The following is a 72,089-nucleotide window of genomic DNA, read 5'->3' on the forward strand; positions in this document are numbered from 1 at the left end:
CCTCCCTGGACTGGAAACAAGCATCCTAGGACCGGTTTTGGGATTTGACCCCTCTTCAGCCAGGATAGCTAGATTCCAGTGGCATGGAGAGCAGGGGACCCACGTCTGAGGATACCCTTCCCACTCGGGGTGACAAATGCAAAAACAACAGTTGATGGACAGAATGCAGAACAATGTCATACATTCAACCCCCGTACAGAGATCTGGGCCTAAATCCATCCTTTTTATACTCACCGTGCCATTCCAGTTTGAAACCAGCCATATGCAAAATAGGTCTTGACCCTGTACCTCTTGGGAACAGTCCAGCCCGAACTACCAAGCCAGGTCCTCCCTGAACTGGAATCAAGCATCCTGGGACCGGTTTCGGGTTTCACCCCTCTTCTGCCAGGATAGCTTGGTTCCAGTGGTATGTAGAGCACGGGACCCACGTCTGGGCATACCCTTCCCACTCGGGGTGACAAATGCAAAAACAACAGTTGATGGTCAGAATGCAGAACAATGTCATGCATTCACCCCAGTACAGCGATCTGGGCCTAAATCCATCGTGTATTTGCTTACCATGCCATTCCAGTTTGATCCCAGCCATATGCAAATCAGTCTTGACCCTGCACCTCATGGGAACAGTCCAGCCCAAACTGCCAAGCCAGGTCATCCTTGGACTGGAAACAAACATCCTAGGAACGGTATCGGGTTTTCACCCCGCATCAGCCAGGATAGCTTGATTCCAGTGGCATGGAGAGCACGGGACCCACATGTGGGCATACCCTTCCCACTTCGGGTGCCAAATACAAAAACAACAGTTGATGGACAGAATGTAGAACAATGTCATACATTCACCCCAGTACAGAGATCTGGGCCTAAATCCATCGTTTTTTTTGCTCACCATACCATTCTAGTTTGAACCCAGCCATATGCAAATAAGTCTTGACCCTGTGTCTCATGTGAACAGTCCGGCCCGAACTGCCAAGCCAGGTCCTCCCTGGACTGGAAACAAGCATCCTAAGGCTGGTTTTGGGGTTTCACCCCTTTTCTGCCAGGATAGCTTGATTCCAGTGGCATGGAGAGCAAGGGACCCACGTCTGGGCATAACCTTCCCACTCGGGGTGAAAAATGGAAAAACAAACGTTGATGGACTGAATGCAGAACAATGTCGTACATTCACCCCAGTACAGAGATCTGGGCCTAAATCCATTGCTTTTTGCTCACCATGCCTTTCCAGTTTGAACCCAGCCATATGCAAATCAGTTCTGACCCTGTGCCTCATGGGAACAGTCCAGCCCAAACTGCAAAGCCCTGTCCTCTCTGGACTGGAAACAAGCATCCTAGGACTGTTTTCAGGGTTTCAGCCCTCTTCAGCCAGGATAGCTTGATTCCACTGGCATGGAGAGCACGGGACCCGCGTGTGGGTATACCCTTCCCGCTCGGGGTGACAAATACAAAAACAAAAGTTGATGGACAGAATGGAGAACAATGTCATACAGTCACCCCAGTACAGAGATCTGGGGCTAAATCCATTGTTTTTTTGCTCACCATACCATTCTAGTTTGAACCCAGCCATATGCAAATAAGTCTTGACCCTGTGCCTCATGTGAACAGTCCGGCCCGAACTGCCAAGCCAGGTCCTCCCTGGACTGGTAACAAGCATCGTAGGACCGGTTTCAGAGTTTCACCCCTCTTCAGCCAGGATGGCTTGATTCCAGTGGCATGGAGAGCAAGGGACTCAGGTCTGGGCATAACCTTCCCACTCGGGGTGACAAATGCAAAAACAAAAGTTGGTGGACAGAATGCAGACCAATGTCATACATTCACCCCAGTACAGAGATCTGGGCCTAAATTCATCCTTTTTATGATCACCGTGCCATTCCAGTTTGAAACCAGCCATATGCAAATCCGTCTTGACCCTGTGCCTCGTAAGAACAGTCCAGCCCGAACTGCCAAACCAGGTCGTCCCTGGACTGGAAACAAGCATCCTAAGGCTGGTTTTGGGGTTTCACCCCTTTTCTGCCAGGATAGCTTGAAATCAGTGGCATGGAGAGCAAGGGACCCACGTCTGGGCATACCCTTCCCACTCGGGGTGAAAAATGGAAAGACAAAAGTTGATGGACTGAATGCAGAACAATGTCGTACATTCACCCCAGTACAGAGATCTGGGCCTAAATCCATTGCTTTTTGCTCACCATGCCTTTCCAGTTTGAACCCAGCCATATGCAAATCAGTTCTGACCCTGTGCCTCATGGGAACAGTCCAGCCCAAACTGCAAAGCCCTGTCCTCTCTGGACTGGAAATAAGCATCCTAGGACCGTTTTCAGGGTTTCAGCCCTCTTCAGCCAGGATAGCTTGATTCCACTGGCATGGAGAGCACGGGACCCGCGTGTGGGTATACCCTTCCCGCTCGGGTTGACAAATACAAAAACAAAAGTTGATGGACAGAATGGAGAACAATGTCATACATTCACCCCAGTACAGAGATCTGGGGCTAAATCCATTGTTTTTTTGCTCACCATACCATTCTAGTTTGAACCCAGCCATATGCAAATGAGTCTTGACCCTGTGCCTCATGTGAACAGTCCGGCCCGAACTGCCAAGCCAGGTCCTCCCTGGACTGGTAACAAGCATCGTAGGACCGGTTTCAGAGTTTCACCCCTCTTCAGCCAGGATGGCTTGATTCCAGTGGCATGGAGAGCAAGGGACTCAGGTCTGGGCATAACCTTCCCACTCGGGGTGACAAATGCAAAAACAAAAGTTGATGGACAGAATGCAGAACAATGTCATACATTCACCCCAGTACAGAGATCTGGGCCTAAATTCATCCTTTTTATGATCACCGTGCCATTCCAGTTTGAAACCAGCCATCTGCAAATCCGTCTTGACCCTGTGCCTCGTAAGAACAGTTCAGCCCGAACTGCCAAACCAGGTCCTCCCTGGACTGGAAACAAGCATCCTAGGGCTGGTTTTGGGGTTTCACCCCTTTTCTGCCAGGATAGCTTGATTCCAGTGGCATGGAGAGCACGGGACCCACGTCTGGGCATACCCTTCCCACTCGGGGTGAAAAATGGAAAAACAAAAGTTGATGGACAGAATGCAGAACAATGTCGTACATTCACCCCAGTACAGAGATCTGGGCCTAAATCCATTGCTTTTTGCTCACCATGCCTTTCCAGTTTGAACCCAGCCATATGCAAATCAGTTCTGACCCTGTGCCTCATGGGAACAGTCCAGCCCGAACTGCCAAGCCCTGTCCTCCCTGGACTGGAAACAAGCATCCTAGGACCGTTTTCAGGGATTCACCCCTCTTCAGCCAGGATAGCTTGATTCCAGTGGCATGGAGAGCACAGGAACCACGTCTGGGCATACCCTTCCCACTTGGGTGACAAATACAAAAACAACAGTTGATGGACAAAATGGAGAACAATGTCATACATTCACCCCAGTACAGAGATCTGGGCCTAAATCCATAGTTGTTTTGCTCACCATGCCATTCCAGCTTGATCCCAGCTACATGCAAATCAGTCTTGACACTGCGCCTCATGGGAACAGTCCAGCCCGAACTGCCAAGCCAGGTCCTTCTTGGACTGGAAACAAACATCCAAGGACCAGTTTTGGGGTTTCACCCCGCTTCAGCCAGGATAGCTTGATTCCACTGGCATGGAGAGCACGGGACCCACGTGTGGGCATACCCTTCCCGCTCGGGGTGACAAATACAAAAACAAAAGTTGATGGACAGAATGTAGAACAATGTCATACATTCACCCCAGTACAGAGATCTGGGGCTAAATCCATCATTTTTTTGCTCACCATACCATTCTAGATTGAACCCAGCCATATGCAAATAAGTCTTGACCCTGTGCCTCATGTGAACAGTCCGGCCCGAACTGCCAAGCCAGGTCCTCCCTGGACTGGTAACAAGCATCGTAGGACCGGTTTCAGAGTTTCACCCCTCTTCAGCCAGGATGGCTTGATTCCAGTGGCATGGAGAGCAAGGGACTCAGGTCTGGGCATAACCTTCCCACTCGGGGTGACAAATGCAAAAACAAAAGTTGATGGACAGAATGCAGAACAATGTCATACATTCACCCCAGTACAGAGATCTGGGCCTAAATTCATCCTTTTTATGATCACCGTGCCATTCCAGTTTGAAACCAGCCATGTGCAAATCCGTCTTGACCCTGTGCCTCGTAAGAACAGTCCAGCCCGAACTGCCAAACCAGGTCCTCCCTGGACTGGAAACAAGCATCCTAGGGCTGGTTTTGGGGTTTCACCCCTTTTCTGCCAGGATAGCTTGATTCCAGTGGCATGGAGAGCACGGGACCTACGTCTGGGCATACCCTTCCCACTCGGGGTGAAAAATGGAAAAACAAAAGTTGATGGACAGAATGCAGAACAATGTCGTAAATTCACCCCAGTACAGAGATCTGGGCCTAAATCCATTGCTTTTTGCTCACCATGTCTTTCCAGTTTGAACCCAGCCATATGCAAATCAGTTCTGACCCTGTGCCTCATGGGAACAGTCCAGCCCGAACTGCCAAGCCCTGTCCTCCCTGGACTGGAAACAAGCATCCTAGGACCGTTTTCAGGGTTTCACCCCTCTTCAGCCAGGATAGCTTGATTCCAGTGGCATGGAGAGCACAGGAACCACGTCTGTGCATACCCTTCCCACTTGGGTGACAAATACAAAAACAACAGTTGATGGACAGAATGGAGAACAATGTCATACATTCACCCCAGTACAGAGATCTGGGCCTAAATCCATCGTTTTTTTGCTCACCATGTCATTCCAGCTTGATCCCAGCTACATGCAAATCAGTCTTGACACTGCGCCTCATGGGAACAGTCCAGCCCGAACTGCCAAGCCAGGTCCTTCTTGGACTGGAAACAAACATCCAAGGACCGGTTTTGGGGTTTCACCCCGCTTCAGCCAGGATAGCTTAATTCCACTGGCATGGAGAGCACGGGACCCACGTGTGGGCATACCCTTCCTTCTCGGGGTGACAAATACAAAAACAAAAGTTGATGGACAGAATGTAGAACAATGTCATACATTCACCCCAGTACAGAGATCTGGGGCTAAATCCATCATTTTTTTGCTCACCATACCATTCTAGTTTGAACCCAGCCATATGCAAATAAGTCTTGACCCTGTGCCTCATGTGAACAGTCCGGCCCGAACTGCAAAGCCAGGTCCTCCCTGGACTGGAAACAAGCATCGTAGGACCGGTTTCGGAGTTTCACCCCTCTTCAGCCAGGATGGCTTGATTCCAGTGGCATGGAGAGCAAGGGACTCAGGTCTGGGCATAACCTTCCCAATCGGGGTAACAAATGCAAAAACAAAAGTTGATGGACAGAATGCAGAATAATGTCATACATTCACCCCAGTACATAGATCTGGGCCTAAATTCATCCTTTTTATTATCACCGTGCCATTCCAGTTTGAAACCAGCCATATGCAAATCCGTCTTGACCCTGTGCCTCGTAAGAACAGTCCAGACCGAACTGCCAAACCAGGTCCTCCCTGGACTGGAAACAAGCATCCTAGGGCTGGTTTTGGGGTTGCACCCCACTTCAGCAAGGATAGCTTGATTCCAGTGGCATGGAGAGCACGGGACCCACGTCTGGGCATACCCTTCCCACTCAGGGTGATAAATGGAAAAACAAAAGTTGATGGACAGAATGCAGAACAATGTCGTACATTCACCCCAGTACAGAGATCTGGGCCTCAATCCATTGCTTTTTGCTCACCATGCCTTTCCAGTTTGAACCCAGCCATATGCAAATCAGTTCTGACCCTGTGCCTCATGGGAACAGTCCAGCCCGAACTGCCAAGCCCTGTCCTCCCTGGACTGGAAACAAGCATCCTAGGACCGTTTTCAGGGTTTCACCCCTCTTTAGCCAGGATAGCTTGATTCCAGTGGCATGGAGAGCACAGGAACCACGTCTGGGCAGACCCTTCCCACTTGGGGTGACAAATACAAAAACAACAGTTGATGGACAGAATGGAGAACAATGTCATACATTCACCCCAGTACAGAGATCTGGGCCTAAATCCATCGTTTTTTTACTCACCATGCCATTCCAGCTTGATCCCAGCTACATGCAAATCAGTCTTGACACTGCGCCTCATGGGAACAGTCCAGCCCGAACTGCCAAGCCAGGTCCTTCTTGGACTGGAAACAAACATCCAAGGACCGGTTTTGGGGTTTCACCCCGCTTCAGCCAGGATAGCTTGATTCTACTGGCATTGAGAGCACGGGACCCAGGTGTGGGCATACCCTTCCCGCTCGGGGTGACAAATACAAAAACAAAAGTTGATGGACAAAATGTAGAACAATGTCATACATTCACCCCAGTACAGAGATCTGGGGCTAAATCCATCGTTTTTTTGCTCACCATTCTAGTTTGAACCCAGCCATATGCAAATAAGTCTTGACCCTGTGCCTCATGTGAACAGTCCGGCCCGAACTGCCAAGCCAGGTCCTCCCTGGACTGGAAACAAGCATCGTAGGACCGGTTTCGGAGTTTCACCCCTCTTCAGCCAGGATGGCTTGATTCCAGTGGCATGGAGAGCAAGGGACTCAGGTCTGGGCATAACCTTCCCACTCGGGGTAACAAATGCAAAAACAAAAGTTGATGGACAGAATGCAGAACAATGTCATACCTTCATCCCAGTACAGAGATCTGGGCCTAAATTCATCCTTGTTATGATCACCGTGCCATTCCAGTTTGAAACCAGCCATATGCAAATCCGTCTTGACCCTGTGCCTCGTAAGAACAGTCCAGACCGAACTGCCAAACCAGGTCCTCCCTGGACTGGAAACAAGCATCCTAGGGCTGGTTTTGTGGTTTCACCCCTTTTCTGCCAGGATAGCTTGATTCCAGTGGCATGGAGAGCACGGGACCCACGTCTGGGCATACCCTTCCCACTCGGGGTGAAAAATGGAAAAACAAAAGTTGATGGACAGAATGCAGAACAATGTCGTACATTCACCCCAGTACAGAGATCTGGGCTTAAATTCCATTGTTTGTTTGCCCACCATGCCATTCCAGTTTGAACCCAGCCATATGCAAATCAGTCTTGACCCTGTGCCTCATGGGAACAGTCCAGCCCGAACTGCCAAGCCAGATCCTCCCTGGACTGGAAACAAGCATCCTAGGACCGGTTTTGGGATTTCACCCCTCTTCAGCCAGGATAGCTAGATTCCAGTGGCATGGAGAGCAGGGGACCCACGTCTGAGGATACCCTTCCCACTCGGGGTGACAAATGCAAAAACAACAGAATGCAGAACAATGTCATGCATTCACCCCAGTACAGAGATCTGGGCCTAAATCCATCGTGTATTTGCTTACCATGCCATTCCAGTTTGATCCCAGCCATATGCAAATCAGTCTTGACCCTGCACCTCATGGGAACAGTCCAGCCCAAACTGCCAAGCCAGGTCATCCTTGGACTGGAAACAAACATCCTAGGAATGGTATCGGGTTTTCACCCCGCATCAGCCAGGATAGCTTGATTCCAGTTGTCGTACTTTAATCTCTGTTACAGCGTAGGGGACAGGGCCCCACCACTGTCTATCCTGGTATTAGCAAACCGCAAATGGTTAATGCGGTATGCACGAGTGCTTTATATATCGTTCTAGCTAGAATGCACTGTGTACACGTTATTCTGCTTCACTACGCGGGTTCCATTTTGGAGGCAGTGGCCATCTTGTGATTGCCCTCACATAGGCTATAATGAAGCAACTACGGGCCTTGCAATCCATGTGCCTTTCCATGACTCTTCTGTGACCTGGGCAGCTTGGCTCTGCTGCCCCAGGTCAAACTGGTCTCACGAGCTCCCCTTCCTCCGGCCACCTGTGATTAGCATCAGGGCTCAGCGCACCATAAAGTCCTTTCATCACACACAAGCCTCCGGCTAATCACTTTCGCACCTGCTTGTTCCTGCTTTATGGCTTGTTTCCCAAAACAGGAGATGCTCATGTTTATTGGGGGGCCTATTGACATCCGATGTGGGATCTGAACCTTACTGTGTAAATCATTGTGGGCTGGCCGAACTGGAATGTGGGATGGTCATCATGACTCTGCTTTTTCGTTTGTAATGTATTCTTGTGATGGCCGTATCATAAAACCTAGGAATGCATGCTTGAGGCAAGAAAAAGTGTATTTAAGATGAAGTCCGTTTCTATGATTTTCAGCAGTCTCCTGAGAACATACACGCTGTTGTACTTCTAGGATACCTGTAATTGGTCTGCAGCCAATAAATGAATCTTTGACTTCACCTAGAAGACTCTGTGTTTCTGTAGGTCTGGAACAGGGTGAACCCAGAAGTCATAGGGTGTGTGCCCCTGCACCGCTGGGTCTAAAATACCCAGTACTTCAGTTTGGCGCCCAACTCGGGACGATTTCAGCGGTACCAGTCCAAGCCAGAGGTTCGTGAGGAGCTTCGTGTGGAAATTCTGGAGGAAGGCCGCCACTTCATCGACCCCTGCATGTCGACGTGGTCCGAAAGTCTTTTCTGCGAGGTTCTCCGCGTCCCGACGGCTACGAAGGACTGCTGCCCTGATTAATCGACCTGTTTTGGACCCTTGACGAGTTTTGAGAGAGCGAAACAATCGAGAGAGTCTTCTGGTGACGCCATCGATCAGCAATATTCAGTTAAGTATAAGTGGAGCGTCTCCCATTTGTTTGGTATCCCTCGGGATCGTTTTGATTTGGAAATTTGGAGTTTGCAAACGCCAAAGCCAGAGGACTCGTGTATTCACGAGACTATCGTAATCGATAATCCTCTGACGTTTAGATCTAGACTAGTGAGCGAAGATGCCTGGTTCTAGAATATTTGGTAGAATATTTTGTTTGGGTTGTGGAAGAGATTTCCAGCTGGAGGAATCATGTCCGGTTCCTCCGGTTGGAACTCCAACTCATGAGCTCTATGTAAAACATGGCGTAGGCCCTATTGCATATAACGAAGTGTGGATCCACTACACCAGAAAAGACGGTGTTTTAAAATGGCCCCAAAATGGTAGTTTCGATACCGATATTTTAGATAATTTGGAAATTAAATTGTTTAAAAAGAAAGCCCGGCCGGCGATGTTTGATTCTTTCCGCTTGTGGCGAAAGGAAGCCAAACAAAAGGAAATAAAGCTAGCGAAAAAGAATAAGAGAGAGAAAGGTATGACAGTAATGCAAGCAGCTGTACAATTCAAAGACAATGAGGAGGAGGAGGAGATGAATGAGCAATTGCACAGGCAGCGTAAGTTAGGGATCGACAAATGTTACCCAGCTTTACCACACTCTAAGCAGAATGAGTTAGAAGAAAAGGAGAAAGATCCCCTGATGTCGCATTTGTTGAGTTCGCCACCCCCGTATGCTCAGAATGCCACGGCGCCTCCCCAGCTTGTGAATATGCCACCTCCAGTCAATATACTGCAAGCCTTGCCGCTACCGCCAGTTGCTTTGCAGCCGGCTCCTATCCCTATAGCGCAGCCTTCTCAAGGGCCGCCAGTTGTGTTTCCAACTGCCCCCGCGCTTCCTGCGGCTTTGCCTAGCATATTGACTGCCTCCCCTGATACTCTTCCTTGCACCACTCCAGTACCTGTTTCTGCATCCTCTTTTCTCCCCTCTGTATATCCCCCTGTTTTCGCCTCAGCTTCTCCTTCAGCGCGACAGCGCTTAGCTAATGTGGTTACTACATTAATGTCTCCTCTCTTTGAGTCATCTGGTGCGACTCCTGGTTTACAGCGTAAGCAATTGCGCAGTCAATTGCCTAACCCCGATGAGAAAAAGGTAATAGATCGCATGGCGCGTAGATGGATTGTTTTCCCTTCACTGTATGATGTGGAATCAGTTGTCAACGTTTTCCATCAATGGGATGCCCCAAAACAGAGATATGTGTTTGAGAAAATGTGCGAAATTCTCTGTGAAGAATTGGAGTATAGTGGTAAAAACCCGAGCCCGCAGGAGTTGTGTAGAGTGAGGTTTGATTTTGGAACTGGTACAATTGTGGATCGCGAGGTAGATAAAGCAGTTGCGGTTGTATTATCCTTCAGGAATGCTGATTGTCAACAGTCATTGTTTGAACAAGATGTCCTTGTGGGGAAAAAGGTAAAAGCGTGACAATACTCCATGAGAGAAGTTCCCCCGGTATGGAAGGAAGCAGTTGCAGCTGATGCCGGTGCCGGTATCGCTGCTGTGCCAGCGCATTTCCAGCGTGTTTGGGTGCATGTTCCATGGAAGCGTTCTGAGGTGCTAGCGCTTAAGCAGACATTGCCTGATCCCCGTAAAAACCCTGCAGGTTATTATAAAGAGTTGTCACAGACGGCAGGGTCATGCGTTATGAATCTGGCCGACATAGACATGTTGTTTGGTAATGTTGTTCCACAGCCCCTATGGGGGTCAATTCGTAATGCAGATCACGATGCAGAACTAGGTGCTACATGGGCTGACATTATTGCCGCTGACGCTAGACAAACTGGGGGCGCGAAACCTGAGCCTTTAATAGCAGAACTCCCTGGTAGAATCATCACGTATATGAAGACAATAATGCCCGCGATGCGCGTAAATTGGGACAAGCTATCTGCATGCAAGCAGAAGAAAGATGAGACAGTGTCAGACTTCTTTACTAGGTTTGAAGAAACGTTTATTGATCACAGTGGGCAAGATATGAGTACTGAGGGTGGCCAACGGTTATTTGTGGATAAATTTGTGCAGAATTTACTTCCTGACCTGTGTAAAAAGTTAAAAGATTCAGAAAGTTCTTGGGCTGTTTCCTCTTCAGCGCAAATACTGGCTACTGCACAGTATTACGAGAACAGAGATAAAGATGAAAAAGATAGAACAGATAAGAAAACGAAGGAACTAAAGACAAAGGTCCTTTTGCAGCAGGCCTATCCGCCACGTGGAGGTCAGAATAATTATAGGCAACCCCAAGGTGTCTATCACCAACCCCAACAATTTCAGAACAATCAGCAAACGAATGGGTATTATCAACCACGTGTCCCTGTAGGTCCCAACCAATGTTCATACTGCGAAGAGGAAGGTCATTTTAAATACAGTTGCCCTAAATTAATGCAGCGAAATGGTACTGCTTATGGCACAAGAGGTAGGGGTGGTCAGCAAGCTCCTAGAGGCAGAGGGCGTGGAAATGTTCCCCAGAACGCGCGTCCTCTGCCGCCTCAAAATACCATCAATAGTTTTGACCAGCAAGCTAACACGACTAGTAATACAGCTCAGTATTACAATAATGATTATTATGCAGAGGACGGCGATGCAGGAAATAATGAGTACTAGGACAGCCGTAGACAGAGAGAGGGAGTTGTTTCAGTGCCAGTGGATCAGAGCGGACCGTATGTTGAGGTGACTACAGCAAATGTAACGGAGCCCTTTCTGCTAGACACTGGTGCTGCAAAGAGTTCAATTATGCATTCCAAACTCCCTGGCGCACCTTTGTCTGGCGATATAAATGTTTCAGTAGGTTTTTCTGGCGCCCCAGTTAGAAACCCGATTTCTAGTCCCATGTCACTTTCTATTGGACCTTGCGAGCTGAAAGCACCCCTGATTCTAACAACAGGTTGTGGTGAGAATTTGCTAGGGTTAGATTTGTTGAAAAGATTACATGCTACACTGTATTGTTCACCGTCAGGGGTACAACTTACATTAGGCAGGAAAGTGATTTCTCCGATGTACTTGTCTAAAAATACAATGCCGCCTGAATTGTCATCCCTTCCGGATGTCCTTTGGGCTACTGGTCCCAATGATGTGGGCCTCTTGGAGATACCGCCATACGTGGTAACTTTAAAGGCTAATGTCAGACTGCCACGTATTCCCCAGTACAAGATCTCTAATGAAGGCCAGAAAGCATTGTTAGACATCGTCAGCGATTTGATTAATAAGGGTGTAATTGAAGAGACAAGAGGCAACGTTTGCAACAGCCCGATTTTACCTGTTTCAAAACGAACGGACCCTTCACAGCCATCTGTTTACAGATTTGTGATTGATCTTAGAGAGGTTAATAAGATTGTTGTGCCACAGTTTCCAGTTGTCCCTGATATAACTGCCTTGTTAACGATGATTCCAGCCTCTGCTGCATGGTTTTCAGTGATCGATTTAAAGAATGCTTTCTTTAGCATCCCAATTGCAGAAGAGGGCAGAGACATTTTTGGCTTTAGTCTGGGAGGCCGAAGCTTCCGCTTCAAACGCGCTCCCCAGGGCTACTGTGAGAGTCCATCCATATACAGTCAAGCTTTGAAAGCGCAGCTTGATGCACTTGTTTTACCTAGTGGCGCTATCCTGATTCAATACGTGGACGATTTACTAATCGCCGCGGATACTGAAAAGATCTGCAAAGAAGCCACATTGTCATTGTTGCGCCATTTATCTGCTTTCCATCATAAAGTGTCTCTCTCCAAGCTGCAATATTGTCGACAAGAAGTGACCTACTTAGGTCATCTCTTATCGAAGGAGGGAAGGAAACTGACCCCAGAAAGAATTCAAGCCATTGCACAGTTGAGTGTGCCAAGAACACAGAGAGAAGTGCGTGCTTTCTTGGGCATTACCTCATACTGTAGGCACTGGATCCCGAATTTTTCCTTGTTGGCAAAACCTTTGTTAGCATTAACATGCAAAGACACACCAAATCCTATCCCATGGTCTGAAGAGTGCCAGAAAAGTTTTGTGGAATTGCGCAATGCATTGTGTTCAGCACCTGTGTTGGGTACTCCTGACTACAGCAAGCCTTTTACATTGTATGTTCACGAGAAAGATGGTTGCGCATTATCAGTGTTAACACAGCCTTTTGGCGACAGACCGCGCCCGTGCGCATATTTTTCATCAACCTTAGACCCTGTAGCGAGGGCATTGCCAAGCTGTCTGAGAGCGACAGCTGCTGCAGCTATGTCTATCCGACAATCTGCTGGTCTGGTAATGGACAACACATTGATCGTTATGGTTCCACATGCTGTAGACACATTATTAAACAGAACCAAGACACAACACTTGACTAGTGCGCGATTATCAGGCTATGAGCTCACACTATTAGCAAACCACATACACATAAAGAGATGCAATACGCTGAATCCAGCTACGTTATTGCCACATCCAGCAGACCTAGATGAGAATGAGCAACATGACTGTCTGTTCAGAACAGAAGAAGAGACGAAAGGGAGAGTAGATCTAAAAGATACTCCCCTGACTGAGTGTGATGGTACTTTATGGGTGGATGGTTCGTGTTTCAAGCTCCCTAATGGTGATATGACTGCTGCATATGCTATCACGACGTTACACACGGTCGTGGAAACTGCACGAGTGCCACATAATTCGGCCCAAGCAGCAGAATTATTCGCCCTCACGAGAGCGTGCGTGTTGTCTGAAGGAATGAGAGTGAATATTTACACGGATAGCCAGTACGTCTTCGGCGTGGCTCACAATTTTGGACGACTGTGGAAAGAACGTGGGTTCCTGACGTCGCATGGAGCTAAAATTCAGAATGGCAAGCTGGTGAATGATCTCCTTGAATCACTGACCCTACCATTACAAGTTGCGATTATGAAATGCAGTGCGCACAGGAAAATCACAGATGATGTTGGACGTGGGAATGCGTTTGCTGATGAGATCGCGAAAGAAACAGCACAGAATGTAAAGACTAGAATGTATGTTGCAGGCCCCGCAAGATGGGTTGATGATGTTGGGATGTGTGAAAACACAATAGAGAGTGTGAAGTCGCTTCAAGCTGAAGCTACAGAGAAAGAATTAAGCAAGTGGAGAGAAAGTGTGGGTAAGTTAGATGAGAATGGTTGTTGGATTGATCTGACAGAACATAGGCGTTGGTTGTTGCCCGATGCATATGTGCTTCCAGTAGTTACAATGGCACATGGGATGGCACATATCAGTACGAAAGGAATTTGTAAGTTGTTGGCTCCAGTATGGCAGAATGCTGGAATTCCCAAGTGTGCAGAGAATGTGGTTAAGAATTGCATGCTATGCTTGAAATACAACCCTGGTAGGGGAACCCCAACTCCAGCTGGTCACTTTGCACCCCCATCATACCCATTTGAAGTTTTGCAGCTGGACTTTATTCACATGGAAAGGTGCAACAACCTGAAATATGTGTTGGTGGTTGTTTGTGCTTTCTCCAAATGGGTAGAGGCCTGTCCTCTGAAAGATAACACTGCCCTATCCACAGCCAAAGCCCTTGTGAAAGAATTCTTCCCTAGGTTTGGAATGCCAAGAATGGTGTGGTGTGATAATGGAAGTGAGTTTGTGGGTAAAGTGATGAAGAATGTATGTGAAGGTTTAGGCATCCAGCAAAAGTTCCACGCTGCAAATCACCCTCAATCAGCTGGATTAGTAGAACGCTACAACGGTGCTCTAAAACTTAAGCTGGCCAAAATCCAGGCAAGCACCGGTCTTAAATGGCCTGACGCCCTGCCTTTAGCACTCCTGTCCACCAGAATGACCATACACTCACGAGTGGGACTTAGTACCTATGAGGTCGTCTTTGGCCGCCCGGCTAATGTATGGGGCGTGCCAAGACCGGCGAAATTTAGTGAGATTGAGCATCCAGTACTACTCGATTACCTGTATGATTTGACTGTTAAACTGCGTGTTTTGCACCAACAGGTACATGATACTCTTCCCCAAGCTTCTGAAACTCCTGGACACCCCATCAACCCTGGTACGTGGGTGCTGATCCGAAATTTCCAGCGCAAGAGCAACGACGAGCCTCGCTGGATCGGCCCTCACCTTGTGCTTTTATCAACAAGATCAGCGGTGCGAGTAAAGAGGAAGAAACACTGGATCCATGGCACCCACTGCAAAGTAGTCCCCTTGCCTCTGCCATACGACCAGTGGGTCCAGGAAGGTATCGCCGACTCTGAGACAGACACTGTACCTCGTTTTGTACCATTCAGTGACGCACGCATAAGAGACACAGTTTCAGAGCAAGAGAGTGACAATATTCTGCAAGAAGCTGTGCCACCATCAAATCGACTGGACACCACAGAGCCTGAACTTTTGTTCCAAGACCAAACAACACCTGGCCGTCTCCGCTATAATTTGAGACCAAGGCCCATGGACAAATAAAGATTTCCTTACTATTTCCTTTTTGACATCTTAGCTCTCCCATCTGAAGGACTTTCTTGATTTTTGTTTTTCGAACCACCATCCGGGTTCAGCCGCAGGGTCGCGGTGCCAAGACTTTGGGGTACAGGCCGAAGACGTTAGGTCAACGGTTCTGGTTGGTCTAGGGCGTTTCCCTGGACTGACAGGCGTACTCCTTAGCAGAAGAAACTCATCCGCCGCGAGCGGCCCGATTAGAGGATGGAGAGACCCGTTGAGGAAATGAACTTTAAAGCAAGGATGTGTAGAATTGTAAATAGTAAATGTTTTGTATTTTTGTGCCTATTTACACTGTGTAGTATAATAATGTTCATCGTAGGATTTGTGTTTTTCTCCTCTCAAAAGACCATTGCGCCCACTGTACAGCCTATACCTCTTTCTACTGCCTCCTCTCACTCTTTTCACCCTCTGCCTGAGCACGAACAGACCAGACGATCAGAGTTTGTAAATAACTCGTTTATCCAGCTCTTGCACCAGCACCAACTAGTAATGAATACGACCAATTGCTGGGTGTGTGGGTTAATGCCACATACCATTAACAAGGGTATTCCCTATTTGGTGCTGCCTTTTAGTTACAATGGATCGTCATGGGCATTCCAGACCATGTTCCTCTACGCTCTAGATGCCTACTCCCCGCGACAACCGCGTTCCATCAGACCTAGTACAAATAATAAAGCCTTAGTGAGAGGAATTGCCGATATGAGTAGGGATATTGATGCATACTCATCCATTCCCAAAGAAGAGCTGAGAGCTTATGTAGGGTGGAACGCGACGGGGTATAGTATTAGTCTGGGTGAAAGACAGCGAAAAATCTCCTCTCCAATCTGGGTCGTACCCCACATAGGTCGGTTCTGCTTACAGGGTAATGGTCAGAATCCTAGAGCCCAACTGGGAAGAAGTGACTGTACTGAAACGTACACTTTCCCGTCACAGTTTTCCCCTGCGTTTTTGGCTGCCAAGGGCACATATTTCATCTGCAATGACCGAGCATATACATGGTTGCCCCCTGATTTCTCGGGCACATGTTATATTGCGAACTTGCTACCGCCAACATTTACTGCTGCCGCTGACTACCACAAGACCAGAGTTGTGAGGGGCGTGATTAGTAAGGAGGATACTGCCGGTCAGGAAGCAGGAGACTTCTTCTTGGGTTTCCTGCCGTTTTGGGGACCTATGGTGAATAGTAGGAACCTGAGACAACTGACTCGTGTGGTTGAATCCACTGTCAATGTAACGGCTGGTGCCCTTGGTAATCTGACCGCTGAGCTCCAAGCGGATCGCCTTATGACTTTGCAAAACCGCATGGTTCTAGACGTTATTCTTGCAGACCGCGGTGGGGTATGTAAGGTTATCCAATCCAGTTGTTGCATTTTCATACCAGATAACGCTCCAACAGTCTATCAAGCCATCTCCAAACTCCATAAAATATCTGAAACCATACACGTGGATAAGGGAGACTGGTCACTGGTGGGGTGGTTCTGGGAACTGATATCTGCCTGGGGTTGGAAAGTTCTAATGGTCATTGGAATAATCTTAGCCATTCTTTTCCTGTTCTGTCTGTGCATACAGTGTGCTCCTGCGATATGTGGCCTCTGTGCTACCTTATGTGTAAGGAAACCTGTATCGAGGGACGAGCTAAGTAATAGGATGATGCTACAGCAACATCTCCATGACTTTGTGAACATTGACCTAGACTCGGATTAAGATGAGTATAGTGATTGCCTATGTAAGGGCAAAAGGAGGGTCTGTCGTACTTTAATCTCTGTTACAGCGTAGGGGACAGGGCCCTACCACTGTCTATCCTGGTATTAGCAAACCGCAAATGGTTAATGCGGTATGTACGAGTGCTTTATATATCGTTCTAGCTAGAATGCACTGTGTACACGTTATTCTGCTTCACTACGCGGGTTCCATTTTGGAGGCAGTGGCCATCTTGTGATTGCCCTCACATAGGCTATAATGAAGCAACTACGGGCCTTGCAATCCATGTGCCTTTCCATTACTCTTCTGTGACCCGGGCAGCTTGGCTCTGCTGCCCCAGGTCAAACTGGTCTCACGAGCTCCCCTTCCTCCAGCCACCTGTGATTAGCATCAGGGCTCAGCGCACCATAAAGTCCTTTCATCACACACAAGCCTCCGGCTAATCACTTTCGCACCTGCTTGTTCCTGCTTTATGGCTTGTTTCCCAAAACAGGAGATGCTCATGTTTATTGGGGGGCCTATTGACATCCGATGTGGGATCTGAACCTTACTGTGTAAATCATTGTGGGCTGGCCGAACTGGAATGTGGGATGGTCATCATGACTCTGCTTTTTCGTTTGTAATGTATACTTGTGATGGCCGTATCATAAAACCTAGGAATGTATGCTTGAGGCAAGAAAAAGTGTATTTAAGATGAAGTCCGTTTCTATGATTTTCAGCAGTCTCCTGAGAACATACACGCTGTTGTACTTCTAGGATACCTGTAATTGGTCTGCAGCCAATAAATGAATCTTTGACTTCACCTAGAAGACTCTGTGTTTCTGTAGGTCTGGAACAGGGTGAACCCAGAAGTCATAGGGTGTGTGCCCCTGCACCGCTGGGTCTAAAATACCCAGTACTTCACAGTGGCATGGAGAGCACGGGACCCACATGTGGGCATACCCTTCCCACTTCGGGTGCCAAATACAAAAACAAATGTTGATGGACAGAATGCAGAACAATGTCATGCATTCACCCCAGTACAGAGATCTTGGCCTAAATCCCTGTTTTTTTGCTCACCATACCATTCTAGTTTGAACCCAGCCATATGCAAATCAGTCTTGACCCTGTCTCTCATGGGAACAGTCCGGCCCGAACTGCCAAGCCAGGTCCTCCCTGGACTGGAAAAGAGCCTCCTAGGACCAAGTTTCGGAGTTTCACCCCTCTTCAGCCAGGATAGCTTGATTCCAGTGGCACAGAGAGCACAGGACCTACGTCTGGGCATACCCTTCCCACTCGGGTTGATTAATGCAAAAACAACAGTTGATGGGCAGAATGCAGAACAATGTCATACATTCATCCCAGTACAGAGATCTGGGTCTAAATCCATCGTTTTATTGTTCACCATGGCATTCCAGTTTGATCCCAGCCATATGCAAATCAGTCTTGACCCTGTGCCTCATGGGAACAGTCCATCTCGAACTGCAAAACCAGGTCCCCCCTGGACTGGAAACAAGCATCCTAGGACCGATTTTGGGGTTTCACCCCTCTTCTGCCAGGATAGCTTGATTCCAGTGGCATTGAGAGCACGAGACCCACGTCTGGGCATACCCTTCCCACTCGGGTGACAAATGTAAAAACAACAGTTGATGGACAGAATGCAGAACAATGTCATACATTCACCCCAGTACAGAGATCTGGGCCTAAATCCATCGTTTTTTTGCTCACCGTGCCATTCTAGTTTGAACCCAGCCATATGCAAATCTGTCTTGACCCTGTGCCTCATTGGAACAGTCCAGCCCGAACTACCAAGCCAGGTCCTCCCTGGACTGGAATCAAGCATCCTAGGACCGGTTTCAGGTTTCACCCCTCTTAAGCCAGGATACCTTGATTCCAGTGGTATGTAGAGCACGGGACCCAGGTCTGGGCATACCCTTCCCACTCGGGGTGACAAATTCAAAAACAACAGTTGATAGACAGAATGCAGAACAATGTCATACATTCACCCCAGTACAGAGCTCTGGGCATAAATCCATCGTTTTTTTGCTCACCATGCCATTCCAGTTTTATCACAGCTACATGCAAATCAGTCTTGACACTGCGCCTCATGGGAACAGTCCAGCCCGAACTGCCAAGCCAGGTCCTTCTTGGACTGGAAACAAACATCCAAGGACCGGTGTTGGGGTTTCACCCCTCTACAGCCAGGATAGCTTGATTCCACTGGCATGGAGAGCACAGGACCCACGTGTGGGCATACCCTTCCCACTCGGGGTGACAAATACAAAAACAACAGTTGATGGACAGAATGTAGAACAATGTCATACATTCACCCCAGTACAGAGATCTGGGCCTAAATCCATCGTTTTTTTGCTCACCATACCATTCTAGTTTGAACCCAGCCATATGCAAATAAGTCTTGACCCTGTGTCTCATGTGAACAGTCCGGCCCGAACTGCCAAGCCAGGTCCTCCCTGGACTGGAAACAAGCATCATAGGACCGGTTTCAGAGTTTCACCCCTCTTCATCCAGGATGGCTTGATTCCAGTGGCATGGAGAGCAAGGGACTCAGGTCTGGGCATAACCTTACCACTCGGGGTGACAAATGCAAAAACAAAAGTTGATGGACAGAATGCAGAACAATGTCATACATTCACCCCAGTACAGAGATCTGGGCCTAAATTCATCCTTTTTACGATCACCGTGCCATTCCAGTTTGAAACCAGCCATATGCAAATCCGTCTTGACCCTGTGCCTCGTAAGAACAGTCCAGCCTGAACTGCCAAACCAGGTCCTCCCTGGACTGGAAACAAGCATCCTAAGGCTGGTTTTGGGGTTTCACCCCTTTTCTGCCAGGATAGCTTGATTCCAGTGGCATGGAGAGCAAGGGACCCACGTCTGGGCATACCCTTCCCACTCGGGGTGAAAAATGGAAAAACAAAAGTTGATGGACTGAATGCAGAACAATGTCGTACATTCACCCCAGTACAGAGATCTGGGCCTAAATCCATTGCTTTTTGCTCACCATGCCTTTCCAGTTTGAACCCAGCCATATGCAAATCAGTTCTGACCCTGTGCCTCATGGGAACAGTCCAGCCCAAACTGCAAAGCCCTGTCCTCTCTGGACTGGAAACAAGCATCCTAGGACCGTTTTCAGGGTTTCAGCCCTCTTCAGCCAGGATAGCTTGATTCCAGTGGCATGGAGAGCACGGGACCCGCGTGTGGGTATACCCTTCCCGCTCGGGGTGACAAATACAAAAACAAAAGTTGATGGACAGAATGGAGAACAATGTCATACATTCACCCCAGTACAGAGATCTGGGGCTAAATCCATTGTTTTTTTGCTCACCATACCATTCTAGTTTGAACCCAGCCATATGCAAATAAGTCTTGACCCTGTGCCTCATGTGAACAGTCCGGCCCGAACTGCCAAGCCAGGTCCTCCCTGGACTGGTAACAAGCATCGTAGGACCGGTTTCAGAGTTTCACCCCTCTTCAGCCAGGATGGCTTGATTCCAGTGGCATGGAGAGCAAGGGACGCAGGTCTGGGCATAACCTTCCCACTCGGGGTGACAAATGCAAAAACAAAAGTTGATGGACAGAATGCAGAACAATGTCATACATTCACCCCAGTAAAGAGATCTGGGCCTAAATTCATCCTTTTTAAGATCACCGTGCCTTTCCAGTTTGAAACCAGCCATATGCAAATCCGTCTTGACCCTGTGCCTCGTAAGAACAGTCCAGCCCGAACTGCCAAACCAGGTCCTCCCTGGACTGGAAACAAGCATCCTAGGGCTGGTTTTGGGGTTTCACCCCTTTTCTGCCAGGATAGCTTGATTCCAGTGGCATGGAGAGCACGGGACCCACGTCTGGGCATACCCTTCCCACTCGGGGTGAAAAATGGAAAAACAAAAGTTGATGGACAGAATGCCGAACAATGTCGTACATTCACCCCAGTACAGAGATCTGGGCCTAAATCCAATGCTTTTTGCTCACCATGCCTTTCCAGTTTGAACCCAGCCATATGCAAATCAGTTCTGACCCTGTGCCTCATGGGAACAGTCCAGCCCGAACTGTCAAGCCCTGTCCTCCCTGGACTGGAAACAAGCATCCTAGGACCGTTTTCAGGGTTTCACCCCTCTTCAGCCAGGATAGCTTGATTCCAGTGGCATGGAGAGCACAGGAACCACGTCTGGGCATACCCTTCCCACTTGGGTGACAAATACAAAAACAACAGTTGATGGACAGAATGGAGAACAATGTCATACATTCACCCCAGTACAGAGATCTGGGCCTAAATCCATCGTTTTTTTGCTCACCATGCCATTCCAGCTTGATCCCAGCTACATGCAAATCAGTCTTGACACTGCGCCTCATGGGAACAGTCCAGCCCGAACTGCCAAGCCAGGTACTTCTTGGACTGGAAACAAACATCCAAGGACCGGTTTTGGGGTTTCACCCCGCTTCAGCCAGGATAGCTTGATTCCACTGGCATGGAGAGCACGGGACCCACGTGTGGGCATACCCTTCCCGCTCGGGGTGACAAATACAAAAACAAAAGTTGATGGACAGAATGTAGAACAATGTCATACATTCAACCCAGTACAGAGATCTGGGGCTAAATCCATCATTTTTTTGCTCACCATACCATTCTAGTTTGAACCCAGCCATATGCAAATAAGTCTTGACCCTGTGCCTCATGTGAACAGTCCGGCCCGAACTGCCAAGCCAGGTCCTCCCTGGACTGGAAACAAGCATCGTAGGACCGGTTTCGGAGTTTCACCCCTCTTCAGCCAGGATGGCTTGATTCCAGTGGCATGGAGAGCAAGGAACTCAGGTCTGGGCATAACCTTCCCAATCGGGGTAACAAATGCAAAAACAAAAGTTGATGGACAGAATGCAGAACAATGTCATACATTCACCCCAGTACAGAGATCTGGGCCTAAATTCATCCTTTTTATTATCACCGTGCCATTCCAGTTTGAAACCAGCCATATGCAAATCCGTCTTGACCCTGTGCCTCGTAAGAACAGTCCAGACCGAACTGCCAAACCAGGTCCTCCCTGGACTGGAAACAAGCATCCTAGGGCTGGTTTTGGGGTTTCACCCCGCTTCAGCAAGGATAGCTTGATTCCAGTGGCATGGAGAGCACGGGACCCACGTCTGGGCATACCCTTCCCACTCAGGGTGAAAAATGGAAAAACAAAAGTTGATGGACAGAATGCAGAACAATGTCGTACATTCACCCCAGTACAGAGATCTGGGCCTAAATCCATTGCTTTTTGCTCACCATGCCTTTCCAGTTTGAACCCAGCCATATGCAAATCAGTTCTGACCCTGTGCCTCATGGGAACAGTCCAGCCCGAACTGCCAAGCCCTGTCCTCCCTGGACTGGAAACAAGCATCCTAGGACCGTTTTCAGGGTTTCACCGCTCTTCAGCCAGGATAGCTTGATTCCAGTGGCATGGAGAGCACAGTAACCACGTCTGGGCATACCCTTCCCACTTGGGGTGACAAATACAAAAACAACAGTTGATGGACAGAATGGAGAACAATGTCATACATTCACCCCAGTACAGAGATCTGGGCCTAAATCCATTGTTTTTTTGCTCACCATACCATTCTAGTTTGAACCCAGCCATATGCAAATAAGTCTTGACCCTATGCCTCATGTGAACAGTCCGGCCCGAACTGCCAAGCCAGGTCCTCCCTGGACTGGAAACAAGCATCGTAGGACCGGTTTCGGAGTTTCACCCCTCTTCAGCCAGGATGGCTTGATTCCAGTGGCATGGAGAGCAAGGGACTCAGGTCTGGGCATAACCTTCCCACTCGGGGTAACAAATGCAAAAACAAAAGTTGATGGACAGAATGCAGAACAATGTCATACATTCATCCCAGTACAGAGATCTGGGCCTAAATTCATCCTTGTTATGATCACCGTGCTATTCCAGTTTGAAACCAGCCATATGCAAATCCGTCTTGACCCTGTGCCTCGTAAGAACAGTCCAGACCGAACTGCCAAACCAGGTCCTCCCTGGACTGGAAACAAGCATCCTAGGGCTGGTTTTGTGGTTTCACCCCTTTTCTGCCAGGATAGCTTGATTCCAGTGGCATGGAGAGCACGGGACCCACGTCTGGGCATACCCTTCCCACTCGGGGTGAAAAATGGAAAAACAAAAGTTGATGGACAGAATGCAGAACAATGTCGTACATTCACCCCAGTACAGAGATCTGGGCCTAAATCCATTGCTTTTTGCTCACCATGCCTTTCCAGTTTGAACCCAGCCATATGCAAATCAGTTCTGACCCTGTGCCTCATGGGAACAGTCCAGCCCGAACTGCCAAGCCCTGTCCTCCCTGGACTGGAAACAAGCATCCTAGGACCATTTTCAGGGTTTCACCCCTCTTCAGCCAGGATAGCTTGATTCCACTGGCATGGAGAGCACGGGACCCACGTGTGGGCATACCCTTCCTACTCGGGGTGACAAATACAAAAACAAAAGTTGATGGACAGAATGTAGAACAATGTCATAAATTCACCCCAGTACAGAGATCTGGGCCTAAATCCATCGGTTTTTTGCTTACCATACCATTCTAGTTTGAACCCAGCCATATGCAAATAAGTCTTGACGCTGTGCCTCATGTGAACAGTCGGCCCGATCTGCCAAGCCAGGTCCTCCCTGGAATGGAAATAAGCATTGTAGGACTGGTTTCGGGGTTTCACCCCTCTTCAGCCAGGATAGCTTGATTCCAGTGGCATGCAGAGCAAGGGACTCAGGTCTGGGCATAACCTTCCCACTCGGGGTGACAAATGCAAAAACAAAAGTTGATGGACAGAATGCAGAACAATGTCATACATTCACCCCAGTACAGAGATTTGGGCCTAAATCCATCCTTTTTATTCTCACCGTGACATTCCAGTTTGAAACCAGCCATATGCAAATCCGTCTTGACCCTGTGCCTCATAAGAATAGTCCAGCCCAAACTGCCAAACCAGTTCCTCCCTGGACAGGAAACAAGCATCCTCGGACTGGTTTTGGGGTTTCACCCCTTTTCTGCCAGGATAGCTTGATTCTAGTGGCATGGAGAGCACGGGACCCACGTCTGGGCATACCCTTCCCACTCGGGGTGACAAATGGAAAAACAAAAGTTGTTGGACAGAATGCAGAACAATGTCATACATTCACCCTAGTACAGAGATCTGGGCCTAAATCCATTGCTTTTTGCTCACCATGCCTTTCCAGTTTGAACTCAGCCATATGCAAACTAGTTCTGATCCTGTGCCTCATGGGAACAGTCTGGCCCGAACTGCCAAGCCCGGTCCTCCCTGGACTGGAAACAAGCTTCCGAGGACCGGTTTCGGGGTTTTACCCCTCTTCAGGCAGGATAGCTTGATTCCAGTTGCATGGAGAGCACGGGACCCACGTCTGGGCATACCCTTCCCACTCGGGGTGACATATGCAAAAACAACTGTTGATGGACAGAAAGCAGAACAATGTCATACATTCACCCCAGTACAGAGATCTGGGCCTAAATCCATCGTTTTTTTGCTCACCATGGCATTCCAGTTTGATTCCAGCCATATGCAAATCAGTCTTGACCCTGTGCCTCAGGGGAACAGTCCAGCCCGAGCTGCCCAGCCAGGTCCTCCCTGGACTGGAAACATGCATCCTAGGACCAGTTTCGGAGTTTCACCCCTCTTCAGGCAGGATAGCTTGATTCCAGTGGAACGGAGAGCACAGGACCCACATCTGGGCATACCATTCCCACTCGGGGTGACAAATGCAAAAACAACAGTTGAGGAACAGAATGCAGAACAATGTCATGCATTCACACCAGTACAGAGATCTGGGCCTAAATCCATTGTGTTTTTGCTTACTATACCATTCCAGTTTGATCCCAGCCATATGCAAATCAGTCTTGACCCTGTGCCTCATGGGAACAGTCAAGCCCAACCTGCCAAGCCAGGTCATCCTTGGACTGGAAACAAACATCCTAGGACCGGTTTCGGGGTTTCACCCCGCTTCAGCCAGGATAGCTTGATTCCAGTGGCATGGAGAGCACGGGACCCACGTGTGGGCATACCCTTCCAACTTGGGGTGACAAATACAAAAACAAAAGTTGATGGACAGAATGCAGAACAAAGTCATACATTCACCCCAGTACAGAGATCTGGGTCTAAATCCCTTGTTTGTTTGCTCACTATGCCACTCCAGTTTGACCCCAGCCATAGGCAAATCAGTCTTGACCCTGTGCCTCATGGGAACAGTCCAGCCCGAACTGCCAAGTCAGGTCCTCCCTGGACTGTAAACAAGCATCCTAGGACCGGTTTTGGGGTTTCACCCCTCTTCAGCCAGGATAGCTTGATTCCAGTGGAATGGAGAGCACGGGACCCACGTCTGGGCATAACCTAGCCACTAGGGGTGACAAATGCAAAAACAAAAGTTGATGTACAGAATGCAGAACAAGGTCATATATTCACCCAAGTACAGAGATCTGGGCCTAAATCCATCATTTTTTTGCTCGCCATTCCAGTTTGAACACAGCCATATGCAAATCAGTCTTGACCCTGAGTCTCATGGGAACTGTCCAGCCCGAACTGCCAAGCCAGGTCCACCCTGGACTGGAAAAAAGCATCGTAGGACCGGTTTCGGGATTTCTCCCCTCTTCAGCCAGGATAGCTTGATTCCAGTGGCATGGAGAGCAAGGGACCCACATCTGGGCATAACCTTGCCACTCGAGGTGACAAATGCAAAAACAAAAGTTGATGGACAGAATGCAGAACAATGTCATACATTCACCCAAGTACACAGATCTGGGCCTAAATTCCATTGTTTGTTAGCCCACCATGCCATTCCAGTTTGAACCAAGCCATATGCAAATCAGTCTTGACCCTGTGCCTCATGGGAACAGTCCAGCCCGAACTGCCAAGCCAGATCCTCCCTGGACTGGAAAAAAGCATCCTAGGACCGGTTTTGGGATTTCACCCCTCTTCAGCCAGGATAGCTTGATTCCAGTGGCATGGAGAGCAGGTGACCCACGTCTGAGGATACCCTTCCCACTCGGGGTGACAAACGCAAAAGCAACAGTTGATGGACAGAATGCAGAACAATGTCATACATTCAACCCCCGTACAGAGATCTGGGCCTAAATCCATCCTTTTTATGCTCACCGTGCCATTCCAGTTTGAAACCAGCCATATGCAAATCAGTCTTGACCCTGTGCCTCATGGGTACAGATCAGCCCGAACTGCCAAACCAGGTCCTCCCTGGACTGGAAACAAGCATCCTAGGACCGGTTTTGGGGTTTCACCCCTCTTCTGCCAGGATAGCTTGATTCCAGTGGCATGGAGAGCACGGGACCCACGTCTGGGGGCACCCTTCGCACTCGGGGTGACAAATATAAAAACAACAGTTGATGGATAGAATGCAGAACAATGTCATACATTCACCCCAGTACAGAGATCTGGGCCTAAATCCATCTTTTTTTTGCTCACCATGCCATTCTAGTTTGAACCCAGCCATATGCAAATCAGTCTTGACCCTGTGCCTCTTGGGAACAGTCCAGCCCAAACTACCAAGCCAGGTCATCCTTGGACTGGAAACAAACATCCTAGGAACGGTATCGGGGTTTCACCCCGCTTCAGCCAGGATAGCTTGATTCCAGTGGCATGGAGAGCACGGGACCCACATGTGGCCATACCCTTCCCACTTGGGGTGCCAAATACAAAAACAAATGTTGATGGACTGAATGCAGAACAATGTCATGCATTCACCCCAGTACACAGATCTGGGCCGAAATCCCTCGTTTTTTTGCTCACCATACCATTCTAGTTTGAACCCAGCCATATGCAAATCAGTCTTGACCCTGTCCCTCATGGGAACAGTCCGGCCTGAACTGCCAAGCCAGGTCCTCCCTGGACTGGAAACAAGCATCCTAGGACCAAGTTTCGGAGTTTCACCCCTCTTCAGCCAGGATAGCTTGATTCCAGAGGCACAGAGAGCACAGGACCTACGTCCAGGCATACCCTTCCCACTCGGGTTGATTAATGCAAAAACAACAGTTGATGGACAGAATGCAGAACAATGTCATACATTCACCCCAGCACAGAGATCTGGGCCTAAATCCATCCTTTTTATGATCACCGTGCCATTCCAGTTTGAAACCAGCCATATGCAAATCAGTTTTGACCATGTGCCTCATGGGAACAGTCCAACTCGAACTGCAAAACCAGGTCCCCCCTGGACTGGAAACTAGCATCCTAGGACCGGTTTTGGGGTTTCAACCCTCTTCTGCCAGGATAGCTTGATTCCAGTGGCATTGAGAGCACGAGACCCACGTCTGGGCATACCCTTCCCACTCGGGGTGACAAATGTAAAAACAACAGTTGATGGACAGAATGCAGAACCATGTCATACATTCACCCCAGTACAGAGATCTTGGCCTAAATCCATCGTTTTTTTGCTCACCGTGCCATTCTAGTTTGAACCCAGCCATATGCAAATCAGTCTTGACCCTGTGCCTCATTGGAACAGCCCAGCCCGAACTACCAAGCCAGGTCCTCCATGGACTTGAATCAAACATTCTAGGACTGGTTTCAGGTTTCACCCCTCTTCAGCCAGGATAGCTTGATTCCAGTGGTATGTAGAGCACGAGACCCACGTCTGGGCATACCCTTCCCACTCGGGGTGACAAATGCAAAAACAACAGTTGATGGACAGAATGCAGAACAATGTCATACATTCACCCCAGTACAGAGATCTGGGCCTAAATCCATAGTTTTTTTGCTTACCATGCCATTCCAGTTTGATCCCAGCCATATGCAAATCAGTCTTGACCCTGCACTCATGGGAACAGTCCAGCCAGAACTGCCAAGCCAGGTCATCCTTGGACTGTAAACAAACATCCTAGGACCGGTTTCGGGGTTTTACCCCGCTTCAGCCAGGATAGCTTGATTCCAGTGGCATGGAGAGCACGGGACCCACGTGTGGGCATACCCTTCCAACTTGGGGTGACAAATACAAAAACAACAGTTGATAGACAGAATGCAGAACAATGTCATACATTCACCCCAGTACAGAGATCTGGGCCTAAATCCCTTGTTTTTTGCTTACTATGCCACTCCAGTTTGACCCCAGCCATATGCAAATCAGTCATGACCCTGTGCTTCATGGGAACAGTCCAGCCCGAACTGCCAAGCCAGGTCCTCCCTGGACTGTAAACAAGCATCCTAGGACCGGTTTTGGGGTTTCACCCCTCTTCAGCCAGGATAGCTTGATTCCAGTGGAATGGAGAGCATGGGCCCACGTCTGGGCATAACCTTCCCACTCGGGGTGACAAATGCAAAAACGAAAGTTGATGTACAGAATGCAGAACAGTGTCATATATTCACCCCAGTATAGAGATCTGGGCCTAAATCCATCGTTTTTTTTGCTCACCATGCCATTCTAGTTTGAACCCAGCCATATGCAAATCAGTCTTGACCCTGTGCCTCTTGGGAACAGTCCAGCCCGAACTACCAAGCCAGGTCCTCCCTGGACTGTAAACAAGCATCCTAGGACCGGTTTTGGGGTTTCACCCCTCTTCAGCCAGGATAGCTTGATTCCAGTGGAATGGAGAGCACGGGACCCACGTCTGGGCATAACCTAGCCACTCGGGGTGACAAATGCAAAAACAAAAGTTGATGTACAGAATGCAGAACAATGTCATATATTCACCCAAGTACAGAGATCTGGGCCTAAATCCATCGTTTTTTTGCTCGCCATTCCAGTTTGAACCCAGCCATATGCAAATCAGTCTTGACCCTGTGTCTCATGGGAACTGTCCAGCCCGAACTGCCAAGCCAGGTCCTCCCTGGACTGGAAACAAGCATCGTAGGACCGGTTTCGGGGTTTCACCCCTTTTCAGCCAGGATAGCTTGATTCCAGTCGCATGGAGAGCAAGGGACCCACATCTGGGCAAAACCTTCCCACTCGAGGTGAAAAATGCAAAAACAAAAGTTGATGGACAGAATGCAGAACAATGACATACATTCACCCCAGTACAGAGATCTGGGCTTAAATCCATTGTTTGTTTGCCCACCATGCCATTCTAGTTTGAACCTAGCCATATGCAAATCAGTCTTGACCCTGTGCCTCATGGGAACAGTCCAGCCCGAACTGCCAAGCCAGGTCCTCCCTGGACTGGAAACAAGCATCCTAGGACCGGTTTTGGGATTTCACCCCTCTTCTGCCAGGATAGCTTGATTCCAGTGGCATGGAGAGCAGGGGACCCACGTCTGAGGATACCCTTCCCACTCAGGGTGACAAATGCAAAAACAACAGTTGATGGACAGAATGCAGAACAATGTCATACATTCACCCCAGTACAGAGATCTGGGCCTAAATCCATTGGTTTTTTGCTCGCCATTCCAGTTTGAACCCAGCCATATGCAAATCAGTCTTGACCCTGAGTCTCATGGGAACTGTCCAGCCCGAACTGCCAAGTCAGGTCCTCCCTGGACTGGAAACAAGCATCGTAGGACCGGTTTTGGGGTTTCACCCCTCTTCAGCCAAGATAGCTTGATTCCAGTGGCATGGAGAGCACGGGACCCACGTCTGGGCATACCCTTCCTACTCGGCGTGACAAATGCAAAAACAACAGTTGAGGGACAGAATGCAGAACAATGTCATGCATTCACCCCAGTACAGAGATCTGGGCCTAAATCCATTGTGTTTTTGCTTACCATACCATTCCAGTTTGATCCCAGCCATATGCAAATCAGTCTTGACCCTGTGCCTCATGGGAACAGTCAAGGCCAAACTGCCAAGCCAGGTCATCCTTGGACTGGAAACAAACATCCTAGGACCGGTTTCAGGGTTTCATCCCGCTTCAGCCAGGATAGCTTGATTCCAGTGGCATGGAGAGCACGGGACCCACATGTGGCCATACCCTTCCCACTTGGGGTGCCAAATACAAAAACAAATGTTGATGGACTGAATGCAGAACAATGTCATGCATTCACCCCAGTACAGAGATCTGGGCCTAAATCCCTCGTTTTTTTGCTCACCATACCATTCTAGTTTGAACCCAGCCATATGCAAATCAGTCTTGACCCTGTCCCTCATGGGAACAGTCCGGCCTGAACTGCCAAGCCAGGTCCTCCCTGGACTGGAAACAAGCATCCTAGGACCAAGTTTCGGAGTTTCACCCCTCTTCAGCCAGGATAGCTTGATTCCAGAGGCACAGAGAGCACAGGACCTACGTCCAGGCATACCCTTCCCACTCGGGTTGATTAATGCAAAAACAACAGTTGATGGACAGAATGCAGAACAATGTCATACATTCACCCCAGCACAGAGATCTGGGCCTAAATCCATCCTTTTTATGATCACCGTGCCATTCCAGTTTGAAACCAGCCATATGCAAATCAGTTTTGACCATGTGCCTCATGGGAACAGTCCAACTCGAACTGCAAAACCAGGTCCCCCCTGGACTGGAAACAAGCATCCTAGGACCGGTTTTGGGGTTTCACCCCTCTTCTGCCAGGATAGCTTGATTCCAGTGGCATTGAGAGCACGAGACCCACGTCTGGGCATACCCTTCCCACTCGGGGTGACAAATGTAAAAACAACAGTTGATGGACAGAATGCAGAACCATGTCATACATTCACCCCAGTACAGAGATCTTGGCCTAAATCCATCGTTTTTTTGCTCACTGTGCCATTCTAGTTTGAACCCAGCCATATGCAAATCAGTCTTGACCCTGTGCCTCATTGGAACAGCCCAGCCCGAACTACCAAGCCAGGTCCTCCATGGACTTGAATCAAACATTCTAGGACCAGTTTCAGGTTTCACCCCTCTTCAGCCAGGATAGCTTGATTCCAGTGGTATGTAGAGCACGAGACCCACGTCTGGGCATACCCTTCCCACTCGGGGTGACAAATGCAAAAACAACAGTTGATGGACAGAATGCAGAACAATGTCATACATTCACCCCAGTACAGAGATCTGGGCCTAAATCCATAGTTTTTTTGCTTACCATGCCATTCCAGTTTGATCCCAGCCATATGCAAATCAGTCTTGACCCTGCACTCATGGGAACAGTCCAGCCAGAACTGCCAAGCCAGGTCATCCTTGGACTGTAAACAAACATCCTAGGACCGGTTTCGGGGTTTTACCCCGCTTCAGCCAGGATAGCTTGATTCCAGTGGCATGGAGAGCACGGGACCCACGTGTGGGCATACCCTTCCAACTTGGGGTGACAAATACAAAAACAACAGTTGATAGACAGAATGCAGAACAATGTCATACATTCACCCCAGTACAGAGATCTGGGCCTAAATCCCTTGTTTTTTGCTTACTATGCCACTCCAGTTTGACCCCAGCCATATGCAAATCAGTCATGACCCTGTGCTTCATGGGAACAGTCCAGCCCGAACTGCCAAGCCAGGTCCTCCCTGGACTGTAAACAAGCATCCTAGGACCGGTTTTGGGGTTTCACCCCTCTTCAGCCAGGATAGCTTGATTCCAGTGGAATGGAGAGCATGGGCCCACGTCTGGGCATAACCTTCCCACTCGGGGTGACAAATGCAAAAACGAAAGTTGATGTACAGAATGCAGAACAGTGTCATATATTCACCCCAGTATAGAGATCTGGGCCTAAATCCATCGTTTTTTTTGCTCACCATGCCATTCTAGTTTGAACCCAGCCATATGCAAATCAGTCTTGACCCTGTGCCTCTTGGGAACAGTCCAGCCCGAACTACCAAGCCAGGTCCTCCCCGGACTGTAAACAAGCATCCTAGGACCGGTTTTGGGGTTTCACCCCTCTTCAGCCAGGATAGCTTGATTCCAGTGGAATGGAGAGCACGGGACCCACGTCTGGGCATAACCTAGCCACTCGGGGTGACAAATGCAAAAACAAAAGTTGATGTACAGAATGCAGAACAATGTCATATATTCACCCAAGTACAGAGATCTGGGCCTAAATCCATCGTTTTTTTGCTCGCCATTCCAGTTTGAACCCAGCCATATGCAAATCAGTCTTGACCCTGTGTCTCATGGGAACTGTCCAGCCCGAACTGCCAAGCCAGGTCCTCCCTGGACTGGAAACAAGCATCGTAGGACCGGTTTCGGGGTTTCACCCCTTTTCAGCCAGGATAGCTTGATTCCAGTCGCATGGAGAGCAAGGGACCCACATCTGGGCAAAACCTTCCCACTCGAGGTGAAAAATGCAAAAACAAAAGTTGATGGACAGAATGCAGAACAATGACATACATTCACCCCAGTACAGAGATCTGGGCTTAAATCCATTGTTTGTTTGCCCACCATGCCATTCTAGTTTGAACCTAGCCATATGCAAATCAGTCTTGACCCTGTGCCTCATGGGAACAGTCCAGCCCGAACTGCCAAGCCAGGTCCTCCCTGGACTGGAAACAAGCATCCTAGGACCGGTTTTGGGATTTCACCCCTCTTCTGCCAGGATAGCTTGATTCCAGTGGCATGGAGAGCAGGGGACCCACGTCTGAGGATACCCTTCCCACTCAGGGTGACAAATGCAAAAACAACAGTTGATGGACAGAATGCAGAACAATGTCATACATTCACCCCAGTACAGAGATCTGGGCCTAAATCCATTGGTTTTTTGCTCGCCATTCCAGTTTGAACCCAGCCATATGCAAATCAGTCTTGACCCTGAGTCTCATGGGAACTGTCCAGCCCGAACTGCCAAGTCAGGTCCTCCCTGGACTGGAAACAAGCATCGTAGGACCGGTTTTGGGGTTTCACCCCTCTTCAGCCAGGATAGCTTGATTCCAGTGGCATGGAGAGCACGGGACCCACGTCTGGGCATACCCTTCCTACTCGGGGTGACAAATGCAAAAACAACAGTTGAGGGACAGAATGCAGAACAATGTCATGCATTCACCCCAGTACAGAGATCTGGGCCTAAATCCATCGTGTTTTTGCTTACCATACCATTCCAGTTTGATCCCAGCCATATGCAAATCAGTCTTGACCCTGTGCCTCATGGGAACAGTCAAGGCCAAACTGCCAAGCCAGGTCATCCTTGGACTGGAAACAAACATCCTAGGACCGGTTTCGGGGTTTCATCCCGCTTCAGCCAGGATAGCTTGATTCCAGTGGCATGGAGAGCACGGGACCCACGTGTGGGCATACCCTTCCAACTTGGGGTGACAAATACAAAAACAAATGTTGATGGACAGAATGCAGAACAATGTCATACATTCATCCCAGTACAGAGATCTGGGCCTAAATCCCTTGTTTGTGTGCTCACTATGCCACTCCAGTTTGACCCCAGCCATAGGCAAATCAGTCTTGACCCTGTGCCTCATGGGAACAGTCCAGCCCGAACTGCCAAGTCAGGTCCTCCCTGGACTGTAAACAAGCATCCTAGGACCGGTTTTGGGGTTTCACCCCTCTTCAGCCAGGATAGCTGGATTCCAGTGGAATGGAGAGCACGGGACCCACGTCTGGGCATAACCTAGCCACTCGGGGTGACAAATGCAAAAATAAAAGTTGATGTACAGAATGCAGAACAATGTCATATATTCACCCAAGTAGAGAGATCTGGGCCTAAATCCATCATTTTTTTGTTCGCCATTCCAGTTTGAACCCAGCCATATGCCAATTAGTCTTGACCCTGAGTCTCATGGGAAATGTCCAGCCCGAACTGCCAAGCCAGGTCATCCCTGGACTGGAAACAAGCATCGTAGGACCGATTTAGGGGTTTCACCCCTCTTCAGAAAGGATAGCTTGATTCCAGTGGCATGGAGAGCAAGGGACCCACATCTGGGCATAACCTTCCCACTCAAGGTGACAAATGCAAAAACAAAAGTTGAGGGACAGAATGCAGAACAATGTCATGCATTCACCCCAGTACAGAGATCTGGGCCTAAATCCATCGTGTTTTTGCTTACCATACCATTCCAGTTTGATCCCAGCCATATGCAAATCAGTCTTGACCCTGTGCCTGATGGGAAAAGTCAAGGCCAAACTGCCAAGCCAGGTCATCCTTGGACTGGAAACAAACATCCTAAGACCGGTTTCGGGGTTTCACCCCGCTTCAGCCAGGATAGCTTGATTCTAGTGGCATGGAGAGCACGGGACCCACGTGTGGGCATACCCTTCCAACTTGGGGTGACAAATACAAAAACAAAAGTTGATGGACAGAATGCAGAACAATGTCATACATTCATCCCAGTACAGAGATCTGGACCTAAATCCCTTGTTTGTTTGCTCACTATGCCACTCCAGTTTGACCCCAGCCATAGGCAAATCAGTCTTGACCCTGTGCCTCATGGGAACAGTCCAGCCCGAACTGCCAAGTCAGGTCCTCCCTGGACTGTAAACAAGCATCCTAGGACCGGTTTTGGGGTTTCACCCCTCTTCAGCCAGGATAGCTTGAGTCCAGTGGAATGGAGAGTACGGGACCCACGTCTGGGCATAACCTAGCCACTCGGGGTGACAAATGCAAAAATAAAAGTTGATGTACAGAATGCAGAACAATGTCATATATTCACCCAAGTAGAGAGATCTGGGCCTAAATCCATCATTTTTTTGCTCGCCATTCCAGTTTGAACCCAGCCATATGCCAATTAGTCTTGACCGTGAGTCTCATGGGAACTGTCCAGCCCGAACTGCCAAGCCAGGTCATCCCTGGACTGGAAACAAGCATCGTAGGACCGATTTAGGAGTTTCACCCCTCTTCAGAAAGGATAGCTTGATTCCAGTGGCATGGAGAGCAAGGGACCCACATCTGGGCATAACCTTCCCACTCAAGGTGACAAATGCAAAAACAAAAGTTGATGGACAGAATGCATAACAATGTCATACATTCACCCCAGTACAGAGATCTGGGCCTAAATTCCATTGTTTGTTTGCCCACAATGCCATTCCAGTTTGAACCCAGCCATATGCAAATCAGTCTTGACCCTGTGCCTCATGGGAACAGTCCAGCCCGAACTGCCAAGCCAGATCCTCCCTGGACTGGAAACAAGCATCCTAGGACCGGTTTTGGGATTTCACCCCTCTTCAGCCAGGATAGCTAGATTCCAGGGGCATGGAGAGCAGGGGAACCACTTCTGAGGTTACCCTTCCCACTCGGGGTGACAAATGCAAAAACAACAGTTGATGGACAGAATGCAGAACAATGTCATACATTCAACCCCCGTACAGAGATCTGGGCCTAAATCCATCCTTTTAATGCTCACCGTGCCATTCCAGTTTGAAACCAGCCAACTGCAAATCAGTCTTGACCCTGTGCCTCTTGGGAACAGTCCAGCCCGAACTACCAAGCCAGGTCCTCCCTGGACTGGAATCAAGCATCCTAAGACCGGTTTCGGGTTTCACCCCTCTTCAGCCAGGATAGCTTGATTCCAGTGGTATGTAGAGCACGGGACCCACGTCTGGGCATACCCTTCCCACTCGGTGTGACAAATGCAAAAACAACAGTTGATGGTCAGAATGCAGAACAATGTCATGCATTCACCCTAGTACATAGATCTGGGCCTAAATCCATCGTGTTTTTGCTTACCATGCCATTCCAGTTTGATCCCAGCCATATGCAAATCAGTCTTGACCCATCACCTCATGAGAACAGTCCAGCCCAAACTGCCAAGCCAGGTCATCCTTAGACTGGAAACAAACATCCTAGGAACGGTATCGGGTTTTCACCCCGCTTCAGCCAGGATAGCTTGATTCCAGTGGCATGGAGAGCACGCGACCCACATGTGGGCATACCCTTCCCACTTGGGGTGCCAAATACAAAAACAAATGTTGATGGACAGAATGCAGAACAATGTCATGCATTCACCCCAGTACAGAGATCTGGGCCTAAATCCCTGTTTTTTTTGCTCACCATACCATTCTAGTTTGAACCCAGCCATATGCAAATCAGTCTTGACCCTGTCCCTCATGGGAACAGTCCGGCCCGAACTGCCAAGCCAGGTCCTCCCTGGACTAGAAACAAGCATCCTAGGACCAAGTTTCACCCCTCTTCAGCCAGGATAGCTTGATTCCAGTGGCACAGAGAGCACAGGACCTACGTCTGGGCATACCCTTCCCACTCGGGTTGATTAATGCAAAAACAACAGTTGATGGGCAGAATGCAGAACAATGTCATACATTCATCCCAGTACAGAGATCTGGGCCTAAATCCATCATTTTATTGCTCACCATGGCATTCCAGTTTGATCCCAGCCATATGCAAATCAGTCTTGACCCTGTGCCTCATGGGAACAGTCCAGCCCGAACTGCCAAGCCAGGTCCTCCCTGGACTGGAAACATGCATCCTAGGACCGGTTTCAGGATTTCACCCCTCTTCAGCCAGGATAGCTTGATTCCAGTGGCATGGAGAGCAGGGGTCAAATGTCTGAGGATACCCTTCCCACTCAGGGTGACAAATGCAAAAACAACAGTTGATGGACAGAATGCAGAACAATGTCATACATTCACCCCAGCACAGAGATCTGGGCCTAAATCCATCCTTTTTATGATCACCGTGCCATTCCAGTTTGAAACCAGCCATATGCAAATCAGTTTTGACCCTGTGCCTCATGGGAACAGTCCAGCTCGATCTGCAAAACCAGGTCCCCCCTGGACTGGAAACAAGCATCCTAGGACCGATTTTGGGGTTTCACCCCTTTTCTGCCAGGATAGCTTGATTCCAGTGGCATTGAGAGCACGAGACCCACGTCTGGGCATACCCATCCCACTCGGGGTGACAAATACAAAAACAAAAGTTGATGGACAGAATGCAGAACAATGTCATACATTCATCCCAGTACAGAGATCTGGGCCTAAATCCCTTGTTTGTTTGCTCACTATGCCACTCCAGTTTGACCCCAGCCATAGGCAAATCAGTCTTGACCCTGTGCCTCATGGGAACAGTCCAGCCCGAACTGCCAAGTCAGGTCATCCCTGGACTGTAAACAAGCATCCTAGGACCGGTTTTGGGATTTCACCCCTCTTCAGCCAGGATAGCTTGATTCCAGTGGAATGGAGAGCACGGGACCCACGTCTGGGCATAACCTAGCCACTCGGGGTGACACATGCAAAAATAAAAGTTGATGTACAGAATGCAGAACAATGTCATATATTCACCCAAGTAGAGAGATCTGGGCCTAAATCCATCATTTTTTTGCTCGCCATTCCAGTTTGAACGCAGCCATATGCCAATCAGCCTTGACCCTGTGCCTCATGGGAACTGTCCAGCCCGAACTGCCAAGCCAGGTCCTCCCTGGACTGGAAACAAGCATCATAGGACCGATTTAGGAGTTTCACCCCTCTTCAGCCAGGATAGCTTGATTCCAGTGGCATGGAGAGCAAGGGACCCACATCTGGGCATAACCTTCCCACTCAAGGTGACAAATGCAAAAACAAAAGTTGATGGACAGAATGCATAACAATGTCATACATTCACCCCAGTACAGAGATCTGGGCCTAAATTCCATTGTTTGTTTGCCCAAAATGCCATTCCAGTTTGAACCCAGCCATATTCAAATCAGTCTTGACCCTGTGCCTCATGGGAACAGTCCAGCCCGAACTGCCAAGCCAGATCCTCCCTGGACTGGAAACAAGCATCCTAGGACCGGTTTTGGGATTTCACCCCTCTTCAGCCAGGATAGCTAGATTCCAGTGGCATGGAGAGCAGGGGAACCACGTCTGAGGTTTCCCTTCCCACTCGGGGTGACAAATGCAAAAACAACAGTTGATGGAAAGAATGCAGAACAATGTCATACATTCAATCCCCGTACAGAGATCTGGGCCTAAATCCATCCTTTTTATGCTCACCGTGCCATTCCAGTTTGAAACCAGCCATATGCAAATCAGTCTTGACCCTGTGCCTCTTGGGAACAGTCCAGCCCGAACTACCAAGCCAGGTCCTCCCTGGACTGGAATCAAGCATCCTAGGACCGGTTTCGGGTTTCACCCCTCTTCAGCCAGGATAGCTTGATTCCAGTGGTATGTAGAGCACGGGACCCACGTCTGGGCATACCCTTACCACTCAGGGTGACAAATGCAAAAACAACAGTTGATGGTCAGAATGCAGAACAATGTCATGCATTCACCCTAGTACATAGATCTGGGCCTAAATCCATCATTTGTTTGCTCACCATGCCATTCCAGTTTGATCCCAGCTACATGCAAATCAGTCTTGACACTGCGCCTCATGGGAACAGTCCAGCCGGAACTGCCAAGCCAGGTCCTCCATGGACTGGAAACAAACATCCAAGGACCGGTTTCGGAGTTTCACCCCTCTTCAGCCAGGATAGCTTGATTCCAGTGGCATGGAGAGCAAGGGACTCAGGTCTGGGCATAACCTTCCCACTCGGGGTGACGAATGCAAAAACAAAAGTTGATGGACAGAATGCAGAACAACGTCATACATTCACCCCAGTACAGAGATCTTGGCCTAAATTCATCCTTTTTATGATCACCGTGCCATTCCAGTTGGAAACCAGCCATATGCAAATCCGTCTTGACCCTGTGCCTCGTAAGAACACTCCAGCCCGAACTGCCAAACCAGGTCCTCCCTGGACTGGAAACAAGCATCCTAGGGCTGGTTTTGCGGTTTCACCCCTTTTCTGCCAGGATAGCTTGATTCCAGTGGCATGGAGAGCACAGGACCCACGTCTGGGCATACCCTTCCCACTCGGGGTGACAAATGGAAAAACAAATGTTGATGGACAGAATGCAGAACAATGTCATACATTCACAACAGTACAGAGATCTGGGCCTAAATCCATTGCTTTTTGCTCACCATGCCTTTCCAGTTTGAACCCAGCCATATGCAAATCAGTTCTGACCCTGTGCCTCATGGGAACAGTCCAGCCCGAACTACCAAGCCCGGTCCTCCCTGGACTGGAAACAAGCTTCCGAGGACCGGTTTTGGGGTTTCACCCTTCTTCAGGCAGGATAGCTTAATTCCAGTTGCATGGAGAGCACGGGACCCACATCTGGGCATACCCTTTCCACTCGGGGTGACAAATGCAAAAACAACAGTTGATGGATAGAATGCAGAACAATGTCATACATTCACCCCAGAACTGAGATGTGGGCCTAAATCCATCGTTTTTTTCCTCACCATGCCATTCCAGTTTGAACCCAGCCATATGCAAATCAGTTTTCACCCTGTGCCTCATGGGAACAGTCCAGAAAGAACTGCCAAGCCAGGTCCTCCCTGGACTGGAAACAAATATCCTAGGACCGGTTTCGGGGTTTCACCCCTCTTCAGCCAGGATAGCTTGATTCGAGTGGCATGGAGAGCAAGGGACCCATGTCTGGGTATAACCTTCCCACTCGGGGTGACAAATTCAAAAACAAAAGTTGATGGACAGAATGCAGAACAATGTTATATAGTCACCCCAGTACAGAGATTTGGGCCTAAATCCATTGTTTGTTTGCCCACCATGCCATTCCAGTTTGAACCCAGCCATATGCAAATCAGTCTTGACCCTGTGCCTCATCGAAGCAGTCCAATCCGAACTGCCAAGCCAGGTCCTCCCTGGACTGGAAACAAATATCCTAGGACCGGTTTCGGGGTTTCACCCCTCTTCAGCCAGGATAGCGTTATTCCAGTTGCATGGAGAGCACGGGACCCACATCTGGGCATACCCTTCCCACTCGGGGTGACAAATGCAAAAACAACAGTTGATGGTCAGAATGCAGAACAATGTCATGCATTTACCCTAGTACATAGATCTGGGCCTAAATCCATCGTGTTTTTGCTTACCATGCCATTCCAGTTTGATCCCAGCCATATGCAAATCAGTCTTGACCCTGCACCTCATGGGAACAGTCCAGCCCAAACTGCCAAGCCAGGTCATCCTTGGACTGGAAACAAACATCCTAGGAACGGTATCGGGTTTTCACCCCGCTTCAGCCAGGATATCTTGATTCCAGTGGCATGGAGAGCACGCGACCCACATGTGGGCATACCCTTCCCACTTGGGGTGCCAAATACAAAAACAAATGTTGATGGACAGAATGCAGAACAATGTCATGCATTCACCCCAGTACAGAGATCTGGGCCTAAATCCCTGTTTTTTTTGCTCACCATACCATTCTAGTTTGAACCCAGCCATATGCAAATCAGTCTTGACCCTGTCCCTCATGGGAACAGTCCGGCCCGAACTGCCAAGCCAGGTCCTCCCTGGACTGGAAACAAGCATCCTAGGACCAAGTTTCACCCCTTTTCAGCCAGGATAGCTTGATTCCAGTGGCACAGAGAGCACAGGACCTACGTCTGGGCATACCCTTCCCATTCGGGTTGATTAATGCAAAAACAACAGTTGATGGGCAGAATGCAGAACAATGTCATACATTCATCCCAGTACAGAGATCTGGGCCTAAATCCATCATTTTATTGCTCACCATGGCATTCCAGTTTGATCCCAGCCATATGCAAATCAGTCTTGACCCTGTGCCTCATGGGAACAGTCCAGCCCGAACTGCCAAGCCAGGTCCTCCCTGGACTGGAAACATGCATCCTAGGACCGGTTTCGGGATTTCACCCCTCTTCAGCCAGGATAGCTTGATTCCAGTGGCATGGAGAGCAGGGATCACACGTCTGAGGATACCCTTCCCACTCGGGGTGACAAATGTAAAAATAACAGTTGATGGACAGAATGCAGAACAATGTCATACATTCACCCCAGTACAGAGATTTGGGCCTAAATCCATCGTTTTTTTACTCACCGTGCCATTCTAGTTTGAACCCAGCCATATGCAAATCAGTCATGACCCTGTGCTTCATGGGAACAGTCCAGCCCGAACTGCCAAGCCAGGTCCTCCCTGGACTGTAAACAAGCATCCTAGGACCGGTTTTGGGGTTTCACCCCTCTTCAGCCAGGATAGCTTGATTCCAGTGGAATGGAGAGCATGGGCCCACGTCTGGGCATAACCTTCCCACTCGGGGTGACAAATGCAAAAACGAAAGTTGATGTACAGAATGCAGAACAGTGTCATATATTCACCCCAGTATAGAGATCTGGGCCTAAATCCATCGTTTTTTTTGCTCACCATGCCATTCTAGTTTGAACCCAGCCATATGCAAATCAGTCTTGACCCTGTGCCTCTTGGGAACAGTCCAGCCCGAACTACCAAGCCAGGTCCTCCCTGGACTGTAAACAAGCATCCTAGGACCGGTTTTGGGGTTTCACCCCTCTTCAGCCAGGATAGCTTGATTCCAGTGGAATGGAGAGCACGGGACCCACGTCTGGGCATAACCTAGCCACTCGGGGTGACAAATGCAAAAACAAAAGTTGATGTACAGAATGCAGAACAATGTCATATATTCACCCAAGTACAGAGATCTGGGCCTAAATCCATCGTTTTTTTGCTCGCCATTCCAGTTTGAACCCAGCCATATGCAAATCAGTCTTGACCCTGTGTCTCATGGGAACTGTCCAGCCCGAACTGCCAAGCCAGGTCCTCCCTGGACTGGAAACAAGCATCGTAGGACCGGTTTCGGGGTTTCACCCCTTTTCAGCCAGGATAGCTTGATTCCAGTCGCATGGAGAGCAAGGGACCCACATCTGGGCAAAACCTTCCCACTCGAGGTGAAAAATGCAAAAACAAAAGTTGATGGACAGAATGCAGAACAATGACATACATTCACCCCAGTACAGAGATCTGGGCTTAAATCCATTGTTTGTTTGCCCACCATGCCATTCTAGTTTGAACCTAGCCATATGCAAATCAGTCTTGACCCTGTGCCTCATGGGAACAGTCCAGCCCGAACTGCCAAGCCAGGTCCTCCCTGGACTGGAAACAAGCATCCTAGGACCGGTTTTGGGATTTCACCCCTCTTCTGCCAGGATAGCTTGATTCCAGTGGCATGGAGAGCAGGGGACCCACGTCTGAGGATACCCTTCCCACTCAGGGTGACAAATGCAAAAACAACAGTTGATGGACAGAATGCAGAACAATGTCATACATTCACCCCAGTACAGAGATCTGGGCCTAAATCCATTGGTTTTTTTGCTCGCCATTCCAGTTTGAACCCAGCCATATGCAAATCAGTCTTGACCATGAGTCTCATGGGAACTGTCCAGCCCGAACTGCCAAGTCAGGTCCTCCCTGGACTGGAAACAAGCATCGTAGGACCGGTTTTGGGGTTTCACCCCTCTTCAGCCAGGATAGCTTGATTCCAGTGGCATGGAGAGCACGGGACCCACGTCTGGGCATACCCTTCCTACTCGGGGTGACAAATGCAAAAACAACAGTTGAGGGACAGAATGCAGAACAATGTCATGCATTCACCCCAGTACAGAGATCTGGGCCTAAATCCATCGTGTTTTTGCTTACCATACCATTCCAGTTTGATCCCAGCCATATGCAAATCAGTCTTGACCCTGTGCCTCATGGGAACAGTCAAGGCCAAACTGCCAAGCCAGGTCATCCTTGGACTGGAAACAAACATCCTAGGACCGGTTTCGGGGTTTCATCCCGCTTCAGCCAGGATAGCTTGATTCCAGTGGCATGGAGAGCACGGGACCCACGTGTGGGCATACCCTTCCAACTTGGGGTGACAAATACAAAAACAAATGTTGATGGACAGAATGCAGAACAATGTCATACATTCATCCCAGTACAGAGATCTGGGCCTAAATCCCTTGTTTGTGTGCTCACTATGCCACTCCAGTTTGACCCCAGCCATAGGCAAATCAGTCTTGACCCTGTGCCTCATGGGAACAGTCCAGCCCGAACTGCCAAGTCAGGTCCTCCCTGGACTGTAAACAAGCATCCTAGGACCGGTTTTGGGGTTTCACCCCTCTTCAGCCAGGATAGCTTGATTCCAGTGGAATGGAGAGCACGGGACCCACGTCTGGGCATAACCTAGCCACTCGGGGTGACAAATGCAAAAATAAAAGTTGATGTACAGAATGCAGAACAATGTCATATATTCACCCAAGTAGAGAGATCTGGGCCTAAATCCATCATTTTTTTGTTCGCCATTCCAGTTTGAACCCAGCCATATGCCAATTAGTCTTGACCCTGAGTCTCATGGGAAATGTGCAGCCCGAACTGCCAAGCCAGGTCATCCCTGGACTGGAAACAAGCATCGTAGGACCGATTTAGGGGTTTCACCCCTCTTCAGAAAGGATAGCTTGATTCCAGTGGCATGGAGAGCAAGGGACCCACATCTGGGCATAACCTTCCCACTCAAGGTGACAAATGCAAAAACAAAAGTTGAGGGACAGAATGCAGAACAATGTCATGCATTCACCCCAGTACAGAGATCTGGGCCTAAATCCATTGTGTTTTTGCTTACCATACCATTCCAGTTTGATCCCAGCCATATGCAAATCAGTCTTGACCCTGTGCCTCATGGGAAAAGTCAAGGCCAAACTGCCAAGCCAGGTCATCCTTGGACTGGAAACAAACATCCTAGGACCGGTTTCGGGGTTTCACCCCGCTTCAGCCAGGATAGCTTGATTCCAGTGGCATGGAGAGCACGGGACCCACGTGTGGGCATACCCTTCCAACTTGGGGTGACAAATACAAAAACAAAAGTTGATGGACAGAATGCAGAACAATGTCATACATTCATCCCAGTACAGAGATCTGGGCCTAAATCCCTTGTTTGTTTGCTCACTATGCCACTCCAGTTTGACCCCAGCCATAGGCAAATCAGTCTTGACCCTGTGCCTCATGGGAACAGTCCAGCCCGAACTGCCAAGTCAGGTCCTCCCTGGACTGTAAACAAGCATCCTAGGACCGGTTTTGGGGTTTCACCCCTCTTCAGCCAGGATAGCTTGAGTCCAGTGGAATGGAGAGCACGGGACCCACGTCTGGGCATAACCTAGCCACTCGGGGTGACAAATGCAAAAATAAAAGTTGATGTACAGAATGCAGAACAATGTCATATATTCACCCAAGTAGAGAGATCTGGGCCTAAATCCATCATTTTTTTGCTCGCCATTCCAGTTTGAACCCAGCCATATGCCAATTAGTCTTGACCGTGAGTCTCATGGGAACTGTCCAGCCCGAACTGCCAAGCCAGGTCATCCCTGGACTGGAAACAAGCATCGTAGGACCGATTTAGGAGTTTCACCCCTCTTCAGAAAGGATAGCTTGATTCCAGTGGCATGGAGAGCAAGGGACCCACATCTGGGCATAACCTTCCCACTCAAGGTGACAAATGCAAAAACAAAAGTTGATGGACAGAATGCATAACAATGTCATACATTCACCCCAGTACAGAGATCTGGGCCTAAATTCCATTGTTTGTTTGCCCACAATGCCATTCCAGTTTGAACCCAGCCATATGCAAATCAGTCTTGACCCTGTGCCTCATGGGAACAGTCCAGCCCGAACTGCCAAGCCAGATCCTCCCTGGACTGGAAACAAGCATCCTAGGACCGGTTTTGGGATTTCACCCCTCTTCAGCCAGGATAGCTAGATTCCAGGGGCATGGAGAGCAGGGGAACCACTTCTGAGGTTACCCTTCCCACTCGGGGTGACAAATGCAAAAACAACAGTTGATGGACAGAATGCAGAACAATGTCATACATTCAACCCCCGTACAGAGATCTGGGCCTAAATCCATCCTTTTAATGCTCACCGTGCCATTCCAGTTTGAAACCAGCCAACTGCAAATCAGTCTTGACCCTGTGCCTCTTGGGAACAGTCCAGCCCGAACTACCAAGCCAGGTCCTCCCTGGACTGGAATCAAGCATCCTAAGACCGGTTTCGGGTTTCACCCCTCTTCAGCCAGGATAGCTTGATTCCAGTGGCATGGAGAGCAGGGATCACACGTCTGAGGATACCCTTCCCACTCGGGGTGACAAATGTAAAAATAACAGTTGATGGACAGAATGCAGAACAATGTCATACATTCACCCCAGTACAGAGATTTGGGCCTAAATCCATCGTTTTTTTACTCACCGTGCCATTCTAGTTTGAACCCAGCCATATGCAAATCAGTCATGACCCTGTGCTTCATGGGAACAGTCCAGCCCGAACTGCCAAGCCAGGTCCTCCCTGGACTGTAAACAAGCATCCTAGGACCGGTTTTGGGGTTTCACCCCTCTTCAGCCAGGATAGCTTGATTCCAGTGGAATGGAGAGCATGGGCCCACGTCTGGGCATAACCTTCCCACTCGGGGTGACAAATGCAAAAACGAAAGTTGATGTACAGAATGCAGAACAGTGTCATATATTCACCCCAGTATAGAGATCTGGGCCTAAATCCATCGTTTTTTTTGCTCACAATGCCATTCTAGTTTGAACCCAGCCATATGCAAATCAGTCTTGACCCTGTGCCTCTTGGGAACAGTCCAGCCCGAACTACCAAGCCAGGTCCTCCCTGGACTGTAAACAAGCATCCTAGGACCGGTTTTGGGGTTTCACCCCTCTTCAGCCAGGATAGCTTGATTCCAGTGGAATGGAGAGCACGGGACCCACGTCTGGGCATAACCTAGCCACTCGGGGTGACAAATGCAAAAACAAAAGTTGATGTACAGAATGCAGAACAATGTCATATATTCACCCAAGTACAGAGATCTGGGCCTAAATCCATCGTTTTTTTGCTCGCCATTCCAGTTTGAACCCAGCCATATGCAAATCAGTCTTGACCCTGTGTCTCATGGGAACTGTCCAGCCCGAACTGCCAAGCCAGGTCCTCCCTGGACTGGAAACAAGCATCGTAGGACCGGTTTCGGGGTTTCACCCCTTTTCAGCCAGGATAGCTTGATTCCAGTCGCATGGAGAGCAAGGGACCCACATCTGGGCAAAACCTTCCCACTCGAGGTGAAAAATGCAAAAACAAAAGTTGATGGACAGAATGCAGAACAATGACATACATTCACCCCAGTACAGAGATCTGGGCTTAAATCCATTGTTTGTTTGCCCACCATGCCATTCTAGTTTGAACCTAGCCATATGCAAATCAGTCTTGACCCTGTGCCTCATGGGAACAGTCCAGCCCGAACTGCCAAGCCAGGTCCTCCCTGGACTGGAAACAAGCATCCTAGGACCGGTTTTGGGATTTCACCCCTCTTCTGCCAGGATAGCTTGATTCCAGTGGCATGGAGAGCAGGGGACCCACGTCTGAGGATACCCTTCCCACTCAGGGTGACAAATGCAAAAACAACAGTTGATGGACAGAATGCAGAACAATGTCATACATTCACCCCAGTACAGAGATCTGGGCCTAAATCCATTGGTTTTTTTGCTCGCCATTCCAGTTTGAACCCAGCCATATGCAAATCAGTCTTGACCCTGAGTCTCATGGGAACTGTCCAGCCCGAACTGCCAAGTCAGGTCCTCCCTGGACTGGAAACAAGCATCGTAGGACCGGTTTTGGGGTTTCACCCCTCTTCAGCCAGGATAGCTTGATTCCAGTGGCATGGAGAGCACGGGACCCACGTCTGGGCATACCCTTCCTACTCGGGGTGACAAATGCAAAAACAACAGTTGAGGGACAGAATGCAGAACAATGTCATGCATTCACCCCAGTACAGAGATCTGGGCCTAAATCCATCGTGTTTTTGCTTACCATACCATTCCAGTTTGATCCCAGCCATATGCAAATCAGTCTTGACCCTGTGCCTCATGGGAACAGTCAAGGCCAAACTGCCAAGCCAGGTCATCCTTGGACTGGAAACAAACATCCTAGGACCGGTTTCGGGGTTTCATCCCGCTTCAGCCAGGATAGCTTGATTCCAGTGGCATGGAGAGCACGGGACCCACGTGTGGGCATACCCTTCCAACTTGGGGTGACAAATACAAAAACAAATGTTGATGGACAGAATGCAGAACAATGTCATACATTCATCCCAGTACAGAGATCTGGGCCTAAATCCCTTGTTTGTGTGCTCACTATGCCACTCCAGTTTGACCCCAGCCATAGGCAAATCAGTCTTGACCCTGTGCCTCATGGGAACAGTCCAGCCCGAACTGCCAAGTCAGGTCCTCCCTGGACTGTAAACAAGCATCCTAGGACCGGTTTTGGGGTTTCACCCCTCTTCAGCCAGGATAGCTTGATTCCAGTGGAATGGAGAGCACGGGACCCACGTCTGGGCATAACCTAGCCACTCGGGGTGACAAATGCAAAAATAAAAGTTGATGTACAGAATGCAGAACAATGTCATATATTCACCCAAGTAGAGAGATCTGGGCCTAAATCCATCATTTTTTTGTTCGCCATTCCAGTTTGAACCCAGCCATATGCCAATTAGTCTTGACCCTGAGTCTCATGGGAAATGTCCAGCCCGAACTGCCAAGCCAGGTCATCCCTGGACTGGAAACAAGCATCGTAGGACCGATTTAGGGGTTTCACCCCTCTTCAGAAAGGATAGCTTGATTCCAGTGGCATGGAGAGCAAGGGACCCACATCTGGGCATAACCTTCCCACTCAAGGTGACAAATGCAAAAACAAAAGTTGAGGGACAGAATGCAGAACAATGTCATGCATTCACCCCAGTACAGAGATCTGGGCCTAAATCCATCGTGTTTTTGCTTACCATACCATTCCAGTTTGATCCCAGCCATATGCAAATCAGTCTTGACCCTGTGCCTCATGGGAAAAGTCAAGGCCAAACTGCCAAGCCAGGTCATCCTTGGACTGGAAACAAACATCCTAGGACCGGTTTCGGGGTTTCACCCCGCTTCAGCCAGGATAGCTTGATTCCAGTGGCATGGAGAGCACGGGACCCACGTGTGGGCATACCCTTCCAACTTGGGGTGACAAATACAAAAACAAAAGTTGATGGACAGAATGCAGAACAATGTCATACATTCATCCCAGTACAGAGATCTGGGCCTAAATCCCTTGTTTGTTTGCTCACTATGCCACTCCAGTTTGACCCCAGCCATAGGCAAATCAGTCTTGACCCTGTGCCTCATGGGAACAGTCCAGCCCGAACTGCCAAGTCAGGTCCTCCCTGGACTGTAAACAAGCATCCTAGGACCGGTTTTGGGGTTTCACCCCTCTTCAGCCAGGATAGCTTGAGTCCAGTGGAATGGAGAGCACGGGACCCACGTCTGGGCATAACCTAGCCACTCGGGGTGACAAATGCAAAAATAAAAGTTGATGTACAGAATGCAGAACAATGTCATATATTCACCCAAGTAGAGAGATCTGGGCCTAAATCCATCATTTTTTTGCTCGCCATTCCAGTTTGAACCCAGCCATATGCCAATTAGTCTTGACCGTGAGTCTCATGGGAACTGTCCAGCCCGAACTGCCAAGCCAGGTCATCCCTGGACTGGAAACAAGCATCGTAGGACCGATTTAGGAGTTTCACCCCTCTTCAGAAAGGATAGCTTGATTCCAGTGGCATGGAGAGCAAGGGACCCACATCTGGGCATAACCTTCCCACTCAAGGTGACAAATGCAAAAACAAAAGTTGATGGACAGAATGCATAACAATGTCATACATTCACCCCAGTACAGAGATCTGGGCCTAAATTCCATTGTTTGTTTGCCCACAATGCCATTCCAGTTTGAACCCAGCCATATGCAAATCAGTCTTGACCCTGTGCCTCATGGGAACAGTCCAGCCCGAACTGCCAAGCCAGATCCTCCCTGGACTGGAAACAAGCATCCTAGGACCGGTTTTGGGATTTCACCCCTCTTCAGCCAGGATAGCTAGATTCCAGGGGCATGGAGAGCAGGGGAACCACTTCTGAGGTTACCCTTCCCACTCGGGGTGACAAATGCAAAAACAACAGTTGATGGACAGAATGCAGAACAATGTCATACATTCAACCCCCGTACAGAGATCTGGGCCTAAATCCATCCTTTTAATGCTCACCGTGCCATTCCAGTTTGAAACCAGCCAACTGCAAATCAGTCTTGACCCTGTGCCTCTTGGGAACAGTCCAGCCCGAACTACCAAGCCAGGTCCTCCCTGGACTGGAATCAAGCATCCTAAGACCGGTTTCGGGTTTCACCCCTCTTCAGCCAGGATAGCTTGATTCCAGTGGTATGTAGAGCACGGGACCCACGTCTGGGCATACCCTTCCCACTCGGTGTGACAAATGCAAAAACAACAGTTGATGGTCAGAATGCAGAACAATGTCATGCATTCACCCTAGTACATAGATCTGGGCCTAAATCCATCGTGTTTTTGCTTACCATGCCATTCCAGTTTGATCCCAGCCATATGCAAATCAGTCTTGACCCATCACCTCATGAGAACAGTCCAGCCCAAACTGCCAAGCCAGGTCATCCTTAGACTGGAAACAAACATCCTAGGAACGGTATCGGGTTTTCACCCCGCTTCAGCCAGGATAGCTTGATTCCAGTGGCATGGAGAGCACGCGACCCACATGTGGGCATACCCTTCCCACTTGGGGTGCCAAATACAAAAACAAATGTTGATGGACAGAATGCAGAACAATTTCATGCATTCACCCCAGTACAGAGATCTGGGCCTAAATCCCTGGTTTTTTTGCTCACCATACCATTCTAGTTTGAACCCAGCCATATGCAAATCAGTCTTGACCCTGTCCCTCATGGGAACAGTCCGGCCCGAACTGCCAAGCCAGGTCCTCCCTGGACTAGAAACAAGCATCCTAGGACCAAGTTTCACCCCTCTTCAGCCAGGATAGCTTGATTCCAGTGGCACAGAGAGCACAGGACCTACGTCTGGGCATACCCTTCCCACTCGGGTTGATTAATGCAAAAACAACAGTTGATGGGCAGAATGCAGAACAATGTCATACATTCATCCCAGTACAGAGATCTGGGCCTAAATCCATCATTTTATTGCTCACCATGGCATTCCAGTTTGATCCCAGCCATATGCAAATCAGTCTTGACCCTGTGCCTCATGGGAACAGTCCAGCCCGAACTGCCAAGCCAGGTCCTCCCTGGACTGGAAACATGCATCCTAGGACCGGTTTCAGGATTTCACCCCTCTTCAGCCAGGATAGCTTGATTCCAGTGGCATGGAGAGCAGGGGTCAAATGTCTGAGGATACCCTTCCCACTCAGGGTGACAAATGCAAAAACAACAGTTGATGGACAGAATGCAGAACAATGTCATACATTCACCCCAGCACAGAGATCTGGGCCTAAATCCATCCTTTTTATGATCACCGTGCCATTCCAGTTTGAAACCAGCCATATGCAAATCAGTTTTGACCCTGTGCCTCATGGGAACAGTCCAGCTCGAACTGCAAAACCAGGTCCCCCCTGGACTGGAAACAAGCATCCTAGGACCGATTTTGGGGTTTCACCCCTTTTCTGCCAGGATAGCTTGATTCCAGTGGCATTGAGAGCACGAGACCCACGTCTGGGCATACCCTTCCCACTCGGGGTGACAAATACAAAAACAAAAGTTGATGGACAGAATGCAGAACAATGTCATACATTCATCCCAGTACAGAGATCTGGGCCTAAATCCCTTGTTTGTTTGCTCACTATGCCACTCCAGTTTGACCCCAGCCATAGGCAAATCAGTCTTGACCCTGTGCCTCATGGGAACAGTCCAGCCCGAACTGCCAAGTCAGGTCATCCCTGGACGGTAAACAAGCATCCTAGGACCGGTTTTGGGATTTCACCCCTCTTCAGCCAGGATAGCTTGATTCCAGTGGAATGGAGAGCACGGGACCCACGTCTGGGCATAACCTAGCCACTCGGGGTGACACATGCAAAAATAAAAGTTGATGTACAGAATGCAGAACAATGTCATATATTCACCCAAGTAGAGAGATCTGGGCCTAAATCCATCATTTTTTTGCTCGCCATTCCAGTTTGAACGCAGCCATATGCCAATCAGCCTTGACCCTGTGCCTCATGGGAACTGTCCAGCCCGAACTGCCAAGCCAGGTCCTCCCTGGACTGGAAACAAGCATCATAGGACCGATTTAGGAGTTTCACCCCTCTTCAGCCAGGATAGCTTGATTCCAGTGGCATGGAGAGCAAGGGACCCACATCTGGACATAACCTTCCCACTCAAGGTGACAAATGCAAAAACAAAAGTTGATGGACAGAATGCATAACAATGTCATACATTCACCCCAGTACAGAGATCTGGGCCTAAATTCCATTGTTTGTTTGCCCAAAATGCCATTCCAGTTTGAACCCAGCCATATTCAAATCAGTCTTGACCCTGTGCCTCATGGGAACAGTCCAGCCCGAACTGCCAAGCCAGATCCTCCCTGGACTGGAAACAAGCATCCTAGGACCGGTTTTGGGATTTCACCCCTCTTCAGCCAGGATAGCTAGATTCCAGTGGCATGGAGAGCAGGGGAACCACGTCTGAGGTTTCCCTTCCCACTCGGGGTGACAAATGCAAAAACAACAGTTGATGGAAAGAATGCAGAACAATGTCATACATTCAATCCCCGTACAGAGATCTGGGCCTAAATCCATCCTTTTTATGCTCACCGTGCCATTCCAGTTTGAAACCAGCCATATGCAAATCAGTCTTGACCCTGTGCCTCTTGGGAACAGTCCAGCCCGAACTACCAAGCCAGGTCCTCCCTGGACTGGAATCAAGCATCCTAGGACAGGTTTCGGGTTTCACCCCTCTTCAGCCAGGATAGCTTGATTCCAGTGGTATGTAGAGCACGGGACCCACGTCTGGGCATACCCTTCCCACTCAGGGTGACAAATGCAAAAACAACAGTTGATGGTCAGAATGCAGAACAATATCATGCATTCACCCTAGTACATAGATCTGGGCCTAAATCCATCATTTGTTTGCTCACCATGCCATTCCAGTTTGATCCCAGCTACATGCAAATCAGTCTTGACACTGCGCCTCATGGGAACAGTCCAGCCGGAACTGCCAAGCCAGGTCCTCCATGGACTGGAAACAAACATCCAAGGACCGGTTTCGGAGTTTCACCCCTCTTCAGCCAGGATAGCTTGATTCCAGTGGCATGGAGAGCAAGGGACTCAGGTCTGGGCATAACCTTCCCACTCGGGGTGACGAATGCAAAAACAAAAGTTGATGGACAGAATGCAGAACAACGTCATACATTCACCCCAGTACAGAGATCTTGGCCTAAATTCATCCTTTTTATGATCACCGTGCCATTCCAGTTGGAAACCAGCCATATGCAAATCCGTCTTGACCCTGTGCCTCGTAAGAACACTCCAGCCCGAACTGCCAAACCAGGTCCTCCCTGGACTGGAGACAAGCATCCTAGGGCTGGTTTTGCGGTTTCACCCCTTTTCTGCCAGGATAGCTTGATTCCAGTGGCATGGAGAGCACAGGACCCACGTCTGGGCATACCCTTCCCACTCGGGGTGACAAATGGAAAAACAAATGTTGATGGACAGAATGCAGAACAATGTCATACATTCACAACAGTACAGAGATCTGGGCCTAAATCCATTGCTTTTTGCTCACCATGCCTTTCCAGTTTGAACCCAGCCATATGCAAATCAGTTCTGACCCTGTGCCTCATGGGAACAGTCCAGCCCGAACTACCAAGCCCGGTCCTCCCTGGACTGGAAACAAGCTTCCGAGGACCGGTTTTGGGGTTTCACCCTTCTTCAGGCAGGATAGCTTAATTCCAGTTGCATGGAGAGCACGGGACCCACATCTGGGCATACCCTTTCCACTCGGGGTGACAAATGCAAAAACAACAGTTGATGGATAGAATGCAGAACAATGTCATACATTCACCCCAGAACTGAGATGTGGGCCTAAATCCATCGTTTTTTTCCTCACCATGCCATTCCAGTTTGAACCCAGCCATATGCAAATCAGTTTTCACCCTGTGCCTCATGGGAACAGTCCAGAAAGAACTGCCAAGCCAGGTCCTCCCTGGACTGGAAACAAATATCCTAGGACCGGTTTCGGGGTTTCACCCCTCTTCAGCCAGGATAGCTTGATTCGAGTGGCATGGAGAGCAAGGGACCCATGTCTGGGTATAACCTTCCCACTCGGGGTGACAAATTCAAAAACAAAAGTTGATGGACAGAATGCAGAACAATGTTATATAGTCACCCCAGTACAGAGATTTGGGCCTAAATCCATTGTTTGTTTGCCCACCATGCCATTCCAGTTTGAACCCAGCCATATGCAAATCAGTCTTGACCCTGTGCCTCATCGAAGCAGTCCAATCCGAACTGCCAAGCCAGGTCCTCCCTGGACTGGAAACAAATATCCTAGGACCGGTTTCGGGGTTTCACCCCTCTTCAGCCAGGATAGCTTGATTCGAGTGGCATGGAGAGCAAGGGACCCATGTCTGGGTATAACCTTCCCACTCGGGGTGACAAATGCAAAAACAACAGTTGATGGACAGAATGCATAACAATGTCATACATTCACCCCAGTACAGAGATCTGAGCCAAAATTCTATTGTTTGTTTGCCCACCATGCCATTCCAGTTTGAACCCAGCCATATGCAAATCAGTCTTGACCCTGTGCCTCATGGGAACAGTCCAGCCCGAACTGCCAAGCCAGATCCTCCCTGGAAAGGAAACAAGCATCCTAGGACCAGTTTTGGGATTTCACCCCTCTTCAGCCAGGATAGCGTTATTCCAGTTGCATGGAGAGCACGGGACCCACATCTGGGCATACCCTTCCCACTCGGGGTGACAAATGCAAAAACAACAGTTGATGGTCAGAATGCAGAACAATGTCATGCATTCACCCTAGTACATAGATCTGGGCCTAAATCCATCGTGTTTTTGCTTACCATGCCATTCCAGTTTGATCCCAGCCATATGCAAATCAGTCTTGACCCTGCACCTCATGGGAACAGTCCAGCCCAAACTGCCAAGCCAGGTCATCCTTGGACTGGAAACAAACATCCTAGGAACGGTATCGGGTTATCACCCCGCTTCAGCCAGGATATCTTGATTCCAGTGGCATGGAGAGCACGCGACCCACATGTGGGCATACCCTTCCCACTTGGGGTGCCAAATACAAAAACAAATGTTGATGGACAGAATGCAGAACAATGTCATGCATTCACCCCAGTACAGAGATCTGGGCCTAAATCCCTGTTTTTTTTGCTCACCATACCATTCTAGTTTGAACCCAGCCATATGCAAATCAGTCTTGACCCTGTCCCTCATGGGAACAGTCCGGCCCGAACTGCCAAGCCAGGTCCTCCCTGGACTGGAAACAAGCATCCTAGGACCAAGTTTCACCCCTTTTCAGCCAGGATAGCTTGATTCCAGTGGCACAGAGAGCACAGGACCTACGTCTGGGCATACCCTTCCCACTCGGGTTGATTAATGCAAAAACAACAGTTGATGGGCAGAATGCAGAACAATGTCATACATTCATCCCAGTACAGAGATCTGGGCCTAAATCCATCATTTTATTGCTCACCATGGCATTCCAGTTTGATCCCAGCCATATGCAAATCAGTCTTGACCCTGTGCCTCATGGGAACAGTCCAGCCCAAACTGCCAAGCCAGGTCCTCCCTGGACTGGAAACATGCATCCTAGGACCGGTTTCGGGATTTCACCCCTCTTCAGCCAGGATAGCTTGATTCCAGTGGCATGGAGAGCAGGGATCACACGTCTGAGGATACCCTTCCCACTCGGGGTGACAAATGTAAAAATAACAGTTGATGGACAGAATGCAGAACAATGTCATACATTCACCCCAGTACAGAGATTTGGGCCTAAATCCATCGTTTTTTTACTCACCGTGCCATTCTAGTTTGAACCCAGCCATATGCAAATCAGTCTTGACCCTGTGCCTCATTGGAACAGTCCAGCCTGAACTACCAAGCTAGGTCCTCCCTGGACTGGAATCAAGCATCCTAGGACCGGTTTCAGGTTTCACCCCTCTTCAGCCAGGATAGCTTGATTCCAGTGGTATGTAGAGCACGGGACCCACGTCTGGACATACCCTTCCCACTCGGGGTGACAAATGCAAAAACAACAGTTGATGGACAGAATGCATAACAATGTCATAGATTCACCCCAGTACAGAGATCTGGGCCAAAATTCTATTGTTTGTTTGCCCACCATGCCATTCCAGTTTGAACCCAGCCATATGCAAATCAGTCTTGACCCTGTGCCTCATGGGAACAGTCCAGCCCGAACTGCCAAGCCAGATCCTCCCTGGAAAGGAAACAAGCATCCTAGGACCAGTTTTGGGATTTCACCCCTCTACAGCCAGGATAGCTAGAATCCAGTTGCATGGAGAGCAGGGGACCCACGTCTGAGGTTATCCTTCCCACTCGGGGTGACAAATGCAAAAACAACAGTTGATGGACAGAATGCAGAACAATGTCATACATTCAAACCCCGTACAGAGATCTGGGCCTAAATCCATCCTTTTTATGCTCACCGTGCCATTCCAGTTTGAAACCAGCCATATGCAAATCAGTCTTGACCCTGTGCCTCTTGGGAACAGTCAAGCCCGAACTACCAAGCCAGGTCCTCCCTGGACTAGAATCAAGCATCCTAACCGGTTTCGAGTTTCACCCCTCTTCAGCAAGGATAGCTTGATTCCAGTGGTATGTAGAGCACGGGACCCACGTCTGGGCATACCCTTCCCACTCGGGTGACAAATGCAAAAACAACAGTTGATGGTCAGAATGCAGAACAATGTCATGCATTCACCCTAGTACATAGATCTGGGCCTAAATCCATCGTGTTTTTGCTTACCATGCCATTCCAGTTTGATCCCAGCCATATGCAAATCAGTCTTGACCCTGCACCTCATGGGAACAGTCCAGCCCAAACTGCCAAGCCAGGTCATCCTTGGACTGGAAACAAACATCCTAGGAACGGTATCAGGTTTTCACCCCGCTTCAGCCAGGATAGCTTGATTCCAGTGGCATGGAGATCACGCGACCCACATGTGGGCATACCCTTCCCACTTGGGGTGCCAAATACAAAAACAAATGTTGATGGACAGAATGCAGAACAATGTCATGCATTCACCCCAGTACAGAGATCTGGGCCTAAATCCCTGTTTTTTTTGCTCACCATACCATTCTAGTTTGAACCCAGCCATATGCAAATCAGTCTTGACCCTGTCCCTCATGGGAACAGTCCGGCCCGAACTGCCAAGCCAGGTCCTCCCTGGACTGGAAACAAGCATCCTAGGACCAAGTTTCACCCCTCTTCAGCCAGGATAGCTTGATTCCAGTGGCACAGAGAGCACAGGACCTACGTCTGGGCATACCCTTCCCACTCGGGTTGATTAATGCAAAAACAACAGTTGATGGGCAGAATGCAGAACAATGTCATACATTCATCCCAGTACAGAGATCTGGGCCTAAATCCATCGTTTTATTGCTCACCATGGCATTCCAGTTTGATCCCAGCCATATGCAAATCAGTCTTGACCCTGTGCCTCATGGGAACAGTCCAGCCCGAACTGCCAAGCCAGGTCCTCCCTGGACTGGAAACATGCATCCTAGGACCGGTTTCGGGATTTCACCCCTCTTCTGCCAGGATAGCTTGATTCCAGTGGCATGGAGAGCAGGGGTCACACGTCTTAGGATACCCTTCCCACTCAGGGTGACAAATGCAAAAACAACAGTTGATGGACAGAATGCAGAACAATGTCATACATTCACCCCAGCACAGAGATCTGGGCCTAAATCCATCCTTTTTATGATCACCGTGCCATTCCAGTTTGAAACCAGCCATATGCAAATCAGTTTTGACCCTGTGCCTCATGGGAACAGTCCAGCTCGAACTGCAAAACCAGGTCCCCCCTGGACTGGAAACAAGCATCCTAGGACCGATTTTGGGGTTTCACCCCTCTTCTGCCAGGATAGCTTGATTCCAGTGGCATTGAGAGCACGAGACCCACGTCTGGGCATACCCTTCCCATTCGGGGTGACAAATGTAAAAATAACAGTTGATGGACAGAATGCAGAACAATGTCATACATTCACCCCAGTACAGAGATCTGGGCCTAAATCCATCGTTTTTTTACTCACCGTGCCATTCTAGTTTGAACCCAGCCATGTGCAAATCAGTCTTGACCCTGTGCCTCATTGGAACAGTCCAGCCCGAACTACCAAGCCAGGTCCTCCCTGGACTGGAATCAAGCATCCTAGGACCGGTTTCAGGTTTCACCCCTCTTCAGCCAGGATAGCTTGATTCCAGTGGTATGTAGAGCACGGGACCCACGTCTGGACATACCCTTCCCACTCGGGGTGACAAATTCAAAAACAACAGTTGATGGACAGAATGTAGAACAATGTCATACATTCACCCCAGTACAGAGATCTGGGCCTAAATCCATTGTTTTTTTGCTCACCATGCCATTCCAGTTTATCCCAGCTACATGCAAATCAGTCTTGACACTGCGCCTCATGAGAACAGTCCAGCCGGAACTGCCAAGCCAGGTCCTCCATGGACTGGAAACAAACATCCAAGGACCGGTTTCGGAGTTTCACCCCTCTTCAGCCAGGATAGCTTGATTCCAGTGGCATGGAGAGCAAGGGACTCAGGTCTGGGCATAACCTTCCCACTCGGGGTGACGAATGCAAAAACAAAAGTTGATGGACAGAATGCAGGACAACGTCATACATTCACCCCAGTACAGAGATCTTGGCCTAAATTCATCCTTTTTATGATCACCGTGCCATTCCAGTTGGAAACCAGCCATATGCAAATCCGTCTTGACCCTGTGCCTCGTAAGAACACTCCAGCCCGAACTGCCAAACCAGGTCCTCCCTGGACTGGAAACAAGCATCCTAGGGCTGGTTTTGCGGTTTCACCCCTTTTCTGCAAGGATAGCTTGATTCCAGTGGCATGGAGAGCACAGGACCCACGTCTGGGCATACCCTTCCCACTCGGGGTGACAAATGGAAAAACAAATGTTGATGGACAGAATGCAGAACAATGTCATACATTCACAACAGTACAGAGATCTGGGCCTAAATCCATTGCTTGTTGCTCACCATGCCTTTCCAGTTTGAACCCAGCCATATGCAAATCAGTTCTGACCCTGTGCCTCATGGGAACAGTCCAGCCCGAACTACCAAGCCCGGTCCTCCCTGGACTGGAAACAAGCTTCCGAGGACCGGTTTTGGGGTTTCACCCCTCTTCAGGCAGGATAGCTTAATTCCAGTTGCATGGAGAGCACGGGACCCACATCTGGGCATACCCTTCCCACTCGGGGTGACAAATGCAAAAACAACAGTTGATGGATAGAATGCAGAACAATGTCATACATTCACCCCAGAACTGAGATGTGGGCCTAAATCCATCGATTTTTATCCTCACCATGCCATTCCAGTTTGAACCCAGCCATATGCAAATCAGTCTTCACCCTGTGCCTCATGGGAACAGTCCAGACAGAACTGCCAAGCCAGGGCCTCCCTGGACTGGAAACAAATATACTAGGACCGGTTTCGGGGTTTCACCCCTCTTCAGCCAGGATAGCTTGATTCCAGTGGCATGGAGAGCAAGGGACCCATGTCTGGGTATAACCTTCCCACTCGGGGTGACAAATTCAAAAACAAAAGTTGATGGACAGAATGCAGAACAATGTTATATAGTCACCCCAGTACAGAGATTTGGGCCTAAATCCATTGTTTGTTTGCCCACCATCCCATTCCAGTTTGAACCCAGCCATATGCAAATCAGTCTTGACCCTGTGCCTCATCGAAACAGTAAAGTCTGAACTGCCAAGCCAGGTCCTCCCTGGACTGGAAACAAATATCCTAGGACTGGTTTCGGGGTTTCACGCCTCTTCAGCCAGGATAGCGTTATTCCAGTTGCATGGAGAGCACGGGACCCACATCTGGGCATACCCTTCCCACTCGGGGGGACAAATGCAAAAACAACAGTTGATGGTCAGAATGCAGAACAATGTCATGCATTCACGCTAGTACATAGATCTGGGCCTAAATCCATAGTGTTTTTGCTTACCATGCCATTCCAGTTTGATCCAAGCCATATGCAAATCAGTCTTGACCCTGCACCTCATGGGAACAGTCCAGCCCAAACTGCCAAGCCAGGTCATCCTTGGACTGGAAACAAACATCCTAGGAACGGTATCGGGTTATCACCCCGCTTCAGCCATGATAGCTTGATTCCAGTGGCATGGAGAGCACGCGACCCACATGTGGGCATACCCTTCCCACTTGGGGTGCCAAATACAAAAACAAATGTTGATGGACAGAATGCAGAACAATGTCATGCATTCACCCCAGTACAGAGATCTGGGCCTAAATCCCTGTTTTTTTTGCTCACCATACCATTCTAGTTTGAACCCAGCCATATGCAAATCAGTCTTGACCCTGTCCATCATGGGAACAGTCCGGCCCGAACTGCCAAGCCAGGTCCTCCCTGGACTGGAAACAAGCATCCTAGGACCAAGTTTCACCCCTCTTCAGCCAGGATAGCTTGATTCCAGTGGCACAGAGAGCACAGGACCTACGTCTGGGCATACCCTTCCCACTCGGGTTGATTAATGCAAAAACAACAGTTGATGGGCAGAATGCAGAACAATGTCATACATTCATCCCAGTACAGAGATCTGGGCCTAAATCCATCATTTTATTGCTCACCATGGCATTCCAGTTTGATCCCAGCCATATGCAAATCAGTCTTGACCCTGTGCCTCATGGGAACAGTCCAGCCCGAACTGCCAAGCCAGGTCCTCCCTGGACTGGAAACATGCATCCTAGGACCGGTTTCGGGATTTCACCCCTCTTCAGCCAGGATAGCTTGATTCCAGTGGCATGGAGAGCAGGGATCACACGTCTGAGGATACCCTTCCCACTCAGGGTTACAAATGCAAAAACAACAGTTGATGGACAGAATGCAGAACAATGTCATACATTCACCCCAGCACAGAGATCTGGGCCTAAATCCATCCTTTTTATGATCACCGTGCCATTCCAGTTTGAAACCAGCCATATGCAAATCAGTTTTGACCCTGTGCCTCATGGGAACAGTCCAGCTCGAACTGCAAAACCAGGTCCCCCCTGGACTGGAAACAAGCATCCTAGGACCGATTTTGGGGTTTCACCCCTCTTCTGCCAGGATAGCTTGATTCCAGTGGCATTGAGAGCACGAGACCCACGTCTGTGCATACCCTTCCCACTCGGGGTGACAAATGTAAAAATAACAGTTGATGGACAGAATGCAGATTAATGTCATACATTCACCCCAGTACAGAGATCTGGGCCTAAATCCATCGTTTTTTTACTCACCGTGCCATTCTAGTTTGAACCCAGCCATATGCAAATCAGTCTTGACCCTGTGCCTCATTGGAACAATCCAGCCCGAACTACCAAGCGAGGTCCTCCCTAGACTGGAATCAAGCATCCTAGGACCGGTTTCAGGTTTCACCCCTCTTCAGCCAGAATAGCTTGATTCCAGTGGCATGGAGAGCAAGGGACTCAGGTCTGGGCATAACCTTCCCACTCGGGGTGACGAATGCAAAAACAAAAGTTGATGGACAGAATGCAGAACAACGTCATACATTCACCCCAGTACAGAGATCTTGGCCTAAATTCATCCTTTTTATGATCACCATGCCATTCCAGTTTGAAACCAGCCATATGCAAATCCGTCTTGACCCTGTGCCTCGTAAGAACACTCCAGCCCAAACTGCCAAACCAGGTCCTCCCTGGACTGGAAACAAGCATCCTAGGGCTGGTTTTGCGGTTTCACCCCTTTTCTGCCACGATAGCTTGATTCCAGTGGCATGGAGAGCACAGGACCCACGTCGGGGCATACCCTTCCCACTCGGGGTGACAAATGGAAAAACAAAAGTTGATGGACAGAATGCAGAACAAATTCATACATTCACCCCAGTACAGAGATCTGGGCCTAAATCCATTGCTTTTTGCTCACCATGCCTTTCCAGTTTGAACCCAGTCATATGCAAATCAGTTCTGACCCTGTGCCTCATGGGAACAGTCCAGCCCGAACTACCAAGCCCGGTCCTCCCTGGACTGGAAACAAGCTTCTGAGGACCGGTTTTGGGGTTTCACCCCTCTTCAGGCAGGATAGCTTGATTCCAGTTGCATGGAGAGCACAGGACCCACATCTGGGCATACCCTTCCCACTCGGGGTGACAAATCCAAAAACAACAGTTGATGGATAGAATGCAGAACAATGTCATATATTCACCCAAGTACAGAGATCTGGGCCTAAATCCATTGTTTTTTTCCTCACCATGCCATTCCAGTTTGAACCCAGCCATATGCAAATCAGTCTTCACCCTGTGCCTCATGGGAACAGTCCAGACAGAACTGCCAAGCCATGTCCTCCCTGGACTGGAAACAAATATCCTAGGGCCGGTTTCGGGTTTCACCCCTCTTCAGCCAGGATAGCTTGATTCCAGTGGCATGGAGAGCAAGAGCAAGAGACCCATGTCTGGGTATAACCTTCCCACTCGGGGTGACAAATTCAAAAACAAAAGTTGATGGACAGAATGCAGAACAATGTTATATAGTCACCCCAGTACAGAGATTTGGGCCTAAATCCATTGTTTGTTTGCCCACCATGCCATTCCAGTTTGAACCCAGCCATATGCAAATCAGTCTTGACCCTGTGCCTCATCGAAACAGTCCAGTCCGAACTGCCAAGCCAGGTCCTCCCTGGACTGGAAACAAATATCCTAGGACCGGTTTCGGGGTTTCACCCCTCTTCAGCCAGGATAGCGTTATTCCAGTTGCATGGAGAGCACGGGACCCACGTCTGGGCATACTCTTCCCACTCGGGGTGACAAATGCAAAAACAAAAGTTGCTGTACAGCATGCAGAACAATGTTATAAATTCACCCCAGTACAGAGATCTGGGCCTACATCAATCGTTTTTGTGCTCACCATGCCTTTCCAGTTTGAACCCAGCCATATGGAAATCAGTTCTGACCCTGTGCCTCATGGTAACAGTCCAGCCCGAAGTGCCAAGTCAGGTCCTCCCTGGACTGTAAACAAGCATCCTAGGACCGGTTTTGGGGTTTCACCCCTCTTCAGCCAGGATAGCTTTATTTCAGTGGCATGGAGAGCATGGGACCCACGTCTGGGCATACCCTTCGCACTCGGGGTTACAAATGCAAAAACAAAAGTTAATGGACAGAATGCAGAACAATGTCATACATTCACCCCAGTACAAAGATCTGGGCCTAAATCCATTGTTTTTTTGCTCACTATGCCACTCCAGTTTGACCCCAGCCATATGCAAATCAGTCTTGACCCTGTGCCTCATGGGGTGCCTCATGGGAACAGTCCAGCCCGAACTGCAAAGGCAGGTCCTCCCTGGACTGTAAACAAGCATCCTAGGACCGGTTTTGGGGTTTCACCCCTCTTCAGCCAGGATAGCTTGATTCCAGTGGAATGGAGAGCACGGGACCCATGTCTGGGCATAACCTAGCCACTCGGGGTGACAAATGCAAAAACAAAAGTTGATGTACAGAATGCAGAACAATGTCATATATTCACCCAAGTACAGAGATCTGGTCTTAAATCCATCGTTTTTTTGCTCGCCATTCCAGTTTGAACCCAGCCATATGCAAATCAGTCTTGACCCTGTGTCTCATGGGAACTGTCCAGCCCGAACTGCCAAGCCAGGTCCTCCATGGACTGGAAACAAGCATCGTAGGACCGGTTTTGGGGTTTCACCCCTCTTCAGCCAGGATAGCTTGATTCCAGTGGCATGGAGAGCAAGGGACCCACATCTGGGCAAAACCTTCCCACTCGAGGTGAAAAATACAAAAACAAAAGTTGATGGACAGAATGCAGAAGAATGTCGTACATTCACCCCAGTACAGAGATCTGGGCTTAAATCCATTGTTTGTTTGCCCACCATGCCATTCTAGTTTGAACCCAGCCATATGCAAATCAGTCTTGACCCTGTGCCTCATGGGAACACTCCAGCCGAACTGCCAAGCCAGGTCCTCCCTGGACTGGAATCAAGCATCCTAGGACCGGTTTCGGGTTTCACCCCTCTTCAGCCAGGATATCTTGATTCCAGTGGTATGTAGAGCACGGGACCCACGTCTGGGCATACCCTGCCCACTCGGGGTGACAAATGCAAAAACAACAGTTGATGGTCAGAATGCAGAACAATGTCATGCATTCACCTCAGTACAGAGATCTGGGCCTAAATCCATCCTTTTTATGCTCAACGTGCCATTCCAGTTTGAAACCAGCCATATACAAATCAGTCTTGACCCTGTGCCTCATGGGAACAGTCCAGCCCGAACTGCCAAGCCAGGTCCTCCCTGGACTGGAAACAAGCATCCTTGGACCGGTTTCGGGATTTCACCCCTCTTCAGCCAGGATAGCTGGATTCCAGTGGCATGGAGAGCACGGGACCCACGTCTGGGCATTCCCTTCCCACTCGGGGTGACAAATGTAAAAACAACAGTTGATGGACAGAATGCAGAACAGTGTCATACATTCACCCCAGTACAGAGATCTGGGCCTAAATCCATCGTTTTTTTGCTCACCGTGCCATTCTAGTTTTAACCCAGCCATATGCAAATCAGTCTTGACCCTGCGCCTCATGGGAACAGTCCAGCCCAAACTGCCAAGCCAGGTCATCCTTGGACTGGAAACAAACATCCTAGGACCGGTTTCAGGGTTTCACCCTTATTCAGCCTGGATAGCTTGATTCCAGTGGTATGTAGAGCACCGGACCCATGTCTGGGCATACCCTTCCCACTCGGGGTGACAAATGCAAAAACAACAGTTGATGGACAGAATGCAGAACAATGTCATACATTCACCCCAGTACAGAGATCTGGGCCTAAATCCATCGTTTTTTTGCTTACCATGCCATTCCAGTTTGATCCCAGCCATATGCAAATCAGTCTTGACCCTGCTCCTCATGGGAACAGTCCAGCCCGAACTGCCAAGCCAGGTCATCCTTGGACTGGAAAAAATCATCCTAGGACCAAGTATCTGAGTTTCACCCCTCTTCAGGCAGGATAGCTTGATTCCAGTGGCATGGAGAGCAAGGGACCGACGTCTGGGCATAACCTTCCCTCTCGGGGGAACAGTCCAGCCCGAACTGCCAAGCCAGGTCCTCCCTGGACTGGAAACAAGCATCCTTGGACCGGTTTCGGGATTTCACCCCTCTTCAGCCAGGATAGCTTGATTCCAGTGGCATGATGAGCAGGGGACCCACGTCTGAGGATACCCTTCCCACTTGGGGTGACAAAAGCAAAAACAACAGTTGATGGACAGAATGCAGAACAATATCATACATTCAACCCCCGTACAGAGATCTGGGCCTAAATCCATCCTTTTTATGCTCACCGTGCCATTCCAGTTTGAAACCAGCCATATGCAAATCAGTCTTGACCCTGTGCCTCATGGGAACAGTCCAGCCCAAACTGCCAAACCAGGTCCTCCCTGGACTGGAAGTAAGCATCATAGGACCGTTTTTGGGGTTTCACCCCTCTTCTGCCAGGATAGCTTGATTCCAGTGGCATGGAGAGCACGGGACCCACGTAGGGCATACCCTTCCCACTCAGGGTGACACATGTAAAAACAACAGTTGATGGACAGAATGCAGAACAATGTCATACATTCACCCCAGTACAGAGATCTGGGCCTAGATCCATCAATTTTTTGCTCACCGTGCCATTCTTGATTTAACCCAGCCATATGCAAATCAGTCTTGACCCTGCGCCTCATGGGAACAGTCCAGCCCAAACTGCCAAGCCAGGTCATCCTTGGACTGGAAACAAACATCCTAGGACCGGTTTCAGGGTTTCACCCTTATTCAGCCAGGATAGCTTGATTCCAGTGGTATGTAGAGCATGGGACCCACGTCTGGGCATACCCTTCCCACTCGGGGTGAAAAATGCAAAAAACAACAGTTGATGGACAGAATGCAGAACAATGTCATACATTCACCCCAGTACAGAGATCTGGGCCTAAATCCATCGTGTTTTTGCTTACCATGCCATTCCAGTTTGATCCCAGCCATATGCAAATCAGTCTTGACCCTGCTCCTCATGGGAACAGTCCAGCCCGAACTGCCAAGCCAGGTCATCCTTGGACTGGAAAAAATCATCCTAGGACCAAGTTTCTGAGTTTCACCCCTCTTCAGGCAGGATAGCTTGATTCCAGTGGCATGGAGAGCAAGGGACCGACGTCTGGGCATAACCTTCGCTCTCGGGGTGACAAATGCAAAAACAAAAGTTGATGGACAGAATGCAGAACAATGTCATACATTCACCCCAGTACAGAGATCTGGGACTAAATCCATTGTTTGTTTGCCCACCATGCCATTCCAGTTTGAACCCAGCCATATGCAAATCAGTCTTGACCCTGTGCCTCATGGGAACAGTCCAGCCCGAACTGCCAAGCCAGGTCCTCCCTGGACTGGAAACAAGCATCCTTGGACCGGTTTCGGGATTTCACCCCTCTTCAGCCAGGATAGCTGGATTCCAGTGGCATGGAGAGCAGGGGACCCACGTCTGAGGATACCCTTCCCACTTGGGGTGACAAAAGCAAAAACAACAGTTGATGGACAGAATGCAGAACAATATCATACATTCAACCCCCGTACAGAGATCTGGGCCTAAATCCATCCTTTTTATGCTCAACGTGCCATTCCAGTTTGAAACCAGCCATATACAAATCAGTCTTGACCCTGTGCCTCATGGGAACAGTCCAGCCCGAACTGCCAAGCCAGGTCCTCCCTGGACTGGAAACAAGCATCCTTGGACCGGTTTCGGGATTTCACCCCTCTTCAGCCAGGATAGCTGGATTCCAGTGGCATGGAGAGCACGGGACCCACGTCTGGGCATTCCCTTCCCACTCGGGGTGACAAATGTAAAAACAACAGTTGATGGACAGAATGCAGAACAGTGTCATACATTCACCCCAGTACAGAGATCTGGGCCTAAATCCATCGTTTTTTTGCTCACCGTGCCATTCTAGTTTTAACCCAGCCATATGCAAATCAGTCTTGACCCTGCGCCTCATGGGAACAGTCCAGCCCAAACTGCCAAGCCAGGTCATCCTTGGACTGGAAACAAACATCCTAGGACCGGTTTCAGGGTTTCACCCTTATTCAGCCTGGATAGCTTGATTCCAGTGGTATGTAGAGCACCGGACCCATGTCTGGGCATACCCTTCCCACTCGGGGTGACAAATGCAAAAACAACAGTTGATGGACAGAATGCAGAACAATGTCATACATTCACCCCAGTACAGATATCTGGGCCTAAATCCATCGTTTTTTTGCTTACCATGCCATTCCAGTTTGATCCCAGCCATATGCAAATCAGTCTTGACCCTGCTCCTCATGGGAACAGTCCAGCCCGAACTGCCAAGCCAGGTCATCCTTGGACTGGAAAAAATCATCCTAGGACCAAGTATCTGAGTTTCACCCCTCTTCAGGCAGGATAGCTTGATTCCAGTGGCATGGAGAGCAAGGGACCGACGTCTGGGCATAACCTTCCCTCTCGGGGGAACAGTCCAGCCCGAACTGCCAAGCCAGGTCCTCCCTGGACTGGAAACAAGCATCCTTGGACCGGTTTCGGGATTTCACCCCTCTTCAGCCAGGATAGCTTGATTCCAGTGGCATGATGAGCAGGGGACCCACGTCTGAGGATACCCTTCCCACTCGGGTTGACAAATGCAAAAACAACAGTTGATGGACAGAATGCAGAACAATGTCATACATTCACCCCAGCACAGAGCTCTGGGCCTAAATCCATCCTTTTTATGCTCAACGTGCCATTCCAGTTTGAAACCAACCATATACAAATCAGTCTTGACCCTGTGCCTCATGGGAACAGTCCAGCCCGAACTGCCAAACCAGGTCCTCCCTGGACTGGAAATAAGCATCCTAGGACCGGTTTTGGGGTTTCACCCCTCTTCTGCCAGGATAGCTTGATTCCAGTGGCATGGAGAGCACGGGACCCACGTCTGGGCATTCCCTTCCCACTCGGGGTGACAAATGTAAAAACAACAGTTGATGGACAGAATGCAGAACAGTGTCATACATTCACCCCAGTACAGAGATCTGGGCCTAAATCCATCGTTTTTTTGCTCACCGTGCCATTCTAGTTTTAACCCAGCCATATGCAAATCAGTCTTGACCCTGCGCCTCATGGGAACAGTCCAGCCCAAACTGCCAAGCCAGGTCATCCTTGGACTGGAAACAAACATCCTAGGACCGGTTTCAGGGTTTCACCCTTATTCAGCCTGGATAGCTTGATTCCAGTGGTATGTAGAGCACCGGACCCATGTCTGGGCATACCCTTCCCACTCGGGGTGACAAATGCAAAAACAACAGTTGATGGACAGAATGCAGAACAATGTCATACATTCACCCCAGTACAGAGATCTGGGCCTAAATCCATCGTTTTTTTGCTTACCATGCCATTCCAGTTTGATCCCAGCCATATGCAAATCAGTCTTGACCCTGCTCCTCATGGGAACAGTCCAGCCCGAACTGCCAAGCCAGGTCATCCTTGGACTGGAAAAAATCATCCTAGGACCAAGTATCTGAGTTTCACCCCTCTTCAGGCAGGATAGCTTGATTCCAGTGGCATGGAGAGCAAGGGACCGACGTCTGGGCATAACCTTCCCTCTCGGGGGAACAGTCCAGCCCGAACTGCCAAGCCAGGTCCTCCCTGGACTGGAAACAAGCATCCTTGGACCGGTTTCGGGATTTCACCCCTCTTCAGCCAGGATAGCTTGATTCCAGTGGCATGATGAGCAGGGGACCCACGTCTGAGGATACCCTTCCCACTTGGGGTGACAAAAGCAAAAACAACAGTTCATGGACAGAATGCAGAACAATCTCATACATTCACCCCAGCACAGAGCTCTGGGCCTAAATCCATCCTTTTTATGCTCACCGTGCCATTCCAGTTTGAAACCAGCCATATACAAATCAGTCTTGACCCTGTGCCTCATGGGAACAGTCCAGCCCGAACTGCCAAACCAGGTCCTCCCTGGACTGGAAATAAGCATCCTAGGACCGGTTTTGGGATTTCACCCCTCTTCTGCCAGGATAGTTTGATTGCAGTGGCATGGAGAGCACGGGACCCACATCTGGACATACCCTTCCCACTCGGGGTGAAAAATGTAAAAACAACAGTTGATGGATAAAATGCAAAACAATGTCATACATTCACCCCAGTACAGAGATCTGGGACTAAATCCATTGTTTTTTTGCTCACCATGCCATTCTAGTTTGAACCCAGCCATATGCAAATCAGCCTTGACCCTGTGCCTCTTGGGAACAGTCCAGCCCGAACTACCAAGCCAGGTCCTCCCTGGACTGGAATCAAGCATCCTCGGACCGGTTTCGGGTTTCACCCCTCTTCAGCCAGGATAGCTTGATTCCAGTGGTATGTAGAGCATGGGACCCACGTCTGGGCATACCCTTCCCACTCAGGGTGACAAATGCAAAAACAACAGTTGATGGACAGAATGCAGAACAATATCATACATTCACCCCAGTACAGAGATCTGGGCCTAAATCCATCGTGTTTTTGCTTACCATGCCATTCTAGTTTCATCCCAGCCATATGCAAATCAGTCTTGACCCTGTGCCTCATGGGAACAGTCCAGCCCGAACTTTCAAACCAGATCCTCCCTGGACTGGAAACAAGCATCCTAGGACCGGTTTTGGAGTTTCACCCCCCTTCTGCCAGGATAGCTTGATTCCAGTGGCATGGAGAGCACTGGACCCACGTCTGGGCATACCCTTCCCACTCGGGGTGACAAATGTAAAAACAACAGTTGATGGATAGAATGCAGAACAATGTCATACATTCATCCCAGTACAGAGATCTTGGCCTAAATCCATTGTTTTTTTGCTCACCATTCCATTCCAGTTTGAACCCAGCCAAATGCAAATCGGTCTTGACCCTGTGACTCATGGGAACAGTCCAGCCCGAACTGCCTAGCCAGGTCCTCCCTGGACTGGAAACAAGCATCCTAGGACCGGTTTCAGGATTTCACCCCTCTTCAACCAGGATAGCTTGATTCCAGTGGCATGGAGAGCAGGGGACCCACGTCTGAGGATACCCTTCCCACTCGGGTTGACAAATGCAAAAACAACAGTTGATGGACAGAATGCAGAACAATGTCATACATTCACCCCAGCACAGAGCTCTGGGCCTAAATCCATCCTTTTTATGCTCACCGTGCCATTCCAGTTTGAAACCAGCCATATGCAAATCAGTCTTGACCCTGTGCCTCATGGGAACAGTCCAGCCCGAACTGCCAAACCAGGTCCTCCCTGGTCTGGAAACAAGCATCCTAGGACCGGTTTTGGGGTTTCACCCCTGTTCTGCCAGGATAGCTTGATTCCAGTGGCATGGAGAGCACTGGACCCACGTCTGGGCATACCCTTCCCACTCGGGGTGACAAATGCAAAAACAACAGTTGATGGACAGAATGCAGAACAATGTCATACATTCACCCCGGTACAGAGATCTGGGCCTAAATCCATCGTTTTTTTGCTTACCATGCCATTCCAGTTTGATCCCAGCCATATGCAAATCAGTCTTGACCCTGCTCCTCATGGGAACAGTCCAGCCCGAACTGCCAAGCCAGGTCCTCCCTGGACTGGAAACAAGCATCCTAGGACCGGTTTCGGGGTTTCACCCCGCTTCAGCCAAGATAGCTTGATTGCAGTGGCATGGATAGCACGGAACCCACGTGTGGGCATTCCCTTCCATCTTCGGGTGACAAATACAAAAACAAAAGTTGATGGACAGAATGCAGAACAATGTCATACATTCACCCCAGTACAGAGATCTGGGCCTAAATCCCTGTGTTTTGTTGCTCACCATGCCATTCTAGTTTGAACCCAGCCATATGCAAATCAGTCTTGACCCTGTCCCTCATGGGAACAGTCCGGCCCGAACTTCCAAGCCAGGTCCTCCCTGGACTGGAAACAAGCATCCTAGGACCGGTTTTGGGGTTTCACCCCTCTTCTGCCAGGATAGCTTGATTCCAGTGGCATGGAGAGCATTGGACCCACGTCTGGGCATACCCTTTCCCATCGGGGTGACAAATGCAAAAACAACAGTTGATGGACAGAATGCAGAACAATGTCATACATTCACACCAGTACAGAGATCTGGGCCTAAATCCATTGTTTGTTTCCCCCACCATGCCATTCCAGTTTGAACCCAGCCATATGCAAATCAGTCTTGACCCTGTGCCTCATGGGAACAGTCCAGCCCGAATTGCCAAGCCAGGTCCTCCCTGGACTGGAAACATGCATCCTAGGACCTGTTTCAGGGTTTCACCCTTCTTCAGCCAGGATAGCTTGATTCTAGTGGCATGGAGAACATGGGACCCACGTCTGGGCATACCCTTCCCACTCGGGGGTGACAAATGCAAAAACAAAAGTGGATGGACAGAATGCACAACAATGTCATACATTCATCCCAGTAAAGAGATCTGGGCCTAAATCCATCGTTTTTTTGCTCACAATTCCATTCCAGTTTGAACCCAGCCATATGCAAATCGGTCTTGACCCTGTGCCTCATGGGAACAGGCCAGCCCGAACTGCCTAGCCAGGTCCTCCCTGGACTGGAAACAAGCATCCTAGGACCGGTTTCGGGATTTCACCCCAGGATAGCTTGATTCCAGTGGCATGGAGACCAGGGGACTCACGTCTGAGGATACCCTTCCCACTCGGGGTGACAAATGCAAAAACAACAGTTGATGGACAGAATGCAGAACAATGTGATACATTCAACCCCCGTACAGAGATCTGGTCCTAAATCCATCCTTTTTATGCTCACTGTGCCATTCCAGTTTGAAACCAGCCAAATGCAAATCAGTCTTGACCCTGTGCCTCATGGGAACAGTCCAGCCCGGTGGCATGGAGAGCACGGGACCCACGTCTGGGCATACCCTTCCCACTCAGGGTGACAAATGTAAAAACAGCAGTTGATGGACAGAATGCAGAACAATGTCATACATTCACCCCAGTACAGAGATCTGGGCCTAAATCCATTGCTTTTTGCTCACCATGCCTTTCCAGTTTGAACCCAGCCATATGCAAATCAGTCCTGACCCTGTGTCTCATGGGAACAGTCCAGCCCTAACTGCCAAGCCAGGTCCTCCCTGGACTGGAAACAAGCATCCTAGGACCGGTTTTGGGGTTTCACCCCTCTTCAGCCAGGATCGCTTGATTCGAGTGGCATGGAGAGCACGGGACCCACGTCTGGGCATACCCTTCCCACTCAGGGTGACAAATGCATAAACAACAGTTCATGGACAGAATGCAGAACAATGTCCATACATTCACCCCAGTACAGAGATCTGGGCCTAAATCCATCGATTTTTTCCTCACCATGCTATTCCAGTTTGCATTGTCAGTATTCCGTCCATCATTTGTTTGCTGTAACACTTCAATCGAGTGGGCATTTTTTTTTGCTCTAAAATTCTATGTGTGCTTTTTAGTTTGACTCCAGTCCACACTGGAGGATGGGGAAGCACACCTGTGCATTCCCCAGAGACAGCTATAAATAGTGGGCATGCAACTGGAATGAGAGACCTCCTCCATTTGAGGAGCTAGATGGATACATTGGAGGAAAAGGTTTTTACACCAGATCATGATATCACTAAATATTAAGATCTGCATTCCATGGCCCCATGGCAGACAGGACTGAAATTTTGGGGAGGCATCTGTGGGTCAAATGGAAACCCTCTGAACCACCCTCAACTTCAAAGTAACACTACAGTATAACTACTGGTGCCATACTTCAGCAGGGCAGAGATACACTTCTGGGGACATGGGACCGGAGATCCCGGAACTGCGTGGTGCACACTGCCAGAAGAATCTGTTGTGGTGAAGAAGATTACTGCCATTAGAAGGGACTGTGCACCTTTCCTGAATAGTGGCTGGCCTGGACTGTCTACCTGCTGCTGTGTGGCACCCTGACATTTGCTCTCCAAGGGCTTGTGGCTTTGCCCCCTGTTCTCTTGTAGTGGTCTCAAAGACATCAAAGACCTCCCACAAGGGACCCACACCATCTACCTGTGACCCCTGGCGAGTGGTGTCCTATTAAGTGCCAACATCTTCTGCTGGATTCCCACTGGTAGCGCAGTGTGAGCATGAAACCAAGAATTGTGTCTGGAGACAGGATAGCCTTGTGTAGCCTCAAAACACTTCCAGCATCTCAGGAGAGGGGCCCATGCACCTGGGGCCTCGATACGCAAAAGCGTTTTGTTGGTGGTGAGTGTATTTTCTGGTTGTAGAACCCCGTGTGACCCGCTTCGTCGATCATGCCGCATCCCTCTTGTGTGACATGACGACTGCATGCTCATTGCATGTGGTGTGCGATTCACAGGTTGTGACCCTCGGAGGTGGGGGGCGTACTCGTAGCAGTGCCTCATTCTACCTCTTGTGGCATTGCTGAAGTTGCGCCTGTGTGTGCAACCGGGATTGTCTAGTGCGACTCAACTCAATGCGCACCATACATTGTGCCTCATTTCCAGGGAGGT

This window comes from Triturus cristatus, chromosome 1_1 (assembly GCF_964204655.1).
Source record: "Triturus cristatus chromosome 1_1, aTriCri1.1, whole genome shotgun sequence".
Taxonomy (NCBI): Eukaryota; Metazoa; Chordata; class Amphibia; order Caudata; family Salamandridae; genus Triturus; species Triturus cristatus.